The sequence below is a fragment of the Mobula birostris genome, chromosome 2, assembly GCF_030028105.1.
Source record: "Mobula birostris isolate sMobBir1 chromosome 2, sMobBir1.hap1, whole genome shotgun sequence".
Lineage (NCBI taxonomy): Eukaryota > Metazoa > Chordata > Chondrichthyes > Myliobatiformes > Myliobatidae > Mobula > Mobula birostris.
In genome coordinates, this window is record NC_092371.1 from 86,190,432 (window position 1) to 86,251,379 (window position 60,948).

General features: G+C 46.3%; 1 protein-coding gene across 2 annotated transcripts; it reads right to left on the bottom strand.

Annotated features, from left to right (window-relative positions):
- Positions 1-10,519: 10,519 nt before the first annotated feature.
- LOC140208642 (uncharacterized) lies at positions 10,520-59,843 on the bottom strand. Of its 2 annotated transcripts, XM_072277479.1 has the most exons (8): positions 59,563-59,843; positions 43,062-43,121; positions 31,375-31,440; positions 29,889-29,967; positions 26,187-26,265; positions 21,137-21,203; positions 14,111-14,259; positions 10,520-11,956 (listed from the first exon to the last, which is right to left on the bottom strand). In XM_072277479.1, the coding sequence occupies exons 1-8, from the start codon at positions 59,683-59,685 to the stop codon at positions 10,798-10,800; spliced, it is 1,782 nt and encodes a 593-aa protein (XP_072133580.1). In that variant the 5' UTR covers positions 59,686-59,843; the 3' UTR covers positions 10,520-10,797. The 2 variants fall into 2 exon arrangements, with proteins under 2 accessions (XP_072133580.1, XP_072133589.1); XM_072277488.1 differs by lacking the exon at positions 43,062-43,121.
- Positions 59,844-60,948: the final 1,105 nt, after the last annotated feature.

Here is a 60,948-nt window from a genome sequence, read left to right on the forward strand (position 1 = left end):
CACAACCCTCGGTACCCCTCTCAACTGGGGTATCACTGTTAGATCAGGAACACAACCCTCCATACCCCTCTCAACTGGGGTATGACTGTTACATCAGGAACACAACCCTCGGTATCCCTCTCAACTGGGGTATGACTGTTACATCAGGAACACAATCCTCCATACCCCTCGCAACTGGGGTATGACTGTTACATCAGGAACACAACCGTACGTACCCCTCTCAACTGGGGTATGACTGTTACATCAGGAACACAACCCTCGGTACCCCTCTCAACTGGGGTATGACTGTTACATCAGGAGCACAACCCTCAGTACCACTCTCAACTGGGGTATGACTGTTAGATCAGGAATACAACCCTCCGTACCCCTCTCAACTGGGGTATGACTGTTACATCAGGAACACAACCCTACGTACCCCTCTCAACTGGGGTATGACTGTTACATCAGGACCACAACCCTACGTACCCTTCTCAGCTGGGCTATGACTGTTAGATCAGGAACACAACCCTCGGTACCCCTCTCAACTGGGCTATGACTGTTACATCAGGAGCACAACCCTCTGTACCCTTCTCAACTGGGGTATGACCGTTACATCAGGACCACAACCCTCCGTACCACTCTGAACTGGGGTATGACTGTTACATCAGGACCACAACCCTCGGTACCCCTCTCAACTGGGGTATGACTGTTACATCAGGACCACAACCCTCCGTACCCCTGTCAACTGGGGTATGACTGTTACATCAGGAACACAATCCTCCATACCCCTCGCAACTGGGGTATGACTGTTACATCAGGAACACAACCCTCCGTACCCTTCTCAACTGGGGTATGACTGTTACATCAGCAACACAACCCTCGGTACCCCTCTCAACTGGGGTATGACTGTTACATCAGGACCACAACCCTCCGTACCCCTGTCAACTGGGGTATGACTGTTACATCAGGAACACAATCCTCCATACCCCTCGCAACTGGGGTATGACTGTTACATCAGGAACACAACCCTCCGTACCCTTCTCAACTGGGGTATGACTGTTACATCAGGACCACAACCCTCGGTACCCCTCTCAACTGGGGTATGACTGTTACATCAGGACCACAACCCTCCGTACCCCTGTCAACTGGGGTATGACTGTTACATCAGGAACACAATCCTCCATACCCCTCGCAACTGGGGTATGACTGTTACATCAGGAACACAACCCTCCGTACCCTTCTCAACTGGGGTATGACTGTTACATCAGCAACACAACCCTACGTACCCCTCTCAACTGGGGTATGACTGTTACATCAGGAGCACAACCCTCCGTACCCCTCTCAACTGGGGTATGACTGTTAGATCAGGAATACAACCCTCCGTACCCTTCTCAGCTGGGGTATGACTGTTAGATCAGGAACACAACCCTCCGTACCCTTCTCAACTGGGGTATGACTGTTAGATCAGGAACACAACCCTACGTACCCCTCTCAACTGGGGTATGACTGTTACATCAGGAACACAACCCTCCGTACCCCTCTCAACTGGGGTATGACTGTTACATCAGGAACACAACCCTCCGTACCCTTCTCAACTGGGCTATGACTGTTAGATCAGGAACACAACCCTCGGTACCCCTCTCAACTGGGGTATGACTGTTAGATCAGGAATACAACCCTCCATACCCTTCTCAGCTGGGGTATGACTGTTAGATCAGGAACACAACCGTACGTACCCCTCTCAACTGGGGTATGACTGTTACATCAGGACCACAACCCTCGGTACCCCTCTCAACTGGGCTATGACTGTACATCAGGAGCACAACCCTCCGTACCCCTCTCAACTGGGGTATGACTGTTACATCAGGACCACAACCCTCTGTACCCTTCTCAACTGGGGTATGACTGTTACATCAGGACCACAACCCTCCGTACCACTCTCAACTGGGGTATGACTGTTACATCAGGACCACAACCCTCGGTACCCCTCTCAACTGGGGTATGACTGTTACATCAGGACCACAACCCTCGGTACCCCTCTCAACTGGGTATGACCGTTACATGTATTTCAAAAGGTTCACTAACAGAATCAGAATTTTTATTACTGATAACCATTACATATGACATGAATTTTGTTGTTTTTCAGCGGCAGTACAGTGCAAAGTCTTAAAATTTATCATATATTACGTTCACATATAAATGGTGCCAAAAAAAGGAATTATCGAGGATTTATGGACAGTTAGAAAGCTGAAGGTAGAAGTGAAGAAGCTATAGATTATTCTCTGTCTTTGAAAACTGGTTTAGTCCTGAGTCAAGAAAGATCCCAATTCCCACCTCCACCCCGCGTGATGTCATTGACGAAGGAAGAGGCTCTGGCGAGTGTGCAGCGCCTCCTGTCGACCATCCGGTGCAACTGCCCAGAATTCCAACTCTAAACCAACTCAAGGAAAAGTTACACCAACCCCCGGTGGGTCACTGAGCACTCCAAAGGGAACGTTAATTTCCTTTATCTTCTGGTAGGATTACCGGAGGTGTATTTAATTTTGAATTTTGTTTTAAATTAAAATTAAATTAAAACAATGCATTGATTCAGGGAGACAATTATTCATCATTCCTGCCCCGGGCTCCAAATCTTCCCTCAAACTTGGGCTACTCACGTCAATACCATCGTGACCCGGGGGTCCCGGAGGTCCGAGGGGGCCGAGAGAAACTTCAGGGTCTGCAACATACTGCGCCTGCTAAGGGGCGGAAAGGTGGTTAGTACGAGAAAGACCCGTCGAAATGCGTCATCTCAAATGGTTAGGAAGATCCCACGGTTCACGGTCTGTAATCCAAACTTCGGGATAAACCCCTGGGTGGGAGTTGCGGGCGGATGGAGAGGAACCCGACTATTTCTACCCCCACCTCTCCCATCACCTCCCCGAACTGGCGACCAGGGTAGCGAGAGGACAGGAGTCTGGAAATGACTCTTGGTGTCTGTTCGGGTGGGGATTGAGGTTTTTTGAGGGAGAGTCCTGTTGACCCCAGTTCCAGGAGGAGTTGAAGGGAGGGGAGCGGATGGTCAACTGTTCAATGTTAAAGGCGATAAAAAAAGATTTTGTTGGCTAAAAAAAATTTGATCCGGGTTGGGAATTTATTCTGGAAGTTGGGAGCGAGCGATCGTCTCCAGACCTGTCCCGGGCTCACCTGAACGAAGCCCCCACCGACCTCCGGCCCCGGCCACTGCCTGTCCTAATCTAGCCCTTTCTCGTCCGTGATGAAGTCTAGATTTAACGCCGGGTATTCCCCCCCTTCCCACCCCAATTCCCGGGGAGCTCTGGAATCGAGAACTCGCCGCCCTGATGGAAGAGAACACAAGCTCAATCGTGTGAATGGTCTCCTGCAGGGTCGGTGTGGTCCGGGACCTGCTACACCAGAAAGGATATTATGTGTGTAGGGAACTGGAGTCGAGGCAATTGTCCCGGGTCAGTTCCCTCCTGTTGCCTTCTCCTAGGCGTTGGTGCGGAGCGATTTGCATTCCTTCCGCCGCGGAGGGGCTGTGGATCCCGGCGAACAAGGATGGCATTGTCGCCGGAGGAAACGGACTGGAGCCCGGCCCAGACAGAGCAGGATAAGGAGATTCCAACTTCGGCCGAAAATCCTCCTTCAAAAACAAGTGAGGTGGGGAACCCGGGGGGGGGGGGGGGAAGCGGTGGGGGTAACCCACTGTCCTCTCACTCGGGCACCTCTGATTCACCTTTCACACCCTCCAATTCTCTGCCTCTGGGTCCCTCCACAATGCAATCCCAAAGTCTTTGGACTCACGCACAAACCGCAGGAGGAACTCATCGGGGCAGGCAAATCTATGGCGGTGGAGCGTATTTTCTCTACAGTTGCTGCTTGACCCAGCCGAGTTCCTGCATCGTGTTGTGTATGTGAGTGTGTGTTGTTTATTAACCCCAAAATCACTGCCTCTTCATTCAAAAGAGGTCCCCACTACCTAATTCCACCGTTTGAGCAATGGGATTCCTCCTCCGCTAGCATGGACACAGTGGGCCGAACGGCCTCGCTCCTCCGCGGGTAGCGGATGCTTCTTTACAAGGGTTGGTGTTGGGGGGGGGTGGAGTGGACGGCTTTTGTAGGGGACAGTAGGGACCTGCCCCGCTCCCCTTCCTTCTCCCCTGGCCCACGGGACCACATCTCAATACTCCACCACTTTCCTACCGCCCCCTCCCTAGATCCCTAGTTTCGCTCCCCGGGCTCCAAACGATGTTCACTAACCTGGGCTCCGGCACACGCGATCAGGTGGACCAGGAAAAGCAGCGGCAGTACCGAGGACGTGCCCATACTCTTCGGCACTCGCTTAGTCCACTCGTCCTTACAGCTGCCGGCTCCAGCGATGTGTGGACGAGATCCAACTAGACCCCAGGCTCCCAGCGGCGGAGGACAGCCCGTCTTACGTCTTACTGACGGGGTAGGGGGCAGAGCGAGAGGCGAAGGCTCGTCCAACCTTTAATGCTTCACGCCAACTATCACCTCTGGCAACAACTCACACACACGCATTTAGGCAGCGCCCAAGCGCACTCCGCGGGCTAAATCTAACAGCGAGTTCAAATCACGTTTGGAGTGGCCAAACTCTGCAGTCGAGGTAGTTTTAAGGCGGGCAGAGGAGTGTAGGTTGGGAAGCGTTGGTCTCTGGCACGGCTGAGAGACGCTCGCCCGATCTTTAAAACAATTTGCCAAGTTGAAACCCGCGCAAACCTTTCACACACGCTGGAGGCTGAAACCAGTGGCCGAGAGCCCACTAAAATATAGCGGCTAGATTCGCTCGCTGGAGGCTGTTGAGGGTACAAGAAGGGAGGGATAGCAAAGCTGAGGTAAGTGGTTAGCTGATCTCAACGTCAATATATCACCTCCTTTGGGAAAGGTTAGCATCCTGAACAGTCCTTCCAGGCGAGGCGACATTTCACTTGCCACCCTGTCTGGGTCATTTAGTGTGTCGGGTGTTCCAATGCAGCTCCTCTATACATCGGTGAGGCCCGACATAAACTGGGGGAACCGCTTTGTCGAGCGTATTCACTCCATCCGACACAAAAGGCAAGATCTCCCAGTGGCCATCCATTTCAATTCGACTTCGCATTTCCATTCCGACATGTCGATCAGCAGCTTCAGGGTGGAGGGAAATCGCCCTGTATTCTGCCTGTGTAATCTCTAACCTGATAGCATGAACATTGATTTCTCTAACCCGGTAATTTGTCCCGATTCTAGTTTCTCTCTTCTCCTCACATGCCTGTCACCTTCCCCTGGTGCCCCATCTCCTTCCCTTTCTCCCATGGTCTACTCTCCTCTCCTTTCGAATTCCTTCTTCAGCCCTTAATCTCTTCCACCTATCCCCTCCAAGCTTCTCGCTTCATTGCCTTCCCCTTCACCGATCACATGCCAGTTTCTATTCCTGCCCCTCAAACCCCTTTTCTTATTCTGGCTCTTGCCCCTTTCCTTTCTAGTCCTGTTGCCTGTTAATTGGTCTCTGTAGGCAATCTGGAGTATTGTGTTCAGTTCTGCTCAGCTCTTTGCAGGAAGGACGTGGAGGCTTTGGAGAGGGCGTAGAGGTGGTTCACCAGGATGCTGCCTGGATGAGGATTAGGAGGAGAGGCTGGATAGACCTGCGTTGTCCCCTCTGGAGCAGCAGCGGCTGAGGAGGAGACCTGATCAAACTATGTGAGGCATAGATGGGGTAGGCAGTTAGCCTTTCCCCAGGGTTCAAATGTCAAATACGAGAGAGCATGCATAGGGATGGTGAGAGGGGTAAATTCTAAAGAGATGTGTGGTGCAATTTTTTTTTTACTAAGGGATTTGTGATGCCTGGAATGTGCTGCCAGGGGTGGGGGTGGTGATGGATTCAGAGAGGTTTAAGAGGTTCTCAGACACATAAATGGAGGGATATGGACAATGTGCAGGCAGAAGGGACTTAGGTACTTATACATTCAGAGTAAAATTTACTATCAGAGTACATGCATATCATCACATACAATTTGATGACATGTTGAATCTCTGCAGACTCCTGAGGAAATAGAGGCACTGTCGTGCTTTCTTTGCATCTTCCTGGCCCGCCTGATTGCCTGTGATGTACAGTTGGCACATCACCTTCAGATACTGAGACCAAAGGATCATCAGGAGACATGGGGGTGTGCGATGGTTCCTCCCTGTTCTGGTGGTCAAAGTGAGCTTAGAAGGCATTGAGCTCATCTGGAAGCAAAGCTCTGCTGTTTGTGGGAAGTTATAGCATTCAAACCTTGCCAAAGCTGCCGAGTATCCCTCATTGATTCCAGTCTAGTCCAAAGTTTCGACTTTGCCCATGAGATGGTGTTCCAGAGATCATACCTGCACCTCTTCTAGCATTCTTCATCTCCAGACTTGAATGTCTCTGATCTGACCCTTAGCAAATTCTGGATTTCGTGGTTTATCCAGGGCTTCTAATTGGGGAAGACTCTGAAGGATTTCCCAGGGACAAGCTCATCCACAGTTGTTTCAGTAAAGTCAGTAACAACCCTAATGTAGTCACTCAGGTCCTCAGATGAGTTCTTGAACATGGATCGGTCCACTGACTCAAGACAATCCCATAACCGTTCCTGTTGTCTTCGCAGGTACCTTCAAACTCTTACCTTGGCAGTGTATGGTACCCACCCTGCTTCAAGCAGGTTTCAGCCATACCAGTGCCCAGGAAGAGTAAGGTGACCTGTCCAAGTGACTATCGCCCAGTTGCACTTACATCCACAGTGATGAAGTCTTTCGAGAAGCTGGTGTTGAAGCATATCTGCTCCTGTCTGAGGGGTGGCTTGGATCTGCTCCAATTCACCTACTGAAGCAACAGGTCTACAGTAGATGCCAACTCATTGACTCTTCACACAACCCTGGAACTATACCCCTCATAATTTTGTATACTTCTATCAAATCTCCTCTCAGTCTTCTGTGTTCCAGGGAATAAACTAACTTATTCAATATTTCCTCATAAACTCAGGTCCTCTAGTCCCAGCAACATCTTTGTAAATTTTCTCTGTACTCTTTCAACTTTATTTACATCTTTCCTGTAGATGGCTGACCAATCTTCATCGTTAATTCCAACTATGGAGTCCTGAGTTCTCCGCTCCTCTGAAGGTCGTTACAAATAGATTCAGTTGACAGACAGTACTTTTCCCCCAGGGTTGAAATGCCTAATACCAGAGGGCATACATTTAAAGTGAGAGGGGGTAATTTTGAAGAAGATGTGAGGGACAAGTGTTTTTTTAAAAACACAGAGTGGTTTGTGTTTGGGATGCGCTGCTGGGGGTGATGGTAGGCAGAAATATCTGGGACTTTTAGATAGGCACATGAATGTGAGGAAAAAGGAAGGACATGGACATTGTGTAGGCTAAAGGGATTAGTTTGTTGGTCACCTGATTACTGATTTATTTGGTTTGGCACACAATTGTGGGCCAAGCAACCTGTTTCCGTGTTATCCTGTTCTAACATTTAGAACATAGAACATGTACCAGCACTACACAGGAATAGGGTCTTCAGGCCAACAACTTGTGCTAACCACGATGCAAATTTAGCTGATCCCATCTACAGTTCCTATCCCTCTGAACCAGAGGTTCCCAACCTTTTATATACCATGGTCCCCTTTGACAGTCTGGTCAAGCCTATGGGCCCCTTCTCAAAATAATGTATTGGAATATATAAAATACATTGGATTACAAAAGAAACCAATTATATTGAAATGCAGTTATCAAAATATGAAAAACAAATTTATGATATAGTACTGTAATATGTGCTTCTTTATTATGTGATGGCGTCCTGAATTACCCCTATGAAATGTGCTTATGAAAAGAGAGAGAGAGTTATTTAACACTGACATGTTGTTTTAAATGAGAGAGAGAGACGGAGACTGCTCACAGGTTGTTTATACTTTCCTCAAGGACATCGCTTGCTTGCATTTCTTACACAAGGGAAGGAGGAGTTATTTGAGTGACAGTTGATGCTCAGCACGGGAAGATAAAATAGGAGGTCAGATGATATAGACCTCAGACACATGTTTGGACACTGAGTGAGCTTTGTTGTGCCCGCAGAAAAAGTGGGTTTTAGGAGGATCGATCAGTGGCTCTTGCAGTGAAAAGGAAAGGGGTTGACCGGTGGGGAGTTGTCCATGTGTCCACCCTTGCCTGGGTGATAGCTCCACCACAGAAAACCGGTCCCCTTTGTTGTGGTCACAGTCGGTGACTTTTTAAAGGATTTCGGAGGACAACAAGAAGATCAACGGCGTCAGCTCACCTGAAGATTCAAATCTCTCCCTCTCTCTCTCTCTCCATCACTACTCAATTCAACACTATGAACTGAACTGAACTTTACTCATCATCGTAAGACTGTATCTTTTTACCCCTAGACTTGAAGAAGCTTGGTTTTTCACATATATTTCCACACTTACTGATATACTTACTTATATATAATCATTGCTAACCTGTTTGATTTATCTACATTTATATTACTGTATTGCGTAGTTACTAATAAATATTACTAGTTAATAGCAATACTGGACTCCAAAGTGTTTTCTATTTCTGCTGGTTCTTTATTCTCGTCACGGGGTATGTGACAAAAAACACAGTAAATAACAAGTAGTGATGAGTGTGCAGTGAATGATATTTGTAACACCTGTAATGTGATATGAAAATATCTGTGATTTTGGTGACAAAGTCACAGTTACTGCTAATACTACTGTGGTTTGTTGCCTACATTCATAATTGAAGGAAATGCTAAATTTCAGTTAAAGGTCAGTGAAAATAAAGATGTTAATTTTTCCCATCCAAGTTCATGGACTCACTGGAATCTATCACTGACTCCAGGTTAAGAACCCCTGCTCTATACCTGCCTTTTCATGTGTCTGTCTAAAATGCCTCTGAAACATTGTCCTTGTATCTCCCCCTACCACCTCCCTTAGCAACACTTTCAAGGCACCTTACTTTTGTGGTTGCCCATCATGTCTGACGATGACAGGAAATCTGTGCAGGAGAGTTTTTGAAGTGGAAAATCCGTTGCACTGGGACAGTTTCACTCTCTCGACCTCAGAAGTCTGGGTCCAGTGGTATGAACGAGTGTCACAAATTGGGGTCTTCCCTGGTTGCAGTGGATGACCGTGACATCCTCTGTGTCTTGTCAGGCCCTTCACTCCCCACGGAGCGTTGCAGCGACTTCTTTCCAGCCCTTGATCTCACTGTAGATCTCTACCCAGAACACTGGAGCTCGCTTTGCATGCTAGGGCAGGCATGTTCCTACCTCACCGGGGTGTGAGGACGCTGGCTACACTCAGCTGGTTTAGCCACCTGTCCAAGTGGTCTACTGGGATGTGGCCACTGTCACATATATATCCCTCTTGTAACTTCTATCAGCTCTTCACTCAGCCACTGAAGCTGCAGAGAAAACAATCTAAGTTTGACTATCCTCTCCTTACAGCTCATATTCTACAATCTCGGTGAACAACTACTGCACCCTCTCCAAAGCCTACACATTCTCTCGTAATGGGTGACCAGAACTGCTCACAAAACTCCAGCAACACACAAAATGCTGGAGGAACTCAGCAGGTCAGGCAGCATCCATGGAGGACTCTTTGCCATCAGACATCAACTGTTTTTTCCCTTCATGGATGCTGCCTGACTTGCTGAGTTCCTTCAGCATTTTGTGTGTCTGTTGCTTGAGCCTTCCATTATTTGCAGAATCCCTCATGTTTATAATTACTTCAGATGTAGACTAACAAAGTTCCGATTCAGATTCCCATTCCTGTTCCAACACGTCGGTCCATTGTCTCCTCTTGTGCCAAGATGAGGCCACCCTCAGGGTGGAGGAGCAACATCTAGGTCCAACCTGATGGCACAGATATCAATTTCTCCTTCTGGTAATATTTTTCCCTCCTCCTCCCCTCTTCTTCTATTCCCAACTCCGGCCTTTTACCTCTTCTCACCTGCCCCTGGGTCCCCTCCTCCTTCCCATTCTCTGATGGTCCACTCTACCCTAACAGATTTCTTCTGCACCAGCCCTTTATCTTTCCCACCGAACTGGCTTCACCTATCACCTTCTAACTATCCTCCATCCCCTGCCCCCACCTTTTTATTCTGGCATCTTCCCTCTTCCTTCTCAGTCCTGAATAAGGGCCGCAGCCCAAAACATCGACTATTTATTCATTTCCATGGATGCTGCCTGAACTGCTGAGTTCCTCCAGCATTGTGTGTGTACTGCTTTCAACTAACCGATGTTTTACACAATTTCAGCATGACTTCTTGACCCTTATAGTCAAAAACACTCATTTGAAACTCTTATATAGTTGTTTCATGTTTCTTTTTTCTCTGTGATGACATTCTAATGGAGTTCATTTGGGCATTTTATTATATTGATATGTGCTTTATAAAGGCCAGTTGTTATCCATAATACTATCTGGTTGTGAAATATCATTTGTGACCACTTCAGTTTATATCAACACCACTTTCAGGTGCTATACAACAGCAAAGTTACAGAGAAGACCTAGTTAGAATGTGGTATAAAATATTTATTATTCAACTTGCACTACAATCAAAGTTGTTAAGAAAATCAAAGACAGTAAATTCCAAATTCAGCCTCTTGCAATTCAAAGGATGATGGGATAACAGACAAATTGACACTCCGATCCTGAACACTGGAGTTTTATACCATTGGCTTGATGTTGCTATTTTTCTGCTCCTCAGTAAAGAGATACCCTAAAACTTCACAGCATGACAAAGCCAAAATCTATTTGCCTTTCTCCCAGGACATTTCTAATGATCTTTTCCTCTGGGTCATCTAATTATTATTTACTTCCATTTCAATATCTTTCTCCTCCTGGTAATCATCTGGAGAGTTTGCCTTTTGAATCTCCATCTCTTCCCCACAATTGCTTTCATTTTTAGCCGGACTCTGGATGTCAGTTTCAAAGTCAGATTGAGTGACTGTTTCATTCCCCACTGATTCACTGTATGTATTCTGGCCCACTGTTTCTGTATTCCTCTCTGCATCTTCTTTTGTGGCTCTTTCCTCTCCTGAGCTGCTCGAACTCAGCACAGCTCTCTCATCCGTCCAGTCTGTTGCCATGATCCCTGTTTGGTTCCTTTCAGGGTCAGACCTGTCATCTTCAGTACCTGCAATTTCATCATCAAATCCATCCTCCAGCCCTGTTGCGTTTTTTCTACCGTGGCCTTCCATTGTAGTTTTATTCTTGTCCATGGTCACCAGGTTGTGTTCATCTGAAGGCAATGGATCACCTTTGGATTTCTTTCTTTGTTGACTATCGCTTTTCTGCCCGAGCCTAGTTTCACAGTCCTTGGGTAGTGCAATAGTTTTACTGTCTTCAGTGATATCTTCCTCCCGATCTTCAGTTTGCTTTGCAGTGCTTTCAGAAACTGGAGGTTTTCCGTTGGAGCTTGCCTTTTCTTCAGCACTGCACTGCTCCTGACTGGAGTCTACATCAAGGCTTTGAGCCATCACAAGATCTTCTGATCTTTGTTCAGTGTCCTTCATAAAGTTTCCACTGTCTGCATTTGAATCTGGACAACTCTCTCCCTTTTTCAGAGCCTCCTCTCTGCCTGCCTCCGATGGTGCGTCGCCAGTTTTGGTTGACGCGTCTTCATCTGTACCTTCCTCATTCTGGTGTTCAACCAGTTTGTTCTTCAATTTTTCTTGGATGTAGCGGAATCTGTCCTCAGTTCCTTTGGGAGGTCCCCAGACAAAATCAGAAAGAGGCTGGTAATACTGCTGAGCAAAAAATATTAGCTCTCTTCTCTTCGATTTATCTCTAATTGTGTAAAGAAAGTAATCCAGTACACTGTCCTTAACCTGAGGTAACTCCTTGTTAATCAGGGTCTCGACAAGAAAGAACTCGACCAGGGGGGCCTGATAGTGCCCGAAGCCCAACTCTCCAAGGCACTTGAGTATCCTTGTGATGCGTAGATTATTGTGCGAGTGTCTGCAACGGGAGAGAACAGGAATCAAAATCACCACCAAGTTCTGCAGTACTTCTCAGCCACAGTCCAGGTAACCCACCATGCCCTCTTCTCATTACTGCCATCAGAGAGGAGGCACAGCAGCCTAATGACCCACACTCAACATTTTAGGAACAGTTTCTTCCCCTTGCCATCAGATTTGTGAATGGACACTGAACCCATAAACACTACCTCACTAAGTTTGCTCTCTTCCTGCACTACTTAATTACACATATACAGCGGATTTTGGTTAACTGGGACACATCGAGACCAGTATATTTTGGCCCAGTTAAGCAGCTGCTCCAATTAGCCACAGGTTCATGGAAATAGTTAAAAAGGTTTTAAAAAAAAGACAAACTGAGTAACAAATTATGTATGTAATTAAAATACAGAATAAATTAGAACATTACCAATGGTACTACAGTGCTATAAAACTGTACTAGCTCCTAACAGTCATCAACGGAGGAATTCATTCAGTGTACGGAATGGACAAAATCAGCTTAGACATCTAGTGTGATAATGGACTGCCTTCATACAATGCAATCAACAATTGCATCCTCCAAATCTTCACTTTCATTGTAATATTCAAGATGATTGTCAATATCTTCAAATTCTTCATTGTTCTTAATGAAGTAGCAAAATCACTTCATTTTCACTCCCAGCCATTTCTGGCATTTCCAAGCCCCAATGCTTGAAACTGCAGTGAGCAAAACTGTTCTGAATCATCATATTGCTTATTTCTCAGCAGCTGTCAGTGACAAAAATCACTGCTTTTTGAACACAAGCACGTGCAACTGACACTGTTTGCTCTAAGCACGGCATAGTGTCCAAAAGCCACACAAGTACGCATGACTGACACTAGTTAGAAACTGTTCAGCAACCCTGTCTTATCCCAAATAAAAGAAGGAAATCTGGGCAATTGTATCAATTATTTTTGTTCTCTAGGAGTTGTCCCAAATAAGCAGCTGTCCTGATTAACCAAAGGCCCAATTAACCAGAATCCACTTGTATATCTTACTGTAACTTGTAGTATATATTGTATTGTACTGTACTGCTGCCACAAAACAACAAATCTCATGACAAATGTCAGTGATAATACACCTGATTCTGATTCAGGTGGGGGGGGGAGCTCAAAGGGATGAGAGTGGGTGGGGAAGGGATGCAGAGAGATGGCAGGGACAGGGTGTGGGGGGAGAGCGCAGGAAGAGTCATTGGTAAAGTATTGGAGCAGAGTGGGGAGAGCCTAGTGGGTGGTGCGAGGGAACGATGGGTGGTGGGGATTAATAATGTTGAGGACAAGAGATCTGGAGCAATCTGTTCATTGAGCTTAAGGCACCAGCATAGCATGTCCACAACTCACAATCCCCAAACCGTACATCTTTGGAAAGTGAGAGGAAACCCCCACAGTCAGAGGGAGGACGTGCAGACTCTTCAGACAGCGGCGAGAACTGAATCCCAATCAGTGAGCGCTCACGCTGTAAACCGTCGCGCTAACTGCTACACTACCATGCTACCAATTCACCAGTGTTCAGCTCAGTGTGTTGAGGTTTGGTCAGCTTGCTGAGGGAATGGCATCATTAAACTGGAAAGGGTGCAGGAAAGACTTACAAGGATGTTGCCGGGACTTGACAGACTGAGTTATAGGGAGTGGTTGGACAGGGTAGGACTTTATTCCAAATATGTGGTCTGGTGCCCCTACAAAGGTGCAATTCCTCCAAAACAAAAAGGCTTTTATCTCTGAATTTTCACCCACTCATTCCCAAAAGACTCAATCCTCCAGTGAGATACATCTGTATACAAAATCACAACGGCCATAGATTTGGTGAATGGTCACACTCATTCCCCAAAGGTCACAGATTTGAGGTGAGAGGGGAAAGATTTAAAAGGGACCTGAGGTAAATGTTGGAGGTAGGTAAGCAGATAGATACGGGCCAAATGTGGACAAATATATATGTCACCATAAAGAATTATAGTAAAGAACAGGGAGCTTTATCTTGTTATGGTAGGAACAAGGTTGGCTGTTGTATTCCTAATGTTACAACAGGAAAATCATTTCAAAATTAAACATGAACACTTTGGTGTAAAATGCCTCTCTGCATCCATCTGCATCGGAAATGAAAGCCTGTGAGTGCACTCACTGATTGAGGTTGTGGAACCGCTGTTTCCAGTGAGGGGCTCGTTGCACTTGTCCCGTCTGTTCATTCACCAGCATAATGCCGTAGAAATCCAGCATCATCTTGTATGCCTCGACCAGCCTCTCCTTCGCCACACTTGTTTGCTCAAATAACTGTTGACAGTGACAGATTAAATCACATTTTACATTTTTAAATTCCAGGATAACGGCATTTATCATAACATGGGAAACAACAAATAATGTACATCAAACACCCCTCTCCTGTTTTATTGCTTCACATACTTCTATTTATTCACTTAGAGATACAGCACAGTAACAACTGCTTCAGCTTACACTGCCCACTTATATCCATGTGACCAACTAACCTACCGACCCTCACCTCTTTGGAATGTGGGAGGGAACCACAGCACCTAGAGGGATGCTCGAAGCTATCATTAAAGAAGAAATAGTGAGGCATCTGGAAAGAAATGGATCCATCAGGCAGACACAGCAGGGATTCAGCAAAGGCAGGTCCTGTTTGACAAACTTTCTGGAGTTCTTTGAGGATATAATGAGCGCAGTGGATAGAGGGGAACAGATGGACATTATTTACTTGGATTTCCAGGAGGCGTTCAACGCATAAAAGATAAGGATGCACAGAGTTGGGGGGTGATGTATTAGCATGGATAGAGCATTGGGTAACTAATAGAAAGCAGAGAGTTGGGATACATGGGTGAAACTCGGGTTGGCAATCAGTGGTGAGCGGTGTGTCGCAGGGGTCAGTGCTGGGCCTGCAACTGTTCACAATATACATTAACAACCTGGAAGAGGGGACCAAGTGTATCTAAGTTTGCTGATGATATTAAATTGAGTGGAAAAGCAAATTGTGCAGAAGATACGGAGAGTCTGCAGAGAGATATAGATAGGTTAAGTGAGGGGGCAAGGGTCTGGCAGATGGAGTACAATGTTGGTAAACACGAGATCATCCACTTCGGAAGACAAAATGAAAGTGCAGATTATTATTTAAAAGGTAAAAAATTTCAGCATGCTGCTGTGCAGAGGGAGTCGGGAATGCTTGTGCATGAATCACAAAAGGTTGGTTTGCAGGTGCAGCCGGCTATCAAGAAAGCAAAAGGAATGTTGGCCTTCATTGCTAGAGGGACTGAATTTATGAGCAGGGATGTTATGCTGCAATTGTACAGGATACTGGTGAGGCCACACCTGGAGCACTGTGTGCAGTTCTGGTCTCCTTATTTGAGGAAGGATATACTGGCTTTGGAGGCGGTGCAGAGGAGGTTCACCAGGTTGATTCCAGAGATGAGGGGGTTAGCCTATGAGGAGAAATTGAGTTGCCTGGGACTGTACTCACTGGAATTCAGAAGAACTTACAGAAATATATAAATTTATGAAATGGATAGGTAAGATAGAGGCAGGAAAGTTGTTTCCACTAGTGTGTGAGACTAGAACTAGGGGACAAAGCCTCAAGATTCGGGGGAGTAGATCTGGGATGGAGATGAGGAGGAACTGCTTTTCCCAGAGTAGTGGGGAATCTGTGAAATCTCTGCCCAATGAACTAGTGGAGGCCACCTCAGTCAATATATTTAATACAAGGCTGGATAGATTTTTGCATAGTAGGGGAATTAAGGGTTATGGGGAAAAGGCAGGTAGGTGGAGATGAGTCCATGACCAGATCAGCCATGATCTTATTGAATGGTGGAGCAGGCTCGACGGGCCCAATGGCCGACTCCTGCTCCTATTTCTTATGTTCTTATGAAACTCACATGGTCACAGGGAGAATGAACAGACTCCTAACAGATATCGACAGGAAGTGAAGCTGGGTTGCTGGCATTGTAAGCATTACAGTAACCGCTGTGCTACTGTGCCATCACATTATTGACCGTCATTAAGCTGTGATTAACCACCTCCTGAATTGCTTATTCCAGAAGTAAACCACGCATGCTAAAATGGCTAGAACATACAACAGTACAGGCCCTGTTCAGTGAGTACAGGCCTAGAGCCATCAAACACTCCTCATATGATAAGCTTTCAATCCCAGAATCATTTTCATGAACGTCCTTTGAACCCTCTGTATTGATCTTTTAACCCTTTGGTCTATGGTGTTGTGCCAACATTTTAAACTACTCCAAGATCAAATCTAATCCTTCCTCCCACAAAACCCTCCATTTTTCTTTCATCCATGTGTCTATCTAAGATCTCTTAAATGTCCCTAATTTATCTGCCTCTACCACCAACCCTGGCAGGGCTTTCTATGCACCCACCACTCTCTGTGTAAACAAAAATCTACCTCTGACATCCCCTCTATATCTTCCTCCAATCACCTTAAAATTATGTCCTCTGGTATACCTGGGAAAAAGTCTCCAGCTATCCATTTGACTATGCCTCTCAAGTTACCTCCTGGAACTGACAACGCAGAGGCTGGCTGGATGAGCTTGCCAAACCGTGTTGAGTTTTGCTCTAGGAATTATGTCACTACACTGGAAAAAGTACAGAGAAGAGTTGCCAGGACGTTGCCAAGACTTGAGAGACCAAATTATAGGAAGAGCTTGGGCAGAGTGAGAGGTGATCTTATAGAGGTGAGTAAAATCATGAGGGGGTGGTATCTATGTGGAATGAGGAAATAGTTGAAGTGAGTGCAATAACAGTTTTCTAAAGACCAGTTGGACAGGTTTAGACAGGGGCTCCCAACGTTTTTTATGCCATAGACCAATACCCTTAAGCAAGGGGTCTGTGGACCGCCGGTTGGGAAGGTTAGGGGCAAATGGGAATGGCTTGGAATGCAGCATCTTGGTCAGCAGTGACCAGACGGACTAAAGGACTGCTTCCATGTTGTAGAACTCTATTCAGTTAATGTTCAAAGTAATCTTATTATCATATTGTATACGTCACCGTATACAAGCCTGAGATTCATTTTCTTGTGGGCACTCACGTTAAGTACAGAGAAACACAACAGAATCAATGAAAAGCCACACACGACAGAGACAGACAAAAAACCAATGTGCAAAAGATAACAAACTGCAAATACAAACATGAAAATAAATAAATAAGTAGTAAATATTCAGAAGGTGTGTTGTAGTTGTAGAGTTTTCAAGAAGTGAATCTGTAGGTTGTGGCATAAGTTCAGTGTTAGGCACATAGTTCTGTGTTAAAATGTGTTAACAATGAAATGAAAACAGAAATTGGTGGAATTACAAGGTTAGGCACCAGGTAGGGAAAGAGAAACAGGTAATGATTTAGGTCTTAAGATTCCTGACAATATTCCAAATACTGGAGGAACTCATCAGGTCAGGCAGCATCTATGAAGGAGAATAAACAGCTGCCATTTGGGCCAAAACCCTTCTGGCTGGAAAGGAAGGGGGTGGTGCAGACACCAGAATAAGAAGGTGGAAGGAGGAGGAGGAGGAGTACAAGCTGGCAGGTGATAGGTGAGACCAGGTGAGGGGGAAGGTGGGTGGGTGCAGGAGGGGTGGAGGGTTGAGGAAAACTGAATCTGATAGGAGAGGAGAGTGGACCATGAGAGAAAGGGGAGGAGGAGGGACAGCAGAGGAAGGTGGTGAGTAGGTGAGGAGAAGAGAAGGGTTAAGAGGGGAGTCAGAATGGGGAATGGGAAAAGAGGTGGGAGAGGAGAGAAATTAGCAGAAATTGGAGAAATCAATGTTGATGAAATGTCTTCACAATCCTGAAGAAGACTGTTGCTCAAGATTCCCACCATCTGCTGAATCTGTTGTATTGAAGATTTTCAGCATGTTTTTTTGTGGTAATGATGGGTTGTCAAACTGCTGTTAAAAGCCCACTGATGGAAATTCACCAAAAGTAGAGCGAGACATTGAAAAGTCTCGCACATCAGAATAGGACAGTACATATGTGGAATATGACAGTCTGTACAGATGTGAAAGAAAAATAAGCTCAAGCTACAGACCTAATAGGAATTATTATACCATTGAATCAGGGAAGAGAGGAATAAGACTAGGTTGTTTACTGTCTGTTGTTAAAGGAAAAAACTCTGGAGTAGAGAACTGCAGCACTCCATTCCATTTTGGCTCTTCTCTTACCTCTTCTTTCCTCCTCACCTTCCCATCTCCTCAATCTGGTATCTCTCCACCTTTCCTTTCTCCCATGGTCCACTCTCCTCTCCGATCAGATTCCTTCTTCTCCAGCCCTTTACCTTTTCCTCCATCATTTCCCAGCTTCTTACTTCATCCCCCCCTCACCTTCGTCCTCACCTGGTCTCAGCAATCACCTGCCAGCTTGCACCCCTTTCCCTTACCCTAACCCTAACCACCTTATCCTGGCTTCTCCCCCTTCCTTTCCAGTCCTGATGAAGGGTTTCAGCCCAAAAAGTCAACAGTTTATTCCTCCCATAGATGCTGTCTGATCTGCCAAGTTCCTCTACCATTCTGTACAAGTGTATAGGTCCTGTTCCTGTTTGTGTTGCCCCTCCATCTCCCCCTCCCTCATCTCCGTCTCCCCTCCCCTTCTCTCCTCTCCATCTCCCCCTGCCTCCTCTCCCCCTCACCCTCCTTCCTCTCCATCTCCCCCTGCCCCTCTCCATCTCCCCCTCCCCCCATCTCCTCCTCACCCTCTCCTCTCCATCTCTCCCTCCCCGTCTCCATCCCCCCCTCCCCTCCTCCACCTCCTCCTCACCCTCTCCATCTCCTCCTCACTCTCTCCTCTCCATCTCCCCCTCACCCTCCCTCCTCTCCATCTCCCCCTTCTCTCCTCTCCATCTCCCCCTGCCTCCTCTCCCCCTCACCCTCCCTCCTCTCCATCTCCCCCTCCCCCTCTCCATCTCCCCCTCCCCCCTCCATCTCCTCCTCACCCTCTCCTCTCCACCTCCCCCTCACCCTCCCTCCTCTCCATCTCCCCCTCCCTCCTCTCCATCTCCCCCTCACCCTCCTTCCTCTCCATCTCCCCCCTCTCCATCTTCCCCTCCCCCTCCATCTCCTCCTCACCCTCTCCTCCCCATCTCCCCTTCCCTCCTCCCTCTCTCTCCGTCTCCTCCTCTCTCCCCATCTATCCCTGCCTCCTCTCCCCCTAACCCTCCCTCCTCTCCATCTCCCCCTCCCTCCTCCCTCTGTCTCCTCTCCGTCTCCCTCTGTCTCCTCTCCATCTCCCCCTCTCTCCCCTCCGTCTCCCCCACCTCCTCTCCATCTCCCCCCCACCTCCTCCCTCTCTCTCCCCTCTGTCTCCCCCTCCCTCCTCCCCATCTCCCCCTCCCCTCTCTCCATCTCCCCCTCCCCCTCCCTCCTCTCCATCTCCCTTCCCCCCTCCATCTCCCCCTCACCCTTCCTTCTCTCCATCTCCCCCTCCCAACCCTCCGTCTCCCCCTGCCTCCTCTCCCCTTACCCTCCCTCCTCTCCATCTCCCTCTCCCCCTCTCCATCTCCCCCTCCCTCCCCTCCGTCTCCCCCTGCCTCCTCTCCGTCTCCCCCTCCCCCCTCTCCATCTCCCCCTCCCCCCTCCCTCCTCTCCATCTCCCCCTCCCCCTCCACCTCCTCCTCACCCTCTCCTCTCCATCTCCCCCTCACCCACCCTCCTCTCTATCTCCCCTTCCCTCCTCCCTCTCTCCGTCTCCTCCTCTCTCCCCTCCGTCTCCCCCTGCCACCTCTCCCCCTCACCCTCCCTCCTCTCCATCTCCCCCTCACCCTCCCTCCTCTCCATCTGCCCCTCCCTCCTCCCTCTCTCTCCTCTCCGTCTCCCCCTCTCTCCCCTCCGTCTCCCCGCCTCCTCTCCATCTCCCCCTCACCTTCCCTCCTCTCCATCTCCCCCCACCTCCTCCCTCTCTCTCCCCTCTGTCTTCCCCTCCCTCCCCCCTATCTCCCCCTCCCCCCACTCCAACTCCTCCTCCCCCTCTCCATCTGCCCCTCACCCTCCCCTCTCTCCATCTCCCCCTCCCTCCTCCCTCTCTCTCCTCTCCGTCTCCCTCTCTCCCCTCCGTCTCCCCCTGCCTCCTCTTCCCCTCACCCTCCCTCCTCTCCATCTCCCCCTCCCCCTCTCCATCTCACCCTCCCTCCTCTCCATCTCCCCCTCCCTCCTCCCTCCTCTCCATCTCCCCCTCCCTCCTCTCCATCTCCCCCTCCCTCCTCCCTCTCTCTCCCCTCCGTCTTCCCCTCCCTCCTCCCCATCTCTCCCTCCCTCCTCTCCATCTCCCCCTCCTCATCTGCCCCTCACCCTCCCCTCTCTCCATCTCCCCCTCACCCTCCCTCCTCTCCCCCTCACCCTCCTTCCTCTCCATCTCCTCCTCCCTCCTCCCTCGCTCCTCTCCATTTCACCCTCTCTCCTCTCCATCTCCCCCTCCCCCCACTCCAACTCCTCTTCCCTCCTCTCCATCTGCCCCTCACCCTCCCCTCTCTCCACCTCCCCACCCTCCCTCCTCTCGATCTCCCCTCCCTCCTCTCCATCTCTCCCCCCCTCCTCCCTCTCTCTCCTCTCCGTCTCCACCTCTCTCCCCTCCATCTCCCCCGGCCTCCTCTCCATCTCCCCCTCCCTCCTCTCCACCTCCCCCTCCCTCCTCTCCACCTCCCCCTCACCCTCCCTCCTCTCCACCTCCCTCCTTACCTCCCTCCTCCCTCTCTCTCCTCTCCATCTCCCCCTCTCTCCCCTCTGTCTCCCCCTCCCTCCTCCCCAACTCCCCCTCTCTCCCCTCCATCTCCCCCTCCCTCCTGCCCATCTCCCCTCACCTTCCCTCCTCTCCATCTCCCCCTCACCCTCCCCTCTCTCCACCTCCCCCTCACCCTCCCTCCTCTCCATCTCCCCTTCCCCCTCCCTCCTCTCCATCTCCCCCTCCCCCCTCCACCTCCCCCTCACCCTCCCTCCTCTCCATCTCCCCCTCCCCCCTTCATCTCCCCCTCCCCCCTCCATCTCCCCTTCCCCCTCCCTCCTCTCCATCTCCCCCTCACCCTCCCCTCTCTCCACCTCCCCCCTCACCCTCTCTCCTCTCCATCTCTTTTTCTTTCTCTCTCCCCCTCCCTCTAACTCCATAATAAAGGATAATGTACAAACACTCTTGAGTAACTCCTTACCACAATACACACCTTGATTTCTTGAACAGTGAGTTCTTTGGCCCACCAATTCATTCCAGGTTCTCGCAATGGAAACAGCCTGAAAACATAACCCAACCAATTAGAAATGAGGAAGAAATTGGACCTGCTGGCCCACACTGATGACTGCAGCCATTTCAACCCATGGGCCAATTTCGCAGCATGCTTCCTACACTGGCAGGCCTGCTGGCCCACTGTACAACAGAATGGTGCTGGAATGAACAGGCACATTGTTGGAAAATCCATGATGTCTAACAGAATCACAGTACTGATAGAAATCACAACTAACTGTGCTAAATCCAGCACTCCGACAGGTCAGTCCAACTTAGACCATAAGACAAAGGAGCAGAATTAGACTCTTTGGCCCATTGAGTCTGCTCCGCCATTCCATCAGAGCAGATCCATTTCCCTCTCAATCCCAATCTTTTGCCTTCTCTCTGTCACCCTTCATACCCTGAGCAATCAAGAACCAATCAACCTCTGCCTTAAATATACCCAATGACTTGGCCTCCTCAGCTGTCTGTGGCAACAAATTCCACAGATTCATCAACCCCTCCTTATCTCCGTTCCTTTAATCTGAGGCTGTGCCCTCTGGCCTAGACTCCCCTACCAAAGGAAATCATCACCTCTACATCCACTCTATTAAGGACTTTCAACAGGTTTCAATGAGATCCCTCCACATTCTTCCGAATTCCAGTGAGTACAGGCCCAGAGCCATCAAACACTCTTCAAATGACAAGCCTTTCAATCCCAGAATCAGTTTTGTGAACCTCCTCCAAACCCTCTCCAATGTCAGTACATCCTTTCTGAGATAAAGGGGCCATGGGTGACATTATCATGGGTGACTTTAACTTCCCGAATATTGATTGGCACCTGATTAGTTCCATTGGTTTAGATGGGGCAGAGTTTGTTAAGTGTGTCCAGAATGGATTCCTGTCACAGTATGTGGACAGGCCGACCAGGGGGAATGCCATACTAGATCTAGTACTAGTTAATGAACCAGGTCAGGTCACAGACCTTTAGCATTATCATGGAAAAGGATAGAATCAGAGAGGACAGGAAAATTTTTAATTGAGGAAGGGCAAATTATGAGGCTATAAGGCTAGAACTTGCGAGTGTGAATTGGGATGATGTTTTTGCAGGGAAATGTACTATGAACATGTGGTCGATGTTCAGAGATCTTTTGCAGGATGTTAGGGATAATTTTGTCCTGGTGAGGAAGATAAAGAATGGTAGGGTGAAGGAACTATGGGTGACAAGTGAGGTGGAAAATCTAGTCAGGTGGAAGAAGGCAGCATACATGAGGTTTAGGAAGCAAGGATCAGATGGGTCTATTGAGGAATATAGGGAAGCAAGAAAGGAGCTTAAGAAGGGGCTGAGAAGAGCAAGAAGCGGGCATGAGAAGGCCTTGGTGAGTAGGGTAAAGGAAAACCCCAAGGCATTCTTCAATTATATGAAGAAAAAAAGGATGACAGGAGTGAAGGTAGGACCGATTAGAGATAAAGGTGGGAAGATGTGCCTGGAGGCTGTGGAAGTGAGCGAGGTCCTCAATGAATACTTCTCTTCGGTATTCACCAATGAGAGGGAACTTGATGATGGTGAGGACAATATGAGTGAGGTTGATGTTCTGGAGCATGTTGTTACTAAGGGAGACGAGGTGTTGGAGTTGTTAAAATACATTAGGACGGATAAGTCCCCGGGGCCTGACAGAATATTCCCCAGGCTGCTCCATGAGGCAAGGGAACAGATTGTTGAGCCTCTGGCTAGGATCTTTATGTCCTCGTTGTCCACGGGAATAGTACCAGAGGATTGGAGGGAGGTGAATGTTGTCCCCTTGTTCAAAAAAGGTAGTAGGGATAGTCCAGGTAATTATAGACCAGTGAGCCTTACGTCTGTGGTGGGAAAGCTGTTGGAAAAGATTCTTAGAGATAGGATCTATGGGCATTTAGATAAGGGACAGTCAGCATGGCTTTGTGAAGGGCAGATCGTGTCTAACAAGCCTGATAGATTTCTTTGAGGAGGTGGCCAGGCATATAGATGAGGGAAGTGCAGTGGACGTGATCTACATGGGTTTTAGTAAGGCATTTGACAAGGTTCCACACGGTAGGCTTATTCAGAAAGTCAGAAGGCGTGGAATCCAGGGAAGTTTGGCCAGGTGGATTCAGAATTGGCTTGCCTGCAGAAGGCAGAGGGTCATGGTGGAGGGAGTACATTCAGATTGGAGGGTTGTGACTAGTGGTGTCCCACAAGGATCTGTTCTGGGACCTCTACTTTTCGTGACTTTTATTAATGACCTGGATGTGGGGGTAGAAGGGTGGGTTGGCAAGTTTGCAGACGACACAAAGGTTGGTGGTGTTGTAGATAGTGTAGAGGATTGTTGAAGATTGCAGAGAGACATTGATAGGATGCAGAAGTGGGCTGAGAGGTGGCAGATGGAGTTCAACCCGGAGAAGTGTGAGGTGGTACACTTTGGAAGGACAAACTCCAAGGCAGAGTACAAAGTAAATGGCAGGATACTTGGTAGTGTGGAGGAGCAGAGGGATCTGGGGGTACATGTCCACAGATCCCTGAAAGTTGCCTCACAGGTAGATAGGGTAGTTAAGAAAGCTTATGGGGTGTTAGCTTTCATAAGTCGAGGGATAGAGTTTAAGAGTCACGATGTAATGACGCAGCTCTATAAAACTCTGGTTAGGCCACACTTGGGAGTACTGTGTCCAGTTCTGGTTGCCTCACTATAGGAAGGATGTGGAAGCATTGGAAAGAGTACAGAGGAGATTTACCAGGATGCTGCCTGGTTTAGAGAGTATGGATTATGATCAGAGATTAAGGGAGCTAGGACTTTACTCTTTGGAGAGCAGGAGGACGAGAGGAGACATGATAGAGGTGTACAAGATATTAAGAGGAATGGATAGAGTGGACAGCCAGCACCTCTTCCGCAGGGCACCACTGCCCAATACAAGAGGACATGGCTTTAAGGTAACGGGTGGGAAGTTCAAGGGGGATATTAGAGGAAGGTTTTTTACTCAGAGAGTGGTTGGCGTGTGGAATGCACTGCCTGAGTCAGTGGTGGAGGCAGATACACTAGTGAAGCTTAAGAGACTACTAGACAGGTATATGGAGGAATTTAAGGTGGGGAGTTATATGGGAAGCAGGGTTTGAGGGTCGGCACAACATTGTGGGCCGAAGGGCCTGTAATGTGTTATACTAGTCTATGTTCTATATTTAAAACTGCTCGCAATATTCCAAGTGATGCCACACCAATGCCTTATTAAGCCTCAGTATTACATCCTTGTTTTTATATTCCAGTCCTCTTGAAATGAATGCTAACATTGCATTAATTTACATGTCATGCTAACTTAGCCCCAGACACTGCACATTCCTCTATAGCATGATTCTTCATTCCTCCATGTGCACCTGTCCAATCAGTATTGCTATTGGAATTGGAACAAGTTTATTCTATCCACGTGTACCGAGATACAGTGAAAGGTTTTCTTGCATATTGTTGATAGAGATCAAATTATTGCACAGTGCATTGAGCTCAAAAGTCAGAAAGTTATGTTGTAGCTTTATAAAACTCTAGTTAGGCCACATTTGGAGTATTGTATTCGGTTCTGATCACTCCTCTATAGGAAGGGCGTTGAGGCTTTGGAGAGGGTGCAGAAGAGGTTCACCAGGATGCTGCCTGGATTAGAGAGCATGTGCTATAACAAGAGGGTGGACAGACTTGGGTTGTCTTCTCTGGAGCAGTGGAGGCTGAGGGGAGGTCTGATAGACGTTTACAAGATTATGAGAGGCACAGACAGAGTAGACAGACAGCATCTTTTTCCCAGGGTCAAAATGTCTAATACCAGAGGGGGTAATTTCAAAGCAGATGAGAAGGGTATGTTTCTTCACAGAGTGGCAAGTGACAGAGAGTGCCTGGAATGCACAGGCAGGTACATTAGGGACTTTTAAAAGACCTTTGGATAGGCACATGAATGTGAGGAAAATGGAAGGATATGGACATTGGGTAGGAAAAAGAGATTGGTTTAGTTGGCCATTTGATTACTAATTTATTTGGACCAACACAACCTTGTGGCCCAAAGGATCTGTTTCTGTGCTATACTGTTCTATGCTCTCAGTAAAACGATAACAGAATGCAGAATAAAGTGTAACAGCTGCAGAAAAAGGCAGTGCAGGGGGACAAGCAACACAGAGAGTGGTGGGTGTGGGGAATACACTGCCAGGGGTGGTGGTAGAGGCAGACACATTAGGGACATTTAAGAGATTCTTAGATAGGCCCGTGGAGGAAGGAAAGGGTTAGAGTAGGTTAAAAATTGGCACATCATGGCCAAAGAGTCTACATTGTTATAGGTTCTGTTAATTCCTTGCCCAACACATATGTTCTATTTTATATTAATTATATTTTTATTAACTTATTTGTAGTAGCATTTTGTGAACTTCTGACAGCCCCCATCTCTCTCTCATATGGAGGGCAATTAGCACCTTATTTTTTTAAACACTAAGATATACTATATTATCTTTAATTCCTAACAAAGTTAACTTTAGACTACACATGAATTAGAATATGATGCATTGCACAATGTAATTACAATCATATTACAAAATGAATCTACCTTAAATACGGTATACAAGCATTTACACATCCCCATCACTAAGGAAACGGAACATCCCATTTCCTTATGGGTGGTGGGAAAGGCATCATGAAGCCAACCCGAGTGCACCAGCTGAGTTTAGGGCCCATTATGAGAATGTACCGGTGATGACAGTGAAGCGTGTACACTCAGTGCAATAACAAGGCAATGTGTGTGTGTGTGTGCGTGTGTGTGTGTGTGTGTGTGTGTGTGAGACAGTGAGTGAGTGGGGGGGGGGGGGGGAGAGAGAATGCGCATGTGTAAGGAGTGTATTTACTGTGTGATCTCCGCCACCCACTTCTGCAGAAAAATTTGCCAAGAACAATCATGGCCAACGACGATGATTGCCCACGTCATATGTGATGATGATGTTGGTGTGGTACCGTGATGTTCTATGTTCAGGTACGTACCACTGGATATACGAATGGTTCCTCTCCAGATGTTCATATTTCCCCTTCCACTTCGTTAACATCTCCTCAATTTTACAACCTAGTAAACAAAGAATTTAGTTGTCAATCCTCCACAGAGATTTTAAACAAAAGGAGAGTGCAATAAAACACAAGAAACATCAGTTTGTTGCATGTGTTCAGAGACTGAATTAGACTCTACTATAGGGGGTGCATCTGGGCACTGCAGTCTCTTGTAGACCTCAACCCCTCACTCTTGGAAAACTGAAATCCTGACTATAGTGCCAGTAAAATACTATACTCTACAGTACAGGCAACCTGGGTTCAATTCCCACTGCTGCCTTGTACACTCACCGTGTGACTGCGTGGGTTTCCTCTGGGTGCTCCGGTTTCCTCCCACAGGCCAAAGACGTACTGATTAGTAGGTTCATGGGCCATTGTAACTTGCCCCGTGATTAGGCTAAGGTTAAATCAGGGGTTGCTGGGCAGCATGACTCAAGGGGCCGAAGGGCCTGTTCTGCGCTGTATCTCAATAAATATAAACATTACACTCTCTTACACAAAGGCACCTCACACTTTATGTCAACCTGTCTCATCTCAGGATGGGCCAGACTACTCAGGGACCTGTGCTCATATTGTTTTGTGGCTGTATGTGCTGGATTGTAACTGTATGTGTTCTGCACCGTGGCCCCAGGGAAATTATGTTTCGTTTGACTGACTATGGCTGAATGACAATAAACTCGAACTTGAACAGTATCAGAAGTCTCCTCCACCAACAGTGAATTCCTGAATGGAATTACCTTGGTGATTTGCACCACAATGACAAGTTCCCACAGAACTCCGAGGATGCACTCATTTCCAGTCAAAGTTTGGGGTTTCACACTCCATTCCATGGACCGACTGACACTAGAGTGCAACACTGAGGGAGTGCTGTTCACATCAAAATTCAGCTGCCACGTAAAAACAAACATCTTCTGACCTCTCAAGCAAATGCAAAAGATCCCACTAAAGAACAGGAAACAGCTGAAGCTGTATACGATGTTGGTGATGTCTAATATGGAGTATTGTGCACAGTTTTGGTCACCTAGCATACCTACATGAAAGATATCAATAAGATTCAAAGAGTACAGAGGTGTTTACAAGATGTTACAGGGACTTGAGGAGCTGAAATATAGGGAAAGGTGGAATAGGAAGAACTTTATTCCCTGGAGCGTGGAAGAATGATGGGGATTTGATAGAGGTATACAAAATTATGAGGGTTATAGTTAGGGTAAATGCAAGCAGGCTTTTACCACTGAGGTTGGCTAAGACTAGAACTAGAGGTCATGGGTTAAGAGTAAAAGGTGAAGTATTTTCAGAAAACCCAACGGGAATTTCCATCACTCAGGGGGTGGTGTGAGCGTGGAGTGAGGAAATGGTGGACGCGGGTTCGATTTCAACATTTAAGAGAAGTTTGGATAGGTATATGGATTGGGGGGACTATGGTCCAGGTGCAGGTCAATGGGACCAGGCAGAATAACAGTTTGACATGGACTAGATGGGCTGAAGGGCCTGTTTCTGTGTTAAGGTGCTCTGTGACTCCTGGGTAGATATTTATCCCTTGATCAATATTGCACAATTACCACATTGATATCTTGGGAACTTGCCGAGTTTAAAATTGCAATTGTGTATTCAGTGAGATGGCTATAGAAACAGTTGGGTAATCCATGGGAAATTCCTTCTTTCTATTCTATGGGAATGAGTGGAAGGTGGGTGGAAGTTATTCGTAGGTGTCATCTGACTTTTCCCCAGGAAAGAAATAGCTAATACCAGGGGTATAATTTTAAGGTGATTGGAGGAAAGTACCGGGGGTATGTCAGGAGTAAGTTATTTTATACGGAGGGGAGTGGGTGTGTGGAACACGTGTTGCCGGGGTGGTGGCAGAGGCAAATACATTAGGGGCATTTAAACGACACTGAGATTGGCACACGGATGACTGAAAAATGGAGGGCTGTGTGGGAGGAAGGGTTAGTTTGGTCCTGGTGTAGTTTAAAATGTTGGCAGAACACCATGGGCCAAAGGGTCTTTTTTTGGTGCTGTCCAGTTCTATCTGATTAGTGCAGGGAGGAAGCCTCCACAGCTTTGCTTATGACCAATCCTTCTCGCCAAGTGGACCTGAAACCATCATGTTGTTGATCAAGTCCAGCCTGGGGAACCTCCAACACCCTCTTCCCCTCAGCTCATCACTCCCTTCATAACTTCCCTGACATCACAGGCTTTGCAACCGGTTAACCCACCAGGGATGGATGCTGAACTTGTCTTCCCCTGTAAACTTAAATCGAGTGGTTGAAAACTGAAAGATTACATCCCTTGACTGATGATTGAAGTGTCCCAGAAGAAAGTGCACACCTCAATTCCAGGTAACCCTCCATTTTTCTTTCAGTCTATCTCAGAATTTCTTGAATGTTCCTCATATTTCTTTCAGTCTATCTCAGAATTTCTTGAATGTTCCTCATATTTCTGCCTCCCTGGCAATGTGTTCCACACACCTACCACTCTCTGTGTAAAAAAAATTCTACCTCCGATATCCCCCTATACTTTCCTCCAATCACCTTAAAATTGCTGCTGCTATTAGTCATTTCCACCCTGGGAAAAAGTCTCTGGCTCTGATAAAGATGGCAGAGTTTGTCATCGAAACGTTGGTTCCAACCTACACCCGATTGGAAGCCCAAGAAGAGTTTATTTGTCATATACGCCAGGAAAGCACGAGAGCCTTTTTCACTTACAAAAAGATACCTCCCAGAAAACACAAAAATAGCTCCATGTTATTCTTCCAGTATGAACTCCTGGCAGCCATGATCTCTTTCTCTCTCTCCCTCTGACAGCAAAGAGTCCCATTTATTAGGCACCAGGACATACTATCTTTATCCACAAAGTTAACTCAAGAATTAGAATATGATGCACCCATAGTGTAGTTACAATTGTATTACAAAATAAACAGAAAAGGTTAAATACAGTATACAAGCAACACACATTTACACATCCCCATTACAAAAGAAATTGAATATTCCACCATGTATGGACTCATTCTTAGAATATACTAGGGAAGACAGTGAAGTAAGTACACTCTGCACAACAACAGCAGAATGACAAGGCAGTGTGTGTGTGTGAGAGAGAGAGAGTGTGAGTGTGTGGGTAAGGCATTTTCAGAGTGCTCTCCATCACAGCAACCATCCAGTGGTTCTGTCGTTAAGTCTCCCGGTCAATAGAAAGCCCTTGTTTTGTCCCAGGAAATGATTCTAACCATGACTCTAGTGGGTGATCGATGCTCCCCCAATAGAACAGTTGCCTCTGCCGCCTCTGTGGGGTATTGGAGAAGGGGAACAAGTTCAGTGGGTATTCTGGGAAGGAAATTGGAAAAGATTAAGAGGAGATTTAATCAAGTGGTATAAATTTGGGGGAGATTCTATGCACTGGGAGCTGCCTATTGAATGGGGGGGGGGGTAGAACAGACCCGAGGGGAGCTTTCAAACCCACTGGTAAAAATGATGAAGGGAGAAACGCCAAGGGAAATTTACTGGTGAATTCTGGCAAAGAGCCAGCACAAACCATGGGAACACTTTTGCCAGGTGACCACACCATTCCAGAAAGCTGTTTGTAGGTGGGTGGTCAACACTGGCCTTGTCAGTGAGGGATAAGAGGGGTAATCAGCAGGCAAGGACTTACCACTGGGCTGGGAGCATGTTTTGTTCATGTAGAACAAAAAGTTGACGTTGCTGCTGTGTTCTGCATTATCTTTCAGATCCTGTTGGGAACAGAAACAAGATCAGCCTGGGAAAAGCATTGCTATCTACAATATCTAATCAGGAAATTCAGTTTGGATCTTGGAACTGCCACACACGCCCAAAGCAGGCAGGAGCTGTTTAATCTGAATGCTTTGCTGTTGGACCTTTGGATCTTCCACATTCATTCATGGATGTTGACGTTCCCTGCATTCTTCCCCATTGGATCACCATGTTTTAAAGCGCAGGAAGAACTCAGTGAATCAGGCAGCATCTATGAAGGGAGACTGGTAGTCGACTTTTCAGATGCAGTCCACTGACCCTGAAACATCGACTGTCCCTTCCCCTCCACAGATCCTACGTTCAAGGTGAGTAACCTGCTGAGATCCTCAAAGAACTTTGTACATTGCTCCAGATGCCAGCGTCTGCAGTCGCAGGAGAAACCTCTCTGGCCCGAGCGGAGCGAGTACAGGAGCAGATTAAGGAAGAAACACTGATACGTTTCAGGGAAAGTTTAAAGAGTTCATGAGGGAGAAAAGAACACAAGGTTGTACAGTAAGTAAAGAAGATAAGTGTCAGGAAATTCTTATTGTGGTGAACAAGACTGTTCTCTGAAAAACACGCAGAACTTCCACAAAGCCTGCAGCTTTTAACCCAGTTTCCTTTAATTATAGACACACTCACCTGGAACATACGATTCAAGATCAAGATGCAAGCTTATTTATCACATGTACATTGAAATAGAGTGAATTGCATTGTCTTGTGTCAGTAACCAACACAGTCTGAGATGCGCTGGGGGTAGCCCGCAATTGTTGACATGGTTCCAGCCCTAGAATAGCATGCCCACAACTCACTGACCCTAACCCATACATCTTCAGACTGTGAAATACCCCGAGAAAACCCACACAGTCCTGGGGAGAACATACAGACAGCAGCGGGATCTGAACCCCGATCTTATCGCTGGTCCTGTAAAACATGATGCTCACTGCTCTGCCTCTGTGCAATCCTCTGCACATCTGCTTATATCGAGTTCAGGCCTTACCCGCAACTCTACAAACCTGAGACTGGGAGGAGGGAGAACGTGAATACTGACTTACTATAGCCTGGAGTAAGCCCAACCACAGTGCAAAGTCACTACTTGGCACAGAAGCAAACAAAATAAGATTACTCAGGACAGTGACTATTTCTTTGATGGTAAAGCACTTGCGGATGACCCAATAGAAAAATTCAAGGTTCTCTTTGAAACCTTTCAGCTAAGCTTTGGCAAGGTGTGTAGGAAGAGGGACTTCACTGAGAGCTGCACTCTCTCGGTACTGCAGCAGAGATTCACCCAGCAGAGTTGTTCAGGTTTGAACAGGTGACCCCGGACATGACATGAGACCCATTCAATTAATTCTGCAGGTTCCCAGGCAGTGGCTTCTCACACTCACGGGGTAATGATGCCGATATCTCTGGAGGTCCATCGCTGCCCTCTTACTTCGCCGACGTGGCTTGTCCTTAAAAGACAGAACATTTAACAATTATTAGAACATACTCTCAGTGGCCACTTTATTAGGTACACCTGCTCGTTAATGCAAATATCTCGTCAGCCAATCATGTACCAGCAACACAATGCATAGAAGCACCCAGACATGGTCAACAGCTTCAGTTGTTGTTCAGACCAAACATCAGAATGGGGAAGAAACGTGATCTAAGTGACTTTGACTGTGGAATGATTGTTGGTGTCAGAAGAGGTGGTTTGAACATCTCAGAAACTGCTGATCTGGGATTTTCACAGACAACTGTCTCTAGAGTTCACAGAGAATGGTGTGAAAAACAAAAAGCATCCAGCGAGAGGCAGTTTTGAGGGCAAAAACACCCTGTTAATGAGAGAGGTCAGAGGTGAATGACCAGACTGGTTTTAAAACTGACAAGAAAGTGACCGTAACTCAAATAACCATTCAATACAACAGTAGTGTCCTCCAAGAGGACCACAAGCTTGTCGTGGTTTGGAGGCTTGCATGCTTCAATGTCACAGACAGTCATGTTGCCTGGAGTCAGGGCTTTATGCTTTGGCTTTTGGTAGGGTCACCCATGTAGAACAGATCAAAGGGTAGAGGCCAGACTAAGAGTGGTCAACCTGTCCTCCAGGTTCAGGGGTCACCCAGAGTGATTAAACAAAACTGTTACAGAAACAGCAATGAAGAATCTTTCTACATCTGAGTGTGATGGTATTCCTGAGTCCCCACCTGGGCCTTGTATGGCCGACAGTAATGAAAACAGAGAGGAAGCTACTGGCACAATGAAGGAAGCCCTCCAAGGACAGACAGATGGAGGACTTTCATTGCTGTCCTAAATAGCAGCTGTGTAACAGGCAATAAATACCACAGTGGTGTGCAAAAGAACATCTCTGAATGCATAACATGTCAGACCTTGAAGTGGATGGGCTACAGCAGCAGAAGACCGCAAACGTACACTCAGTGGCCACTTAATTAGGTACAGGAGGTATCTCATAAAGTGGTTACTGAGTGTAGAACATAAACAGGCCATTCTGCCCACGATGTTAGGCTGATCTTGATGCTAATTTATACCAAATGCAGCCCTCCTGTGTACCATCCATATTCCTCCATTATCTTCAGACTCATGTCTCTATCTAAAAGCTTTTTAGCCTCCGCCAAACTATCTGCTTCTATGACTAGCCCAGTAATTCATTCTAGGCATCCGCCAGTCTGTTTAAAAAAAACTTGTTCCTCACACCATAACATAGACCAGTACAAGACAAGAACAGGTTCTTCAGCCCATGATGTGATGCCAAACTAGTACACTGGTAATTAAACACCAAACTACTCTAATCCCTTCTGCCTACCCTATGTCCATCACCCTCCATTCTCTGTATATTCATCTGCTTCTCCAAAAGTTTCTTAGTGCCTCTTCCACCCCACCACTCCCAGGCACATTCCAGACACACACCATACTGGTTCAAAATTCAAACACATATCTAGTTCTGTGGCTAATTTAGAGACAGAGGTTAGCTTTAGTTGTCACATGTACTGTTCATTGAAACATCAAACCAGCCTGCCCTTGCCCACTCAACCCATCACTCCTACTATCTCTCCCCTCGCCCCTGTCTGTTCACCTACCCCACCCCTCTCCTTCCACTTCCCCATCTCCATAAGTAACAATAAGACCATAAGACATATGAGCAGAAGTAAACACAAGGAAATCTGCAGATGCTGGAAATTCAAGCAACACACATAAAAAATGCTGGTGAACGCAGCAGGCCAGGCAGCATCTCTAGGAAGAGGTGCAGTCGGCATTTCGGGCCGAGACCCTTTGTCAGGACTAACTTCTGTTAATGCCGCATGAACATTGGCTTCTCTAACTTCCGTTAATGCCCCACCTCCCCTTTGTACCCCATCCCTTATTTATTTATTCATTATTTTTTTTTTCTTTTCTCTTTTTTCTCCCTCTGTCCCTCTCACTATACTCCTTGCCCATCCTCTGGGCTCCCTTCCCCCCTTCTTTCTCCCTAGGCCCCCCATCCCATGATCCTCTCCCTTCTCCAGCCTGGTATCCCTTTTGCCAATCAACTTTCCAGCTCTTGGCTTCATCCCTCCCCCTCTTGTCTTCTCCTATCATTTCGGACCTCCCCCTCCCCCTCCCACTTTCAAATCTCTTACTACCTCTTCTCGCAGTTAGTCCTGACGAAGGATCTCGGCCCGAAACGTTGACTGTACCTCTTCTTATAGATGCTGCTGCATTCACCAGCATTTTTTATGTGTGAGCAGAAGTAAGCCATTTTGCCCATCGAGTCTGCTCTGCCATTCCATCATGGCTGATTTATTATCCCTCTCAACCCCATTCTCCTCCCTTCTTCCCATAACCCCTTTGATGGCCTGATTAATGAAGAACCTATTAACTAACCTCTGCTTTAAATATACCCAATGACTTGGTCTCCAAAGGTGTCCATGGCAATTAACTCCACAGATTCACCACCCTCTGGCTAAAGAAATTCCTCCTCATCTCCGTTCTAATGGATGTCCCTCTTTTCTGAGGCTGTGCCCTCCGGTCCTCAACTCGACAACTATGGAAAACATCCTCTCCACATCCACTCTATTGAGGCCTTTCAACATTCAATAGGTTTCAATGAGACTCATTTTTCTGAACTCCACTGAGTACAGGTCCAAAGCCATCACACACTCTTCGTTTGTTAACCCTTTAACTTCCATCTCCTTGTACCTCTGTGATCCCACCACCTGAGTTCTCTAGATCTCTTGCCCTTGATATTACCGCTCCAAATCATTCCCACCCCCCAATCTTTCCAGACTCTCTGCACCCATCTGCTCCAATATTTTGTCACTGACTCTTCCTGTATTTCCTCCCCACCCATTGAACTACACTGCCAACCCACTCACATCCCCCAACAACCTCCCCCCACCAGAATCAGGTTTATTATCACCAATGTATGTTGTGAAATTTGTTGTTTTGCAGCAGCAGTATACTACAATATATAAAAATACTATAAATTGCAATATGAAATATATATAAAAATTAAACAAGTAGTGCAAAAAGAGAGCAAAAATATTCAGATAGGTCCATGGCTTCATTGTCCATTCAAAAATCTGATGGCAGAGAAGAAGCTGTTCCTGAAATGTTATGTGTCTGTCCTCAAGCTCCTGTACCTCCTCTCTGATGGTAGCAATGAGAAGACGGCAAGTCCCTGGTAGTGGTGTTGGGGAGGGGGGGGGAGAGAGAGAGAATGGGTTCTTAATGATGGATACCACCTTTACAAGGCATTACCTTCTGAAGATGTGCTCTACGGTTAGGAGGTTAGTGTCCATGATGGAGCTGGCTGAGTTTACAATGCTCTGCAGCTTTTTTCGATCATGTGCAGTAGGCCCCCCATACCAGACAGTCAAGATGGCATCAGCAAACAAAGCTCCCTCGTCTACGTCTTCCAGATAGCTCCTGAAAATGTCTTTTTCACTCCTTTCATGTCCGTTTTTCACCATATATCTGTTTCTAGGACTGTTAGAGCCTGCAATTTACAGTTTGGAGATTGATTGAGTGATCCAGCTCTTTGGATCCGAAAAAATTCCAGGAAGTGAGCACACACTCGGATGGCCTCGATACGAAGAAACTTCGAGACAGAGTGTGAGCCAATGTTGATCCCACTTAACTGGTTGTTGTTCCCCCATCGTTCACGTCGAGGAAGACCTCGACACCATGGTGACGGTGTTGAGACTAGCGCCTGATTTGGATTTAAGTGAGGGAGAGTTGCGCAGCGTCAGCCTCACTTTCTCTTCCCAATTCCCATCCGGATCCAGTGGCAAGACAAGAGTCGAGACGGCTGGAGATGGGACTAGGCGAAGTGGATAACCAGGACAACTCCTGTGTCTTGTTGTGCTCTACACGTTCCACAACACTTGCAGAGACCGCCTTCCTGACCGTTGGACCTTCCATTAGTCTCGTCCGCTCAATCTCCCAGAGTCTGTCTCCACATGCTGGGATAGACAACTCCCTATCTCACCGAGGGCTTGAGACCCGTTGGCTACCCTCACCTGGTTTAGCCGGCTTGTCGAAGCCGTTGCCCGGGGTGTGGCTGCTGTCGCATGCAAACTGCTACAGGGAGCCACAGGTGAGAGCTGAGTGCCAGGTGGGGACCAAAGGTGGACTAACCACCTTGAAAAGGACGCGACATGTTCCCCCACCAGAGGTGCAACCCCTCCCTGACACCCCATACACCCCAAATGGTTTAAGCGTCGAGGAAGATAGAAACATCGAGGCGAATGCAGAAGGTGAGCGAGAGCTCAGCGCTGACAGCCTGCTTTCAGATCACTGCCGGAGAAGGAATCTATGAGTGGCCTATGGCTGTGTGGCTCACTGTGGCAGGCAGGTAGGCCTCTCTGCCTCGTTTGCTGTCCCTCTCTTTTGGTGAATGTCGGTGATATCAGAGGATGGTATCGTGGTTCTATGTTTATGGATTGAACGATTTCATTTATGAACTGTGGACTATTTTCAGACTTATGGTTTTTATATTTTGTGCTTTTTTTGGAATCGCCTGTTCCTTTTCTGTTTTGTTGTGTGAGGGGAGGGGTTTTTTGGGGGTTGAGGATCGGGATGCTAATCTTTTTTGTTTTGGGGATGGGGGGCTGGGTTTGATGTTTCTCTCTGATCGACTTTCATGTTCTTTCTTTGTCTCATGGCTATCTGGAGAAGATGAATTTCAGAGTTGTCTATGGATACATGCTTTGATAATAGATGAACCTTTGAACCAGACAGTGATTCAACCAGTTAGAATGTTTTCTGTGGTACATCGGGAGAACTTTGCTGGAGCCTTTGGTGACATACCAAACCTCCTGAAACTCCTAATGAAATATAGCTTGAAATTATATCTGAACTTGCCCTGTCCACTCCCGCGTTTGCTCTTGCCTCACTCTTTGCCCTTGGTCCACAGACTGCTCTCCTGGCTAGCAACAAAGGGTGACATATAATCTGTGCCTTGTGATCTGATCTAGGCCCATTTTCCAGCTCCAACTGAATCTGATGGTGAAAGGATACGACGTACCAATACAAGCACACACAGCAATTGTTTGGTGGTACCTACATAATCCGGGTATCTCATCCTCAAACTTGATCTTGTCTTCTCTTGGTCCTCCCGCAAAGTAAAGAGAGACCCTTTAATCCTTCATTTTCCAATAATAATATATAGTTAATTGGGCCACTGGTTGATCACACACAAAATGCTGGAGGAACTCAGCAGGTCAGGCAGCAATTGTGGAAATGAATAAACCATTAACATTTCGGGCCAAGGCCCTTCTTCAGATGTGGAAAAGAACGGGGAAGACTCTAGAATAAAAGGGAGCGGTGAGTCCACTTTTAATCAGGGTTGATCAGGGAATCCACTCATTTGAGACAAAGGACAAAAACTAATTGAGAAAATAGCCGGGATTCCTTTTGTTTATCTGGGGCACTATACCATATAATTGGGACAGGAGTTTGTTGCCGAAGAGTTTCTAACTAACGTCAGTCACGTGCGCTTGTGTGGCCACCAGACACTACACTATGCGTTAGTGAACAGTTTTTAAATTGCGTCATTTGCCTGTGCTTGTGTTATGTTATCCATTTGGGCCAATGAACGCCAATTCAAAAAGCAGTGTTTTTGATCATTTTGTTTTTTATTTTGACTTAAAAAATTTTTAGACCCTTGCCAAGATTGCCAGGAAAAGTTTTAACACTAACTGAAAATATTACCCAAGGTGTCTGTGCCGTTTTTGGTCATTTACAGTCAGTCAAAAGAACACGGCTGCGTACACTGGATAAATTCTGTTGATAACTGTTATGAACTAATACCCAGTTTTATAGTACTGTGATGATATTGTTAGTGTTCAAATTTGTTCTGTACTCAGTGCCTTCCATGAAAATTCAGCTAATTAGGGCAGGCAATTGTACATCTAGACAAAATGTACTGGACCTGATGGGTTCCTAACGTAGCGGAATCCAGTGTATTTGAAATTTTGCTCATATTCTGCACTATTACACCATAAATCGGAGAAAGGCTGTGAGTGGAACGGCTAAGGATTTCCAGAGCGAAGGCATTTTACTACTCGGGGTAAAGAGAGGCAAGACTGCACAGCCGCGTGACATCAACAAGTAGAGCGGGAAAAGTTTAAAAAGGCAAGGAATCTTCAGCAGTTTTAGATTCGGAGCAAGAAGGCTGCGAGTGGAACGGCTAAGGATTTCCGGGGCGAAGGCATTTTACTATTTGGAGTAAAGAGAGGCAAGACTACGCAAGTGCGTGACATCAGCCAGTAGAGCAGGAAAAGTTTAAAAAGAAGACCGCCGTAGCGGGCAGCGGAGAGAGAGGTAGCAGAGTGATAGGGCTTTGGCTCAACGAGCTTTGGCGGTAACAAGGCGAGGTAGGTTTACCTGTGTTAATTGCGGAAAGGAAGTATGTGTGTGAGGCCGGTTTTCTGCGTTCAGTGTCAGATGCGGGAGGTTCTGGAGTCTCCCAGCCTCCCGGATGGCCATATCTGCACACCAGGTGTGTCGAGCTGCAGCTCCTAAAGGACACCGTTAGGGAACTGGAGATGCAGCTCGATGACCTTCATCTGGTCAGGGAGAGTGAGGAAGTGATAGAAAGGAGTTATAGGCAGGTGGTCACACCAGGGCCACGGGAGACAGATAAGTGAGTAACAGTCAGGAGAGGGAAGGGGAAGAGTCAGGTACCAGAGAGTACCCCTGTGGCTGTCCCCCTGAACAATAAGTACTCATGTTTGAGTACTGTTGGGGGGGGGGGGGGGAACAGCCTACCTGGGGGAGGCAACAGTGGTCGCGCCTCTGGCACAGAGTCTGGCGCTGTGGCTCAGAAGGGTAGGGAAAGGAAGAGGATGACAGCAGTGATAGTGGACTCTATAGTTAGGGGTTCAGACAGGCGATTCTGTGGACGCAGGAAAGAAACTCGGATGGTAGTTTGCCTCCCAGGTGTCAGGATCTGGGATGTTTCAGATTGCGTCCACGATATCCTGCAGTGGGAGGGAGAACAGCCAGAGGTCGTGGTACATATTGGTACCAATGACATAGACTGGAAAAGGGAAGAGGTTCTGAAAACAGACTACAGGGAGTTAGGAAGGAAATTGAGAAGCAGGACCGCAAAGGTAGTAATCTCAGGATTACTGCCTGTGCCACGTGACAGTGAGTATAGGAATAGAATGAGGTGGAGAATAAATGCATGGCCGAGGGATTGGAGCAGGGGGCAGGGATTCAGATTTCTGGATCATTAGGACCTCTTTTGGGGCAAGTGTGACCTGTACACAAAGGAAGTTTTGCACTTGAATCCCAGCGGACCAATATCCTGGCGGGGAGGTTTGCTAAGGCTACTGGGGACAGTTTAAAGTAGAATTGTTGGGGGGTGGGAACCGAACTGAAGAGACTGGGGAAGAGGCGGTTGGCTCACAAATAGAGAAAGCTTGGAGACAGTGTGTGAGGAAGGATAGGCAGATGATAGAGGAGGAAAGCGCTCAGACCAACGGATTGAGATGTGTCTATTTTAACGCAAGGAGTATTGTGAACAAAGCGGATGAGCTTAGAGCGTTGATCAGTACTTAGAGCTATGATGTGGTGGCCATTACAGAGACTTGGATGGCTCAGGGACAGGAATGGTTACTTCAAGTGCCGGGTTTTAGACGTTTCAGAAAGGACAGGGAGGGAGGCAAAAGAGGTGGGGGCGTGGCACTGTTGACCAGAGATAGTGTCACAGCTGCAGAAAAGGTGGACGTCATGGAGGGATTGTCTACGGAGTCTCTGTGAGTGGTGGTTAGGAATAAGAAGAGGTCAATAACTTTACTGGGTGTTTTTTTTATAGGCCACCCAATAGTAACAGGGATATCGAGGAGCAGATAGGGAAACAGATCCCGGAAAGGTGTAATAATAACAAAGTTGTCGTGATGGGAGATTTTAATTTCCCAAATATCGATTGGCATCTCCCTAGAACAAGGGGTTTAGATGGGGTGGAGTTTGTTAGGTGTGTTCAGGAAGGTTTCTTGACACAATGTGTAGCTAAGCCTACAAGAGGAGAGTCTGTACTTGATTTGGTATTGTGAAATGAACCAGGTCACGTGTCAGATCTCTCAGTGGGAAAGCATTTTGAAGCGAATGATCACAATTCTATCTCCTTTACAATAGCATTGGAGAGAGATAGGAATAGACAAGTTAGAAACGCACTTAATTAGACTAAGGGGAATTATGAGGCTGTCAGGCAGGAAATTGGAAACTTCAATTGGGAACAGATGTTCTCAGGGAAAAGTACAGAAGAAATGTAGCAAATGTCAGGGGATATTTGTGTGGAGTTCTACATAGGTACATTCCAATGAGACAGGGAAGTTATGGTAGGGTACAGGAACTGTGGTGTACAAAGGCTGTAATAAATCTAATCAAAAAGAAAAGAAAAGCTTACAAAAGGTTCAGAGAGCTAGGTAATGTTAGAGATCTAGAAGATTATAAGGCTAACAGGAAGGAGCTTAAGAAGAAAACTAGGAGAGCCAGAAACGGCCATGAGAAGGCCTTGGTGGGCAGGATTAAGGAAAACCCCAAAGCATTCTACAAGTATGTGAAGAGCAAGAGGATAAGATGTGAGAGAATAGGACCAGTCAAGTGTGACAGTAGGAAAGTGTGTATGGAACTGGAGGAAATAGAAGAGGTATTTAATGAATACTTTACTTCAGTATTCACTATGGAAAAGGATCTTCGTGATTGTAGTGGTGACCTGCAGCGGACTGAAAAGCTTGAGCATGTAGATATTAAGAAAGAGGATTTGCTGGAGCTTTTGGAAAGCATGAAGTTGAATAAGTCGCCGGGACCGGATGAGATGTACCCCAGGCTACTGTGGGAGGCGAGGGAGGAGATTGCTGAGCCTCTGGCGATGATCTTTGCATCATCAGTGGGGACAGGAGAGGTTCTGGAGGATTGGAGGGTTGCAGATGTTGTTCCTTTATTCAAGAAAGGGAGGAGAGTTAGCCCAGGAAATTATAGACCAGTGTGTCTTACTTCAGTGGTTGGTAAGTTGATGGAGAAGATCCTGAGAGGCAGGATTTATGAACATTTGGAGAGGTATAATATGATTAGGAATAGTCAGCACGGCTTTGTCAAGGAGGTCATGCCTTACGAGCCTGATTGAAATTTTTGAGGATGTGACTAACCACATTGATGAAGGAAAAGCAGTAGATGTAGTGTACATGGATTTTAGCAAAGCATTTGATAAGGTACCCCATGCAAGGCTTATTGAGAAAGTAAGAAGGCATGGGATCCAAGGGGACCTTGCTTTGTGGATCCAGAACTGGCTTGCCCACAGAAGGCAATCAGCAGTTGTAGACAGGTCATATTCTGCATGGAGGTCCGTGACAGTGGTGTGCCTCAGGAATCTGTTCTGGGACCCTTACTCTCCGTGATTTTTATAAATGACCTGGATGAGGAAGTGGAGGGATGGGTTAGTAAGTTTGCTGATGACACAAAGGTTGGAGGTGTTGTGGATAGTGTGGAGGGCTGTCAGAGGTTACAGCGAGACATTGATAGGATGCAAAACTGGGCTGAGAAGTGGCAGATGGCGTTCAACCCAGGTAAGTGTGAAGTGGTTCATTTTGGTAGGTCAAATATGATGGCAGAATATAGTATTAATGGTAAGACTCTTGCAGAGTGGAGGATCAGAGGGATCTTGGGGTCCGAGTCCATAGGACACTCAAAGCTGCTGCGCAGGTTGACTCTGTGGTTAAGAAGGTATACGGTGTATTGGCCTTTATCAATTGTGGAATTGAATTTAGGAGCCGAGAGGTAATGTTGCAGCTATATAGGACCCTGGTAAGACCCCACTTGGAGTACTGTGCTCAGTTCTGGTCACCTCACTACAGGAAGGACATGGAAAGGGTGCAGAGGAGATTTACAAGGATGTTACCTGGATTAGAGAGCGTGCCTTATGAAAACAGGTTGAGTGAACTTGGCTTTTCTCCTTGGAGCGACGAAGGATGACAGGTGACCTGATAGAGGTGTATAAGATGATGAGAGGCTTTGATCATGTGGATAGTCAGAGGCTTTTTCCCAGGGCTGAAATGGTTGCCACAAGAGGATACAGGTTTAAGGTGCTGGGGAGTAGGTACAGAGGAGATGTCAGGGGTAAGTTTTTTTACGCAGAGAGTGGTGAGTACATGGAATGGGCTGCCAGCAACGGTGGTGGAGGCGGATACAATAGAATCTTTTAAGAGACTTTTGGATAGGTACATGGAGCTTAGAAAAATAGAGGGTTATGGGTAAGCCCAGTAATTTCTAAGGTAGGGACATGTTCAGCACAACTTTGTGGGCCGAGTGGCCTGTATTGTGCTATAGGTTTTCTATGTTCTATGAATATTAATACAGTTTTTGTGTCCATTGACTGGTAACACTCAGTCCCAACCCTCCTGCAGAATTCCCTTTCACCATGGCCTGAGATATTAGTTTTATATTCTTCCATGAGATAGGGCTGAGGGGAAAATGGATCAGCCATAATGAAATGGTTGAGCAGAATCCATGGGCCAAATCGCCTAATTCTGTTTCTGTTAAACGAAGAAATTGCTTCCTCATTTAGCATTCCTAAAAATAGTGAAAATCAAAAAAAAACGCTAGAAATCTAAAACAAAACATAAAACGCTGGAAATACTTAGCAGGTTCTGTTTGAACAACATGCAAAACAAGCTTTTCTCTGTATCTCTGCACATCCCAATTCCAAAGTCAGGCCACTTTTGTAGGAAGAGAAATCCTCTCATTGGCCACTTTATTAAGTACACCTGTACGTTAATCAAAGTATCTAATCAGCCAATCACGTGGCAACAACTCAATGCATAAAAGCATGCCGACATGGTCAAGAGGTTCAGTTGTTGTTGAGACCAAACATCAGAATGGAGAAGAAATGTGATCCAAGTGACTTTGACCGTGGAATAATTGTTAGTGCCAACAGAGTGGTTTGAGTACTCCAGAAACTGCTGACCTCCTGGGATTTTCATGCAGAACTGCCTCCAGAGTTACAGAAAGTGGTGTGAAAAACAAAAAAACATCCAGTTCTGTGGGCAAAAATGCCTCGTTAATAAGGTCAGAGGAGAATTGCCTGACTGGTTCAAGGTGACAGTAACTCAAATAACCACGCATTACAACGGTGGTGTTTCTGAGTCTGGTGGTCCTGGTTTGGATGCTACGTAGCCTCCTCCCTGATGGGAGTGGGACAACCAGTAGACGAGCAGGGTGGGTGGGATCCTTTACCATGTTACTGGCACCTCTCTGTATACAAGTCCCTGATGGTGGCTATGCCGGTGCTGGTGATGCGTTGGGCAGCTTTGACTACCTGTTGTAGAGCCGTCCTGCCTGCCGCAGTGCGGTTTCCGTACCAAGCAGTGATGTGCTATAGATATGCAACTCTTTATGAAATGATGATCACTCTCCAAAGCAACATGGTCAACAAGAAGCAAGCACTGGATTGGATCAAATTCTGCCGTCTGAGATAGAGTCACAGAGTACCACAGCATAGAAACAGGCCTTTCGGCCCAACCAGCTCATGCCAAACTATTATGCGCCTGGTCCAAATCTGAAAAAAGTGAAAAGAAAAAGATAGCAAACTCACCTGGGACCGATATGAAAAAATGGCGAGGATTTGGGCCCACAACCATTGCGGAAAATAAATCTGAGGGATGGTAAATGGAAAATCAGTAAGGGGGAGAATTTTCAGAAAAATAACAAGTTTGGTGTGAAATATTTTATGTCCATAGTCACACAGCCAAAAGCAGTGTATGGAGTCCAAGTTCAGCTTGTATGGAGGAAAAATGTCTCAAGGAAATTTGCAGGAGCATCATCAAATAAAATTTGATGGCAGGTCTTACAGGACTATACTAGTGTAGAAGGACAAAGGATTCAGCAAAGAGGCAGGAGCAATTCAGACAGAGTGGGAGGTAGTGTTAGATTGTCATTTTCCTTGTAATTTAACTTTCTTACGCTTGCTTGTAATTTTATATAATCACCTAGAAATATACTGTACATGTAATTGTTCAGTGAATTTTCCAGTGATAATGGTACAGTCGCTTCTGTATTTTTCTAGAAATTTCTCAGTTCCCAGCAGCAGGTGTCATATTGTTTGAATCCGTCTATTTTATAGGTTAATGGTTATCATTGGGATGTTGTTATCTCTAGTCTGAGTATGAGATGACCACAACGGCCTTTTCCTGTCTTTTCTTTGTTCTCTTGGCTCCCTTTATTTATTCATTTTACTCTCTCGTAACGCTTATTTAAAATTATAAGTTTTATGCCTCATTCTTGTCGTCTAAAAAACCTTTGTATTACAAAAATATCAGGACCCAACAGTGGTGGAAGTTTCTTTTTAGCAACACAGCATTGAGTAGGCCTTTCCGACCCTTTGAGTTGTACTGTTCCAGCAACCCCTAATAAACTCAATTAACCCTAACCTAATCACCGGACAATTTACAATCACCAGTTAACCTACCCATGACATCTTGGGACTGTGGGGGGAAACGGCAGGACCTGGAGAAAAGCACACATTCCAAGGGACCAGAATTGACTCCGCACTCCGGAATACCGTGAGCTTTAACAGTGTCTCTGATGCCCATTAAGTAAAGGAATTCCAGAGTCATGGGGCTAGATTCTGAGGACACAGCTGCCAACAGAAAAGTGGTTAAAAACTGGATGGTCAATGAGTAAACAATGGAAGATTAGACATCTGAGAGGATTGTAGAGCTGGAGGTGATTGTTGAGATGAGTGACGAGATCACAGAGGGACTTGGAAAAAGGAAGGATTTAATACACTCAGTGCCCACTTTATTGGGTACACCGGTACACCTGCTCGTTAATACAAAATCTAATCAGCCAATCATGTGGCAGCAACTCAAAGCATAAAAGCATGCAGACATGGTCAAGAGGTTCAGTTGTTGTTCAGACCAAATATCAGAATGAGGGAGAAATGTGATCTACGAGGGGTGATTGATAAGTTTGTGGCCTAAGGTAGAAGGACTTAATTTTAGAAAACCTAGCACATTTATTTTTCAACATAGTCCCCTCCTCCATTTACACACTTAGTCCAGTGGTCGTGGAGCATACAGATCTTGGACCTCCAGGAAGTGTCCACAGATGGGTGACTGATAAGTTTGTGGCCTAAGGTAGAAGGAGATGAGTTAAACAGCTCTCGTTACATGCACGTGCAGTTCAACTCTTTGAGTGATTAGGTAGAAAGTTTGAGGTTACTAACTCATCAGGGGTGAGTGATAAGTTCATGGCCTAAGGTACAAGGAGATGAGTCATTAACTTCAAACTTTCTGCATAATCACTCAAAGAGTTGAACTGCATGTGCATGTAAAGAGAGCTGTATAACTCATCTCCTTCTACCTTAGGCCATGAACTTACCAATCACCCATGCTGTGGGCACTTTCTGGAGGTCCAAGTTCCGTATGCTCCACGACCGCTGAACTAAGTGTGTAAATGTAGGAGGGGACTATGTTGAAAAATAAATGTGCTAGGTTTTCTAAAATTGACTCCTTCTACCTTAGGCCACAAACTTATCAATCACCCCTTGTAAGTGATTTTGAGCGTGGAATGATTGTTGGTGCCAGACGGGATGGCTTGAGTTATCTTAGAAACTGCTGATCTCCTGGGATTTTCATGCACAACAGTCTCTAGAGTTTACAGAGAATGGATGAGGAAAAACAAGAAGCATCCAGTGAGCAGCAGTTCTGAGGATGAAAACACCTTGTTAATGAGAGCAGTCAGAAGAGAATGGCCAGACTGGTTCAAGCTGACAGGAAGGTGACAGTAACTCAAATAACCACACAACAGTGGTGTGCAGAAGAGCATCTCTGAACACATAGCATGTCATACCTCGAAGTGGGTGGGCTACAGCAGCAGAAAGCCATGAATATACACTCACTGGCCACTTTATTAATTACAGGAGGCTCCTAACAAAGTGTCCACCGAGTGTAGGTTCTCTTGTTATAATATCCAGGTAGTGTTTAAGCAGAGGCAGTCACCTCGAACAGGGCAGAAGTGTCAAAGAGAAAGAATAACATTCTCCAATAATTCCTCCCACATTTTAAGATGATGTCCAAATAGGTGGAAGACTCTATAGCTTTATACATTAATACTTAAAATCTTTGCTGAGAAGAGAACTTAAATAAACATCTCAAAATATTAAATACAACACAGCTGGTAGTATTCTCATTATTTCCTTACGACATTAAAAATGAAATCATTCACCCCAAGGACATTCAAGCTCATTGAGCAATCCCATCATCCCACATTTCCCAGAGCCTCTCCTTGCCCTTGGGCCTATGAACACTCCCCGATTCCCCTCCTAACACGGCCACACCAAGGGTCAGTTACAGTGGCCAATCCCTGGCAACGTGGAACAAATGGGGGAGAACTTGCAGACGTCACAGTTGATCAGAGTGAAACCAGGGCCAAGTCTCTTTGATAAGATTTAAAGTCAGGAGGTTATAGTACAACTATACAAAATGGTGCTACAGTAGTGTAGTGTTTAGTGTGACACTATTATTGCTCAGGGTGTTCCGAAGTTTGGAGTTCAGTTCCGGTGCCGTCTGTAGAGAGATTGTACATTCTCTCCATGAACTGCATGTGTTTCCTCCCACAGTCCAAAGACATGGACGTAGTAGGTTAGTTGGTCATTGTAAACGGTCCTGTGACTTGGCTAGGGTTAAATTGGTGAGTTGCTGGACAGTGTGGCTCATTGGGAAGGAAGGACCTGCATCTCTAACTAAGTAAATTACAAGGCCACACAAAATAATCTGCAGATGCTGGGGTCAAAGCAACACTCACAACACACTGGAGGAACTCAGCAGGTCGGGCATCTGTGGAAACAATCAGTCAACGTTTCGGGACAGAACCTGACATTTCGGTCCTGACGAAGGGTTCCCGCCCAAAACACTGACTGATCGTTTCCACAGATGCTGCCCGACCTGCTGAGTTCCTCCAGGGTGTTGTGAGAATTACAAGGCCACAGCTGGATTACTGTGTGAAGTTTTGGTCTGGAGAGGATACAGAGGAAATTCGAAAGGGGTTGCTATAAAGCATTTTACTTACAAAGAGACGAGACAGGGTTTATGGCAGAGAGGGCTGAGCCAGGGACTGATTGAGGTACATAAAATTATGTAGGAGTAATTTGTGATGAACATGTTCCACTCAACAGAGGTGCCTACATCGGGGGGCATGGGCTTGAAGCAATGGATAGAAGAATTTACCGAGAGGGTGGCTGTGCTCTGGAAGCTGCTGTTGGTCGAGGCAGATTCTCTCACCAAGTGTTTGAGATTTGGAAGGTGTTGTTTCAGGAGACGCTAGAGACAGATTCTCTCACATTTCAGAAGTATTTAGATGAGCACCTGAAGCATCAGTGAAGATTAGTTAAAGAACAAAGATTTGCTTTATTTGTCGCATGTACATCAAAACATACAGTCAAATCTGTAGTTTGCTTCAACAACTAATAGTCCGAGGATGTGCTAGTGACAGACCACAAGTGTTGCCATGCTTCCTGTGCCAACACAGCATGCCCAAAATTTACTAACCCTAACTTGCATGTCTTTTGGAATGTACGAGGAAACTGGAGCACCCAGAGGAAACCAACGCGGTCACAGAGAAAATGTGTAAATTCATTACAGACAGTAGCAAGAATTAAACCCAAATCACTGGTGCTGTAAAGCATCATACTAGCTGCTATGGTACCATCCATGGGTGCCTATAGAATCATTTTCAAGGACTCTACACGTTCTCAGTATTATTTATTTACACAATTAGTCGTCTTTTGCACATTAGTTATCAGTCTTTGATTACGTATTTTTTAAAAATAAATTCTATTATTTTCCTGTAAATACTTGCAAGAAAATTAATCTCAAGGTAGTATATGGTAACATATATGTATTTTGATAATAAATTTATTTTGACTTTTAGCTTTGATTTGATCAGAATCAGAATCACTTTATTGCCAGTGTGTGAAACATACCAGAATTGACTGTGATCGGTTGCCAAGCATAAAACACAGGACAATACCATAAGAGACAACAACAATAGTGCAAATAGCCATGAGCAATTGGCAATTAACAGATCTTTCACATGTGCAAATGTCAATAATCAACTGAAACATCTACATTCCACTCTACAAGAAGGGAGGGAGGCAAAAGAGAGAAAATTATAGATTAGTTGGCCTGACCTCAGTGGTTGACAAGATGTTGGGAGTTGATGGTTAAGGATGAGGTCTCAGGGTACTTGGAGGTACATGATAAAATAAACCAATGTAAGTTGCTTGACAAATCTGTTGGAGTTATTTGAGGACATAACAAGCACGATAGACAAAGGAGAATCAGTATATGTTGTGTACTTGGATTTTCGGAAGGCCTTTGACAAGGATCTGCACATGAGGCTCCTTTAAGAGCCCATGACATTACAGGGAAGATACTAGCATGGATAGAAGATTGGCTGATTGGTAGGAGGAAAAGAGTGGGAATAAAAGGAGCCTTTTCTGACTGACTGCTGGTGACTAGTGGTGTTCCACAGGGGTTGATGTAGGGACCACTTCTGTTTATGTTATACATCAATAATTTGGATGACAGAATTGGTGGCTTTGTGGATACGAAGATAGGTGGAGGGGCACGTAGTGTCGAGGAACCCAGGGAGGCTGCAGGCAGATGAGGAGAATGGGCAAAGAAGTGGCAAATGGAAAACAATTTTGGGAAGTGTATGGTCATGCACTTTGTTAGAAGGAATAAATTCATAGACTATTTTCTAAATGGACAGAGAATTCAAAAATCCAAGGTGCAAAGGGACTTGGGAGTCCTTAAAGGTTAACTTCCAGGCTGAGTCCGTGATGAGGAACACAAATGCAGTGTTAGCATTCATTTTGAGAGGACTAGAATATAAAAGCAAGGATGTAAAGCTGAGGCTTTATACGGCATTTGTCTGACCACACTTGTGAGCAGAATGGGCCCCTTATCTAAGAATGAATGTGCTGACTTTGGAGAGGGTTCGGAAGAGAATCACAAGAATGATTCTGCAAATGAAAGGGCTGTTGTATGGGGTGTGTTTGATGGCTCTGGGCCTGTACTCACTGGAATTTAGAAGAATGAGGGGGAATCTCATTGAAAACTATCAAATGTTGAAAGGATTAGATAGAGTGGATGTAAAGAGATTGTTTCCTATAGTGGGGAGTCTAGGACCAGAGGACAAAGCCTTAGGATAGAGGGATGTCTATTTAGAATGGAGATGAGGAGGAATTTCTTTAGCTAGGGGGTGGTGTATCTGTGGAATTCATTGCCACGGGCACCCTTGGAGGCCAAGTCAATGGGTATAATGAAAACGTAGATTGATAGCTTCTTGATTAGCCAGGGTGTCAAAGATTACAGGAAGAAAGCAGACGAATAGGGTTGAGAGGGAAAATGGATCAGCCATGATGAAATGCTGGAGCATTCGATGGCCTAATTATGCTCTTATCTTATATGATCTTCTGGTAGATACTGTAAATAATGGTGACACATTAGACCAAGGGGCCTCTTTCCCTGCTGAGGGGTCTTAGATTATGCTGGTTGCGTTACAGAGACAGGGAAAATTATAAACAGAGTCCATGGAGGGGAGACTGGTGTTGTGCTGTGCTCAGGCTCAGCTGTGCCCACGACTCTGCAGTTTCTTACAGTCACTTGCAGAGTAGTTGTCATAACAAGCCATCATGCATCCGATCAGAATGCTTTCTAAGATGCGACAAAAATCAATGAACGTGCAAGAGGACCTGTCAAATTTCTTCAGCCTCCTGAGGAAGCAGAGGCACTGGTTTCTTGACAAAGGTGTCTACACGGTTAGATTATCTGCTGTAACTCTTTTGGGAGTGTTGGGGGTGGGAGAAGTTTGGCTGCTGAAAACCCATTTCTTCATTTTATTTCTCTGGTTTTAGGGGAGGGGAGGGGGAGAGAGAGGCACAGAGACTGAGAGTGAAGGAGAATATGAACTGGTGGGTGGAAGTCTATCCACACTGAGTTTTTAAACAAAACCAGTTGCCAGGGAGGAAAAAAAGATGAGAAAATCTGCAGATGCTGGAAATCCACGCAACACACACAGAATGCTGGAGGAACTCAGCAGGCCCGGCAGCATCTATGGAAAAAAGTAAACAGTCGATGTTTTGGGCCGAGACCTTCATCAGGACTGGAAAGATAAAGTGAGAGAGAGCAAGAAATGGGAATAGGGGAAAGGGGTGAAGGGTGAAGGGAGTTACCAGAAATTACCGTAAATTTGAGAAATCGATGGTCATGCCATCTGGTTGGAGGCTACTCAGATACAAGATGTTGTTCGCCAACCTAAGTGTGGCCTCACCACGACAGTGGAGGAGGCCATGGATGGACATATTGGAATGGGAATGGGAAGTGAAATTAAAATAGCTGGCCACTGGGAGATCCTGCTTTTCCTGGCGGACGGAGTGTAGGTGCTCAGCGAAGCGGTCTCCAAATCTATGTCGGGTCCCACTGTTATACAGATGGCTACACCGCGAGCACCAAACACAGTATATGATTCCCACAGACTCACAGGTGAAGTGTCGCCTCACCTGGAAGGACTGCTTAGAGCTCTGGATGGTAGTGAGGAAGGAGGTGTAGCACTTGTTCCGCTTGCAAGGATAAGTGCCGGGAGAGATGAGAGATCAGTGGGGAGGGATGAATAGACAAGGGAGTCACGTAGGGAGCGATCCCTGCAGAAAGCGGAAAGTGGGGGGGAGGAGATGGTGTGCACAATAACACCTTCTGAATCTCCCTGAATGTGTTTGGTACACCAGGGAGAACCCACAGTGAACAACTCACAAGAATGTTTACTTTTTTTATCTGGTGTGTCCAGGAAGAGGCAGCACCTCTGGTGAAGGAGTTCGTCACGTCCATTCTGGGGCAGCTCACTCACTTTGGTCCCCCCCTGGACCCTCCACTCTGTTTGCATGTGGCAGCAGCCACAACCTGGTACACCACTTCACCAAGCAGGTTAAACAAGGTGAGGGTAGCCGGCGGGCCTCGTACTCCGGTGAGATGCCGGTCCTAACTCAGGCAGACTGGGTGGATGAGTTCTACAGTGAGTTCCGACAGCTGGGAAGGCTTCTCTGCAGCATTCTGTGCAGAACGAAGGGCATGGCAAGGAACAGAAGTCATCATGGTCGTTCCCTGCAACCAAGGAAGAGCTCAGTTTGTGACGACTACTCGTACCACTGAGGTTGAGAGTGGAACTGCCCCAGGATAAGGGCTTTTCCACTTTAAAAACTCTCCTGCACAGGTTTCCTGTCATCATCAGACACGATGGACAACCACCACATTTTACTTACTTAGAGATACAAAAATGAAGACCATATTAACAGACAGAAAGATAAGCACGTACACTAAAAACAGAATACTGCAGTGCTACATTTATTCTATCCTGAGTTATGGAAGTGAATACTGGACCATTTAACCAGCATGGAAAAAAGACTAGAAGCAGCTGAATTATGGTTCTACAGGAGAATGTTAAAAATATCATGGACCACACACACATCAAATGAAGAAGTTCTCGGAAGAGCCTGAGCAGTTTGATCACTCATACCAACAATAAGAGAAAGACAACTCAGAATCCTAGGACACATCATGCGGAAAGATAAACTAGAAAAACTCATACTCTCTGGAAAGATTGAGGGGCGCAAACCCAGAGGAAGACTTCGGCTTATGTACATCAAAAGCCTAGCCAGGTGGCTACACATCGAGGAAATGGAATTCATCCAAAAAACGAAGGATGGACCTATATGGAAAACCATGGTCACCAAAGTCCGCATCGGATATGGTACCCAGACAGACAGACAGACAGTGGCGAACAGACTCATCCAGCCCTCCTGCTGCCCAGCAACCCACCTACTTAACCCCAGCCTAACCACAGGACAATTTACAATGACCCATTAACCTACTGTAACCAGAACACCCAGAGGAGACCCACACATTCAAGGGGTGGACATACAAACACTTCAGAGACGGTGCCTGAATTGAGCTCTGACGCCCTAAGCCGCAATAACCACTATGCTGCCGTGCGTCCCCACCCGGAAAGGGGTTAGACCGCGTGCCATCTCAACGCTGATCGCTACACTACTGTGCTTAAAACATAAGAGGTTCTGCAGATGCTGGAAATTTTCAGCAATACACACAGAGTGCTGGTGGAACTCAGCAGGTCAGGCAGCATCAGTGGAGGGGAATAAAGAGCTGATGTTCCACGCCAAGACCCTTCATGGCACCGAAACTCTTTATTCTCCTCTATTGATGCTCCCTGACCTGTTAAGCCCCTTCGGTACATTTTAAAAGCTCACTTAGCATTAACAGGGATATGTAGACAGTCATTCTGCCAATGTCAAGTTACAGGTAAATTTTCTGCAGCAGGGACTCTTGTTAAAATGTTCAGCTCTGAAATTCCATCCAGGAAACAAAGCACAGAAGTTACAAAACAGTGGCCAAGATACCAGTCAAACTTTTTCACAAAATAGCGTGGCTATTAGCACAACGCTGTTACAGTTTGGGGTGTCAAAGAGTTCATTTCTGGTGTCCATAAGACCATAAGATATAGGAGCAGAAGCAGGCCATTCGGCCCATCAAGTCTGCTCCGCCATTCAATCATGCGCCCTTGTAAGCAAGTTTGTATGTTCCTCCCTGTAACAGTGTGGGTTTCCTCCGGGTGCTCCAGTTTCCTCCCACAGTCCAAGGACGTACTGGTTAATTGGTCATTGTAAATTATCCTGTGACTAGGAGAAGGTTAAACAGGTGGGCTGCTGGGTGGCTCAGCTTGGTGAGCCAGAAGGACCTGTTCCACGCTGTATCTCCGCAGACATCTTGCTAATGGTATTGGTCTACAACATAAAAAGGGTTGGGAATCCTGATCTAAACCCTCCTGTTAATGAAGCTGCCATAGTTATAACAAACTACAGCACAGAAACAGACTCTTCGGCCCATCTACTCCATGCTGAACCATTTAAACTGCCTACTCCCATCGACCATAGCCCTCCATACCTCTACCATCCATGTACCTATCCAAACTTCTCAAACATTGAAATCAATCTCGCATGCACCACTTATGCTGACAGCTTGTTCCACACTCTCACCACCCTCCGGTTTCTTTGATATCTTTTAGAATTTCTCTTATAACCATCCACCCAAAACATTTACAGTCTACTCCCCCTACACAGATGCTGTTTAACCTCTGACCATAAACCTTCTGACGTAATTGATGGCATAAATGTATATTCAAGGAAACAGAGGTTTCAGCAAGACGTTCAAAATTAAATTAAATACAATGCATTTCAGAATCTGATGGTAATATAAACAGAGCCTTTACGATCTCAAGGAACTCACACATTGGGTGTTAGGTACTAAGGACAAGAAGTGATTTGTGTGTAAGCCACAGTCCATCCAGAGTCAGATTTTGTGCAAAGTACATCATTAGACTGCCAAGGGGACCATAATATAGTCGTGATTTGGAGACTTGCATGCCTCAACGCAGGAGTCAGGGCTTTATACTTTGGCTCCATAGGTCACCCATGGCCATGCCAAACGGGTCAAAAGATAGAGGCCAGACTAAGAGTGGTCCACCAGTCCTCCAAATTTGGGGGTTCAGTTCAGCTCAATCCTGACTAGCCAAACAAAATTGTTACAAAACAGCAAAGAAGAACCCTTCTACATCTGAGTGTGTCAGTATTCCTGAGTCTTCACCCAGGACTTGCATAACAGACAGTAGTAGAAACTAAGAGGAAGCTTCTGACATGATGAAGGAAGCCCTGAGTATCGCCAGAGATGGAGGACCTTCATTGCTGCCCTAAATGTCAGCGGCATAACGGGCAGTAAGTATGTTATAAGGACATGCTTACAGGAAATTCCAAGCTTTTGATTTTCAAGAGCCAGCTTATTTTCCCTTGCCAGTTTGTTGGACTGCTCCAGGCAGACACCAGTGCAGTACTGAACAGGTACAAATATCAAAATACATAGCATATGTCACCATATAGTACCCTATGAATCATCACAGATAAAGCCCGCCCCATCATTAAGCACATCTGTAAGGAGTGCTGTTGTAGGAAAGTAGCACCCACCACATAGCCCATGCTCTTTTCTCACTGCTGCCATCAGGAAGAAGATACAGGAGACTTAGGACTTGCACAAGGTTCAGGAACAGTCATTACCCCTCAACCATCAGATTCTTGAACCAGAGGGGAAAACTTCACTCAACCCAACACTGAACTGTTCCCACAACCCATGGACTCATTTTCAAGGACTCCTCATCTCTTGTTCTTGATGTTTCTCAATCCAGCTGGTGCTGGATTGGGTGTTCTGAAATGATCCAGAGGCGATAAGAGAGCTTAAGATTAAGGAACCTTTAGGGAACAGTGATCCCAATATGATCGAGTTCACATTAAAATTTGAAAAGGAAAAAATAAAATCCAATGTGTCGGCATTTCAGTGGAATAAAGGAAATTACAATGGCATGAGAGGGGAACTGGCCAAAGTTGACTGGAAAAGGACATTTGCAGGAAGGACAGCAGAGCAGCAATGGCTGGAGTTTCTGCGAAAAATGATGGAAGTCCAAATAAGAAGAAATTTTCAAAGGGAAGAAGGACATTACCGTGACTGACAAGTGAATTCAGAGCCAAAGTAAAAGCAAAAGAGAGGGCATACAAGGAAGCCAGAGCTAGTGGGAAGATAGAGGATTGGGGAGCTTTTAGAAACTTGCAGAAGGAAACTAAGAAGGTCATTCGGAAGGAAAAGATGAATTATGAGAGAAAGCTGGCGACTCATATCAAAGAAGATATAAAGAAGCTTTTTCAAGTATATAAAGGGTAAAAGAGAGCTGAGGGTAGATATAGGACCAATACAAAATGATACTGGAGATACTGTAATGAAAGGTGCGGACATGGCAGAGGAACTGAATGCGTATTTTGCATCAGTCTTCATAGTGGAAGATGTCTGCAGTATAACGGACATTCAAGAAAGTCAGGAAAGTGACATTTGTGCAGTGAAAATTACGACTGAAAAGATGCTCAGGAAGCTTAATGGTCTGAGGGTGCATAAATATCCTGGACCTGATGGAATGCACCCTCGGGTTCTGAAGGAAGTAGCTGGAGAGATTGCAGAGACATTAACGAAGATCTTTCAAGAATTGATAGATTGGAAAATTGCAAATGTTACTCCGCTATTTAAGAAGGGTGGGAGGCAGCAAAAAGGAAACTATAGACCAGTTAGCCTGACATCAGTGGTTGGGAAGTTGTTGGAATCGAATGTTAGGGATGAGATTACGAAGTACCTAGAGGCACATGACAAGATAGGCCAAAGCCAGCATGGTTTACTGAAAGGAAAATCCTGCCTGACAAACCTACTGCAATTCTTTGAAGAAATTTCAAGCAGGCTGGACAAAGGAGATGCAGCAGACGTGGGGTATTTGGATTTTCAGAAGGCCTTTTACAAGGTGCCGTACATGAGGCTGCTTAGCAAAGTAAGAGTCCATGGAATTACAGGGAAGTTACTAGCGTGGGTGGAGCATTGGCTGGTCGGCAGAAAACAGAGAGTGGGAATAAAGGAATCCTATTCTGGCTGGCTGCCGGTTACCAGTGAATTCCACAGGGGTCGGTGTTGGGACTGCTGCTTTTTACTATATATGTCAATGATTTGGACTACGGTATTATTGGATTAGTGGCTAAATTTGCCGATGATACAAAGACAGGTGGAGGAGCAGGTGGTGTTGAGGAAACAGAGAGCCTGCATAGAGGCTTACATAGGGGAATGGGCAAAGAAGTGGCAAATGAAGTACAATATTGGAAAGTGTATGGTCACGCACTTTGGTGGAAGAAATAAATGGGCAGAGTATTATTTAGATGGGGAGAGAATTCAAAAGGCAGAGATGCAAAGGGACTTGGGAGTCCTTGTGCAAGATACCATAAAGGTTAACCTCCAGGTTGAGTCGGTTACGAAGAAGGCGAATGCAACGTTGACATTCACTTCTAGATGTATAGAATATAAGGGCAGGGATGTAATGTTGAGGCTCTATAAGGCACTCGTGAGACCACACTTGGAGTATTATGTGGAGTTCTGGGCTCCTTATTTTAGAAAGGATATACTGACATTGGAGAAGGTTCAGAAGATTCACAAGAATGATTCCTGGAATGAAAGGGTTACCATATGAGGAACGTTTGGCAGCTCCTGGCCCTTTATTCCCTGGAGTTCAGGAGAGTCAGGGGGGATCTCATAGAAACATTCTGAATGTTAAAAGGCCTGAACAGATCCAATATGGCAAAGTTATTTCCCATGGTAAGGGACTCCAGGACAAGAGGGCACAACTTCAGAGTTGAAGGACGTCCATTTAGAACTGAGATGCGGAGAAATTACTGTAGTCAGAGGGCGATAAATCTGTGGAATTTGTTGCCACGAATGGCTGTGGAGGCCAAGTCATTGGGTGTATTTAAGGCAGAGATAGATAGGTTCTTGATTAGTCAGGGCATCAAAGGGTATGGGGTGAAGGCAAGGGAGTGAGAATGACTGGAAGAAAATGGTTGAATGGCGGGGCAGATTCGATGGGCCAAATGGTCTACTTCTGCTCCTATATCTTATGGTCTTATTTGCTCCAAGTTCAAAGTAAATTTATTATTTATTATAAATGTCACCATACACAATCCTGAGATCCATTTTTATTTATTTATTTTATTTTTATTTATTTTACTTTATTGTCGCCAATTGATACTACAGCGTACAATCATCACAGTGATATTTGATTCCGCACTTCACACTCCCTGAAGTACAAATCGATAGTAAATAGTTAAAATTTAAATTATAAATCATAAATAGAAAATAGAAAAGGGAAAGTAAGGTAGTGCAAAAAAAAAACAAGAGGCAGGTCCAGATATTAGGAGGGTACGGCCCAGATCCAGATCAGGATCCGTTCAGCAGTCTTATCACAGTTGGAAAGAAGCTGTTCCCAAATCTGGCCGTACGAGTCTTCAAGCTCCTGAGCCTTCTCCCGGAGGGAAGAGGAACGAAAAGTGTGTTGGCTGGGTGGGTGGTGTCCTTGATTATCCTGGCAGCATTGCTCTGACAGCGTGCTGTGTAAAGTGAGTCCAAGGATGGAAGATTGGTTTGTGTGATGTGCTGCGCCGTGTTCACGATCTTCTGCAGCTTCTTTCGGTCTTGGACAGGACAACTTCCATACCAGGTTGTGATGCACCCCAGAAGAATGCTTTCTACGGTGCATCTATAAAAATTAGTGAGGGTTTTAGGGGACAGACCAAATTTCTTTAGTTTTCTCAGGAAGTAAAGGCGCTGGTGGGCCTTCTTGGCAGTGGACTCTGCTTGGTTGGACTAAGTCAGGTCATTTGAGATATTGACCCCGAGGAACTTAAAGCTTTTGACCTGTTCCACTTGTGCACCACCGATGTAAATGTGGTCCGCTACTCCTTCTGAAGTCAACAACCAATTCCTTCGTCTTGCTGACGTTGAGGGATAGGTTATTGTCTTCGCACCATGCCATCAGGTTCTTAATTTCCTCTCTGTACTCAAACTCATCATTACCCGAGATACGGCCTACAATTGTGGTGTCATCAGCAAACTTGTATATTGAATTTGATGGAAACTTGGCTACTCAATCATGGGTGTACAGTGAGTACAGCAGGGGGCTGAGTACACAGCCTTGTGGGACACCGGTGCTCAGAGTGATTGTAGGGAATTCACAGTAAATAAAAAGAAAGACAATAGAATCAATGTAAAACCACAATGTACGTTTGTAAGTATACAATAAAAGAAAGAAATAATAAATAAGCAATAAATATTGAGAAAATGAGATGATGGTAGTGAGTCCATAGGTTGTGAGAACAGTTCAGTGCGTAGTCTGTCATCTTTTGCACTTTACTTGTTTGTCCATATTGTGTGCAGTCTTTGACTGATTCTATTGTGTTTCTTTGGATTTACTGTGAATGCCCACAAGAAAATGAATCTCAGGGTTGTATTAGGTGACATATATGTACTTTAATAACTTTACTTTAAACTTACACAGGTGCTGTATGGAGCTGAACCACTTACAGAGCATAGCACCAGGCCCTTCAGCCCAGAAAGTCTCTGCTAACCATTCATCACACTTTATTTATTCTCCCCACATTCATAGAACAAATGTGGTCTGTGTAGGGTAAGGGGTTAGCATAGAACAGTAGAGCACAGTACAGGCCCTTCAACCCATGATGCTGTGCCGACCTTTTAACCCGCTCTGAAATCAATTTAACCCTTCCCTCCCACATAAGATCTCCATTTTTCTATCATCCATGTGTTTATCTAAGGGTTTCTTAAATGTCCCTAATGTATCTGCCTCTACCACCCCCGGCAGTGTGTTCCACACATCCACCACTCTCTGTGTAAAAAAAAATCCTACTCCAACATCGCCCCTATACTTTCCACCAGTCACCTTAAAATTATGCCCCCTTGTATTAAGCATTTCGGCCTTGGGAAAGTCTCTAGCTGTCCACTCAATCTGTACCTTGTACCCCTCTATCAAGTCATCTCTTATCCTCCTTCACTTCAAAGAGAAAATCTTTCCTCATAAGCATACCCTCCAATCCAGACAGCATCCGGGTAAATTAACTCCCTCACGCTCTTCAACGTGCCTAAACAAATGGCAATTTACAATGGCCAATCAACCCTCCGGATGTGGGGGGGAGTCAATGTGGTCACAAACACTGCCCACATACATACATACTCACACAACATGTACACACTCACACACAACACGCACACCACCCACACCCATCACTAACACCACCCACATACATACACACACAACACGCACACCACCCACATACATACTCACACATGTACACTCACACACCACCCACACCCATCACTAACACCACCCACATACATACACACACAACACGCACACCACCCACACCCATCACAAACACCACCCATATACATACACACACATGTACACTCACACACAACACGTACACCACCCACACATAAATATCACTCATGCACAACACAAATACCATACACACACACACAACTCGCATACCACCCGCACCCATACACACTCACACACAGCACAAACACCACTCACACATACACACCCACACACAACATGCACAAAGCACAACCACCCACATACACACTCACACACAACATAAACATCACCCACGCACAACACAAATACCATACACACACACACACATGAATACACAGAAACACACACACGAACACTGAAAGAAGCACACACACAATCACACTCACACAGGAACACACACAAAATCACTCACACACATTAACACGTGCACAGAAGCACACACACGCACACACAAACAACACCCGAGGTCGGGTTCGAAACCCATGTCGGGTTGAGAGGAAGCAATCAAACAATTTCAGAGTGACGAGGTTTTCAATTTTATTCCTCACAGTTGTGTGCAGTTCAGGTCACCCATTGCAGGACATGGAGGCAGAAAAGGTTCCAAGATTAGAAGAGGCTGGACAAATCGAATTGTTTACTCTGGAGTACTGGAAGCCTGATACGAGTATATGAAATTGCGAGGCCTAGGCTGAGCAGTCAGGGCAGTAAATGTCAAATTAAGAGGGCAGAGCTTTACAAGTAGAAAGGGGACGCGTGGGGCACGGTATTGTTTACACAGTAAAGCCTGGGGTGATGGCGGAAGCGGGTACGAGAGGGGACAGACCATGCGCGGGCAGGAAGGATACAGTACCATCATGCGCGGGCCGAAGAGCTAGTGCCTGTGCTGCACAGCCGGTAATATGCAACCACGCCAGCACAGGGTTCCAGCTCGTACCTTGCACCCACGTTGCCTACGGTACAACTGCGTCCATGCTGGAAAGTGCTTTAAAGGAGGACCCGACCCTACGATCGACTCACACGCTTTCCCCCTCGCAGCGGCACCAATCGCAGCTGTCTACCCGACCGAAACCCAGGCTGTGCCCCGGGGAGCGGGGCTCGGAAGCCGGGCAGGGGGTGTCCGGGAGCAGCAGGGTGCCCGAAGATTCCCCGGAGCTGCCAGGAAGCGTGAGCGAGTTTGCATCCCTCTGTATCTCCCCTCGCCCCTACCCCTACCCCCTTACCGCTGTCTCCAGTGTCAAGCCACTCTTCTCCTGGGGCTCCTGAAACCTCGCCGGCGATGGCGGCCCGGACTCGTCTTCGCTCTCCACCCAAGTGGAGTCGTACTCTTCCTCTTCCTCCAGCATCTCACAGGGCCGAGCCACCGGGGCAGGAAAGAGCTCTTTGCAAATGTTAGCCCCTCAAATATATGTTAAAGATCCGCAGGGGCGAGGAGATTGGGAATAAAAGGCAAACTGTTTAGTCAAGGCAGTGGGTGGGAGGAGACTCCGCCTTGAATACCAGGAAGTGCAAACAAAGACCGTTCTCTCGCCTGATTCAATGGTTCCTCTTGGTGGGGAGAGTGGTCCTCTGCTGCAGATATAACATGTGGGGATTTTGTCAGCGGTTGTGGGGAGGCGAGAGGCCGATAACGTTCCAGGTCGATGACCCGGAAAAGTCAGGGTTCGGGGAGATTGGGGATGACAAGAAAGGTCAGCAGCTGTAAAATGGGCAAAACCGAAAATCAGATGCTGGAAATCTGAAATAAAACAAAGGTTGCCATAAAACTCAGCAGGCTGGACAGCCTCTGCGGAGGAGGAAACATGTTAAAGTCATGCAGCACCGAAGCTAGTCCATGCTGACCAAGATTCCGATTCACATTCCGACATCTCAGTCCATGGCCTCCTCTACTGTTGCGATGAGGCCGCACTCATTTTATATGCCGACTGAGTAGCCTCCAACCTGATGGCGTAAACATGGATTTCTCAAGCTTCCGGTAATGTCCACCCTTCACCATTCCCTTTTCTCTCTCTCACTTTATCTCCTTACCTGCCCATCAACTCCCTCTGGTGCACCTTCCCCTTCCCTTTCTTCCATGGCCTTCTGCCGTCCCCTATTAGATTCCCCCTTTCTCCAGCCCTGTAGCTGTCACCAGCGAACTTCCCAGCTCTTTACTTCACCCCTCCCTGTTTCGCCTGGCACCGTGTGTTTCTTCTCCCTTGCCCCCAGCTTCTAACTCTACTCCTTATCTTTTTTTCTCCAGTTCTGCTGAAGGGTCTCTGCCTGAAACATCGACTGTACGCTTTTTCATAGAAGCTGCCTGGTCTGCGGAATTCCTCCAGCATTTTGTGTGTGTTGCTTGGGCTTCTAGTGTTTCTAGCAGATTTTTTAAAATTTGCCCCCTTTGGCTCAGATCCTTGCTTTCCCATCTGTGTAGCTGTCCAAGCACCCTTCAGTTCCACAAAATGCTGCAGGAACTCAGCAGGTCAGGCAGCATTTTTGTATTCATTTACTGAGAAACAGCATGGAAACACACCGCCCAGCAAATCCCCCGATTTTATCCTAGCCTAATCAGGAGACAGTTTACAATGACATCTAACCCACCAACCAGTACATCTTCGGACTGTGGG

Bases quoted from the DNA above. Each gene is read 5' to 3' on its own strand.
- LOC140208642 (XM_072277479.1), bottom strand. From the start codon at position 59,685: ATGCTGGAGGAAGAGGAAGAGTACGACTCCACTTGGGTGGAGAGCGAA. The intron at 31,441-43,061 runs GTGAGTTTGCTA...CTGTCTTTTAAG, and splicing joins TTTTTTCATATCGGTCCCAG to GACAAGCCACGTCGGCGAAG. The intron at 26,266-29,888 runs GTAAGTCCTTGC...TTTGTTTACTAG, and splicing joins AACATGCTCCCAGCCCAGTG to GTTGTAAAATTGAGGAGATG.